This window comes from Brienomyrus brachyistius, unplaced genomic scaffold, assembly GCF_023856365.1.
Source record: "Brienomyrus brachyistius isolate T26 unplaced genomic scaffold, BBRACH_0.4 scaffold35, whole genome shotgun sequence".
Classification (NCBI taxonomy): Eukaryota; Metazoa; Chordata; class Actinopteri; order Osteoglossiformes; family Mormyridae; genus Brienomyrus; species Brienomyrus brachyistius.
In genome coordinates, this window is record NW_026042310.1 from 338,396 (window position 1) to 407,653 (window position 69,258).

The 69,258-nt window shown below is 45.3% G+C and overlaps 6 protein-coding genes, 1 long non-coding RNA gene and 1 other non-coding gene across 10 annotated transcripts; 3 read left to right on the top strand and 5 right to left on the bottom strand.

The window, feature by feature from the left end:
- The first annotated feature begins 1,324 nt into the window (after positions 1-1,324).
- her7 (hairy and enhancer of split related-7) lies at positions 1,325-2,232 on the top strand. The gene is made up of 3 exons (XM_048997604.1): positions 1,325-1,375; positions 1,594-1,689; positions 1,786-2,232. Exons 1-3 carry the CDS (start codon positions 1,325-1,327, stop codon positions 2,230-2,232), a joined length of 594 nt encoding a protein of 197 aa, XP_048853561.1.
- A 7,450-nt stretch (positions 2,233-9,682) lies between these two features.
- On the bottom strand, positions 9,683-12,375 carry pfdn6 (prefoldin subunit 6). Its single transcript, XM_048998113.1, is given in 6 exon segments — positions 9,683-9,891; positions 9,893-9,922; positions 9,924-9,966; positions 11,545-11,669; positions 11,760-11,830; positions 12,177-12,375. Coding segments are annotated over 6 exon segments (420 nt in total). The 5' UTR covers positions 12,241-12,375; the 3' UTR covers positions 9,683-9,804.
- Positions 12,376-14,336: 1,961 nt separating this feature from the next.
- Positions 14,337-16,252, bottom strand: mrps12 (mitochondrial ribosomal protein S12). The gene is made up of 3 exons (XM_048998095.1): positions 16,091-16,252; positions 15,535-15,589; positions 14,337-14,882 (listed from the first exon to the last, which is right to left on the bottom strand). The coding sequence occupies exons 2-3, from the start codon at positions 15,581-15,583 to the stop codon at positions 14,500-14,502; spliced, it is 432 nt and encodes a 143-aa protein (XP_048854052.1). The 5' UTR covers positions 15,584-15,589; positions 16,091-16,252; the 3' UTR covers positions 14,337-14,499.
- A 2,202-nt stretch (positions 16,253-18,454) lies between these two features.
- On the bottom strand, positions 18,455-25,227 carry LOC125721914 (neuronal PAS domain-containing protein 4A-like). Of its 2 annotated transcripts, XM_048998136.1 has the most exons (8): positions 24,606-25,226; positions 23,835-23,998; positions 23,452-23,554; positions 23,047-23,338; positions 22,824-22,933; positions 22,464-22,599; positions 20,699-22,365; positions 18,455-20,213 (listed from the first exon to the last, which is right to left on the bottom strand). In XM_048998136.1, the coding sequence occupies exons 1-8, from the start codon at positions 24,778-24,780 to the stop codon at positions 20,191-20,193; spliced, it is 2,670 nt and encodes an 889-aa protein (XP_048854093.1). In that variant the 5' UTR covers positions 24,781-25,226; the 3' UTR covers positions 18,455-20,190. The 2 variants fall into 2 exon arrangements, with proteins under 2 accessions (XP_048854093.1, XP_048854092.1); XM_048998135.1 differs by lacking the exon at positions 18,455-20,213 and having other exon boundaries at positions 20,514-22,365; positions 24,606-25,227.
- Positions 25,228-28,231: 3,004 nt separating this feature from the next.
- On the top strand, positions 28,232-30,963 carry LOC125721863 (uncharacterized). Its single transcript, XR_007385989.1, has 2 exons — positions 28,232-28,454; positions 30,718-30,963. It is a non-coding gene; the product is annotated as an uncharacterized LOC125721863 (long non-coding RNA).
- A 3,075-nt stretch (positions 30,964-34,038) lies between these two features.
- trnar-ucu (transfer RNA arginine (anticodon UCU)) lies at positions 34,039-34,132 on the top strand. The gene is made up of 2 exons: positions 34,039-34,075; positions 34,097-34,132. It is a non-coding gene; the product is annotated as a tRNA-Arg (tRNA).
- Positions 34,133-40,263: 6,131 nt separating this feature from the next.
- Positions 40,264-48,981, bottom strand: LOC125721903 (EGF-containing fibulin-like extracellular matrix protein 2). Of its 2 annotated transcripts, none has more exons than XM_048998115.1 (11): positions 48,841-48,981; positions 46,137-46,436; positions 45,576-45,624; positions 45,012-45,314; positions 44,788-44,910; positions 44,370-44,486; positions 43,759-43,878; positions 43,467-43,586; positions 42,903-43,029; positions 42,069-42,264; positions 40,264-41,495 (listed from the first exon to the last, which is right to left on the bottom strand). In XM_048998115.1, the coding sequence occupies exons 2-11, from the start codon at positions 46,233-46,235 to the stop codon at positions 41,334-41,336; spliced, it is 1,416 nt and encodes a 471-aa protein (XP_048854072.1). In that variant the 5' UTR covers positions 46,236-46,436; positions 48,841-48,981; the 3' UTR covers positions 40,264-41,333. The 2 variants fall into 2 exon arrangements, with proteins under 2 accessions (XP_048854072.1, XP_048854073.1); XM_048998116.1 differs by having other exon boundaries at positions 48,805-48,981.
- A 14,699-nt stretch (positions 48,982-63,680) lies between these two features.
- LOC125721857 (fos-related antigen 1-like) lies at positions 63,681-68,235 on the bottom strand. The gene is made up of 4 exons (XM_048998004.1): positions 68,007-68,235; positions 67,210-67,395; positions 65,443-65,550; positions 63,681-64,844 (listed from the first exon to the last, which is right to left on the bottom strand). Exons 1-4 carry the CDS (start codon positions 68,118-68,120, stop codon positions 64,266-64,268), a joined length of 987 nt encoding a protein of 328 aa, XP_048853961.1. The 5' UTR covers positions 68,121-68,235; the 3' UTR covers positions 63,681-64,265.
- Positions 68,236-69,258: the final 1,023 nt, after the last annotated feature.

Genomic DNA, 69,258 nt, shown 5'->3' on the forward strand with positions numbered 1-69,258 from the left:
TGCCCTAAAATTCTTTGTCTTGTCCCAGTCTGAAACGAAAAGCTTAAAAATCACAAGTTTGTTTATGTTACATTTCATAACGATAAATCAGTCAGTAAAGAACACAAACACACTGCGTAAAGCAAAGCACATATGCTTTGTGCATAACAGCATGATTCTACCTAAAAGAGAACTTAAAACCGCAGAAAATAATCTTCATTATCCCGTTTCTTTGCTGGATTTAATATACATGTTCATAAGTATAACTGTATAAAGTTCTTTCCTTTTCCTTTTTTTACTTTAACTGTGATTTTGAAACGTTTTGGGGAGCTTAAAAAGCAGCTGAAAAAGACAATGAATTTACTGGCGGGTTAAGTGCGAAGCGTGGTCATTTGCATTGCTCCACGTGCCGACGGAAGTCGAGGTGTCGATACACTGCTGAGGACGCCGTCCTTTCGCCGCGTGGCGCCCGATGGAAAGTTGAGTTTCCTGACATTTTAGGAGGAAAGGGTATGCCAATCCTATAATCATAGGCCTAATTCCTAGTACGTTAGATAAGAGCATAATATATTTTAATAAAACACGCTATTTCATTGCATTTTACTTACTTTATTTGATTTGTAAACCTACTTCCATTTCGGAACTGCCCGTTTGCTAATTTCATAGTCCATGTGAATATTTCTATGAATATAATGATTTTTGCTCTTTTACAAAAACACGTATTGTTCGGGCTAAATGAAAATCAACAAAAGCTCAGGTCCTATGAAGATTTGATAAACCTTTAAAGTGTTAAAACTGATAAATTGTCAAGTTTCATATTCAGAAGTGTAAATGTCCTCGTAGTTCTTTCTCTTTTAAGAAAAGAAACAGTGCCTGCTTAAATCTGAAAGCAGCAGTGAAAACTTTCAAAATATGTTTTTATTTAGTATTTTAGTTAGTTTTATTTAGTGTTTATTTCTTTAGAACTGTACATAGCTCTCCCTACGATATGTGTGCCTCGTTACTTTATTATAGAAGCATTATACATTATAGGCATATTTCTAGCAAATTATAAGCCTTGACGCAGTATTGCTAAGAACTAGTTACTGTTTTAAGCAAAAAGAAAGAAAAAAGAAAAGGGACTGTTAACTGATTCGTATGCAAATTTAAGGGGCTGGGCCTCTTGTGGGTGGAGCCACATTTCAGCACCTGAGCTGTTTAAAAGGACTCCGGCAGCACTTTCTCTGTCAGGAAGGTACTGAACGCGCATAGCCAGCGATCTCTGTCAAGATCTGCAAATACGAAGGGCCCTTTTTAAGGTCACGAATTATCAACCAACGCTGAAGAAACGCTGCTGAATTTCAGAATGAGACTGCCAGGAGCAACTCAGACGGAAGACTTAAAAACCACCAGAAAGGTAACTTATATAAATATTTCCGTAACATATCAAATTATAAAACAAAAACATTGGCCTATATACTTTATCCATGCACTACTTGAAATTTTAGCAGCCGCTATCACTTGTATGTGCAGAAGTAGGCTAGTATTGCAAATCTTTTATTTTTGACTGACCATTAATAATATGTCAAGTCACTGTTATCTAGTTCCTGCTCATCAACTTGTACCCACTTACAGCTCCTCAAACCTCAGGTGGAAAAACAGAGACGGGAGAGGATGAACCGCAGTCTGGAGACTCTGCGAGTCCTGCTGTTGGAGGACTCCCAACACCAGGTCTGTCCCGCTTGTATCGCCCCTCTAGTCCAGCACATGAGCTAGAGTACACTTACCGGAGTACCCCATTCGCTGACTCCTTACTTCTTGTTACAGGGCAAAATAAGCCGTAGGATCGAGAAAGCTGAGATCCTGGAGGAGACTGTTTTGTTCCTGAAGAAATCCGGTGGGACGGGAAGCAAAGTTGGCGAACAGCAACAAGTCCAGGACGGAATATCCGCGTGCCTGCAGCGAGCTGCCCGGTTCCTGCACGGCAGGGGGGCGGCGCTGCAGGTGGATGCGGCCCTGAAATCCAAGTTCTTCCACTGGCGCGTGTGCGCCGGCGCCAAAGCTCCGGCCGTTGCTCGGTGTCCCCCTGTCGACTCTACCCAGCAGTCTGCGCAAACGTGGCACCGCCGCGTCGCTTTCAGAAGCCGCGGCCCGCTCCACCACAGAGCTCTGGCGTGTGGAGACCCCAACGTCCCTCAGCGCCCCCAAAGAGATTCTCCGCGGTCCTCTCGCTCTCCCCCAGTCAGCCAGGTTGTGTGGAGACCGTGGCCGTAAAAAACTCTTTAAATTAGGACACTGATCCGTTTTTACAAATATAATATATAGAATATATATATTCTGCTTTCCTTAGCAACAAAAGTCTGATCCATAATAAAATGCACATATGTATATATTTAGGATGTGTTTGAAACACCGATGTATTCCTAAAAATAGATTTAGTTCAAAACTGTTGTATATATCCTGTAAATATCCTAAATATGTATTTTAATAGATTATTTTCGCCATAATGACTTCCGTTTAACTGCGCAATTGTACATCTCATCCAAGTCTTCTTTTAAAAGTATTGGTTAATTGCGAAAAAATGTTTAACTTTGGATGTATATCACCATTGTCACATAAAAATCTGTCTACCATACACAACTAGCAAATGTATATAATGCTAGGTCTGTCAGTGCATGACTGTCCGTATCAATGGTACACTGCGTTTTTACTTCAGTAGTTATATACATACATCTTCTATTTTTGCACAACTATTTATTTTAATATTTTCTATTTGTCCCTCAGCTTATATTTTGTACAATAAAATGTTAAAATGAGTAATGTGTAAGTTCTTCAGATTTGATCCGCATGTACGTTTAGTTTCACCTGGATTGAGCCGATAAACGTGACACCTCGCGCGCAGCTTACATCGGAGGTGCGTAAGAGCCACGCGCCAAGTCTGTGGCACCGTTTGATGTCGCAGTTAAAAGGATCAAAGGAGCAGGTCGCCATGGGAACGGTTCAGAAAAGCTGAATAGCAGAAGATAGACAGTAGGCTACAGGACGCACTTTGAATCGTTATTCCCAGCCGAAAAGCTCAGAGCCAAAATGCTGCAATTATTTTACTTATATCGAGAAAATGTTGCATAAGGCCAGATTTCGTGTTTGAGTCTCCCTTAATGAGTATGTGAAGTCCTCGTTTTTAATCTATATACACGGCTTCCTCTTTGTAACTGGAATTCAACATTAAATAGATTTCTTAAGATGACTATATTTTACATATCATTCTAATGCGCAGCACTGATTAAGTCCCTGAAGCATAGATAAAAATATGATTCATGTCGTAATGTGAAAATATATGTTTCTGTCATTAGGGTCTTTCTGTAAACCATTGCGCTTTCCTTTCACTAAACCTACCATTTTTGAGTGCGTAATATGTACATATAGCGTTTATAATAAAAAAAAACTACTTTGCTGTAAAGGTCCACCACCTAGAAAATTCCCAACCCGATCAGACTCGTGGAAACACAATGGAAGGATGCTTTGAGGTGTTAATGCCCGTGTAAGGATGTTTGATCCTCTTCGGGAGACCGAACGTCACTTTCTGGAAACATGTTCCCACAGCCGGGTGCCGGAGTAAGGTGTCAATAAGTCGTCTGAAAGCGTGAAAAATAAGTTAGAAAGCGTGAAAAAAAAGCAAACCCCCTGCCGATTTGCGCGAATGAAGCGCATGTCCCACACATAGTTGGGAGGACTTCCGTAGTCATTTAACAGGTAAATAAAAAGCAAAAAAAAAAAAAAAAGAAAAGAAATTCCACAGGAGTGAACGGAGCCCAGCACGCTGTCCCACGCTGCCACTTCAGTTCTGGGCTTCTAGCGAAGTGCAATTCTTACTGGCGATCATTCAAGATTAACAGCACTTTTCGAAGTAGGTCGCATAAATTTGCGCAATTTACTAGCGACCGTTTCCTAAAAGCTATCATTGACGGTTATGTGTGCGGCTCATTTACCACACATTACCTCCATTAAAGTGAACTGAACCGAGGCTTTATTTGCGTTTTGCCCTGGCACAGAGGCACGAGAACACTGGGATTCTTGCACGGTTCCCTTAGTCAATATTTAAAAACAACAACAAGACTATCCGGTTTTACTATATAACAGTAAATAATTCAACACATAAAAAGCCCGAATGGTAGATGAATAAGGTGCATTAATTATCGTGGGTAGTTAGGGGGGTTAGAGCTGGAAGTACCCTGGGAAGGTCTTTGCCGCGGTACTGAAGAGGAGGGTCCGTCCTTTGGTCGAGTCCCTGTGGTCGGGGCTGCTCCAGGAGTATGGAGCATGGGGTCCGCTGTTAGGGGTCTTCAGGTCCCTGTAAAAATGGAGCTTGGTTTGCATTGCCAGTAGTAACTCAGATTCGTTCCCCGTGGGTGTAGGACTCTGTCATGTTTGCCCCTTGTCACTTTTCACAATTTTTATGCACAGAATCTCTAGGTGTAACCGGGGGGGGGGGGGGGGGGGGGGGGGGGGGGGGGGGGGGGGGGTTCTGGTGTCGGGGGCCCAGGATCGCATCTTGGACTTTTGCAGACGACTAGGTCCTGTTGCCGTCGTTGCACTGGAGCAGTTTGGCAGCTGAGTGCGAGGAGTCCAGGATGAGGATCAACACCTGCAGGTCTGAGGTCATGGTTCTCCACCGGAAAGTGGTGGATTGGCCCCTCTCCTGGTGGGGGATGAGCTGCTGCCTCAAGCAGAGGAGATTAAGTATCTCAGGTTCTTGATCACGAGTGGTGGAATGAGAGAGCAGGAGATCGACAAGACAGATCGTAATGCAATAACGCGTAATCCCGCAGTAATGCAGATGCTGTACAGTTCTGTTTCGGTGAAGAAGGAGCTGAGCCAGAAGGCAAAGATCTCACTTTACTGGTCGATCTATATGTTCCCAACCCTCACCTATGCTCATGAGCTCTGGGAAGTAACCAAAAAAATGGGATTCATGATACAAGCAGCAGAAATGAGTTTCCTTGGTGCCCCTCTGCAGGAGATTGGAGGAGGGAGGTCTGAGCATTCCTGCTTAGACTGCTGCCCGACCCCGGATGGATGGATGGAGTTGGGGGGGGGGGGTCAGAGTTCTGTGGGGGTTGTAGTTGAGGTATTTCTCTCCATCTTGAATGTCCTTTAATAACACATTGCTACTGGCAATAAACTGACAGGAAAATGTGTTTTAGTGTTTTGTGCTAGACGCAGCTCTCAGGTCTTTGGAGCCTAAGGTGAGTGTGATGGATATGGGGATAAGGGATGAGGACTGTGGGTAATGGTGGATCTGACTAGCCAGAAACACATGGAGAGCAAGAAAAAGTTAGGGGGAAAGTTAAGAGGGAAGAGGTCAGGCAACCGCTTACTTGTCAGAAAACAGGTGAGTCTAAAGAGGGGGCGGGTGGGGGGGAAGGGGGTGCAAACTACTGTGTCCGAGGCCCAAGTTTTGTTGCCACGCCCTGGATGGGGGTCGCCTTGGCGTTGCCTGTGCTGTAGACCAGCAGTGGCGTGTGTACAGTCTCAGTGGATGGCAGACAGGAATCAGTAATCCTCTTGCAGTCTTTATGACTTTGGAGAGTTTTCATTTCCTGGTTCCAAACCACACAGTGATGCCTCTGGTTAGGATTATCTCCGGGACCTCTGAAGACACGCGGGAGGTATTATACGTCGGTCTAAGTAAATGTAAAATCATCCTCATACATTACGTTCCTTACGCCACTGTTTATTAAAATCTATCAATATCTTACGAGTTTCAGAAAGATAACCAAATGGACCCTGACATCCAAAGGAGTCTCTCAAACCTCTCATCTCACCTTCATCTGTTCCCACGGCGGCCGGGTCCTTTAATCTCGGACATTTTATAAAGGTGTCACCGCGGGAAAGGCGCAGGCAAAGGCGCTTTGGACACCAAACCTTCCCCTTCAGCACGTGCAAATGGACCATCGACGTGCATTTCACTGGAGCGCACGCGTATTTCTCCCCCAACAGCACTTAAGGTGACCCGAGCAAAGAAATGATTTAACATGATATGCATTTAGCGAAAATACGGTTAGATTTAAACTACAGCCACAGATACGTTTTTTTTTCTTTTGCAATTGCTATGCGCGGTGTTAATATCCTGCAGTATAGGTAAATACTTTACAAAAAACGCTTGATATTTGATATTCCACCGGCTCGTGATTACAAGTAAGACTCCAGGGGGTGTCCACAACTGCGGAGTGATACCGAGGTGCAAACGCGTGCAGAAGCTCCCCCCCCCCCCCCCGATCTAAAACCGGTTCCCATGACCTGGCGCTACATTTTGCACCCAAAAATCGGAAGCACGGAGGGTGAGAGAAAGGCTGACGGCTGCCGACGCATCCTCTTCAGACCCCGTTCCCATGACCCAGGAGTCAAAAATGACAGGTAAGACAAGCGGCCACCGAGAATAAAGGTTCTCATGCTTTCCCACGTTAAACGTGAACACACTGTCAAGAACAATTCGCATTATTTATTTATACAACTACGTCAAATGTGGAATAACTCATTTATCCTACATAAACGGAGTTTTAAACATAATTCTTTTTTATTGAAATTTAAATTACTATTACAAGTACATCTATTATATACACAGAGAATTTTAAGGGTTTTGTATCATTTTTAGCTCTACGTGTTTCCACAGAATTTGAAATGAACTGGTCATGTTGTGAATGGTGACAGCCTCCTGACCTGCCTGCACCCATGAAGTAAAAGTTAATCATTTCTATGCTGTTAAGACCCAGTCTAGGATTGGGCCGTAACAGAATGGGCGGATGGGTGCAAGAGAGAAACAGAATGTGGTTTTGAGGTGGTTTTTCCTATGTATACGGCGAACAGACACCGCAACAAACAGACAAATCGCGAATACAGCAGATGGTGATAGACTTTGAGAGTGACCAGGCGGATTGGGGTCAGTAACGATGGAATCAGAACTTCTGCAGCCCGTCTTTGTAATGGGCTTTGCTCTTTTTTTGCAATTTTGTATCGTTACATATTTGGTAATAATATGACAGACGCTTTATTAATCCATGTGGGGAATTTATCTGTTTTTTTTTGTTCGTTTTTACTCCATCTTAGTCTCCTTACAGGTGAGAGCAAGCTGGGGGGGGGGGCACAGCAAAGGGACAGCCATCTTGAGCCCCCCCAGGGAGCTGGGGCTTTAGGACCTCGCTCAAGGGCCCACAGACATGTGAGCATCCTGGCAAGACCGGGTTTGAAAGGTGACCCACATGGAACATAAAATTATATAATAAATAATAATAATAATAATAATAATACTATTAAAGCACGAACTTTCTCTTTTCAGGATGCATGCACAATCATTGTAAATAGTATTCAGAGTCACAGTGACAGTAGCCAATACTTTCATACTGACAAGTCAGCATAATTACCAGTAATTGACATTGGGGGCAAGCTATTCTGTCAGGGGCCTCATTTTTGCTGCCACGCCCTGTATGGGGGTCTTGGCGTTTGGCCTGTGCTGTAGAGCAGCAGCGGCGTGTGTACTCAGTGGATGGCAGACAGGAATCAGTAATCCTCTTGCAGTCTTTATTACTCTGGAGAGTTTTTCATTTCCTGGTTCCAAACCACACAGTGATGCCTCTGGTTAGGATTATCTCCGGGACCTCTGAAGACACGCGGGAGGTATTATACATCAGTCTAAGTAAATGTAAATCATCCGCATACATTACGTTCCTTACGCCATTGTTTATTAAAATCTATCAATATCTTACGAATTTCAGAAAGATAACCAAATGGACCCTGACATCCAAAGGAGTCTCTCAAACCTCTCATCTCACCTCCATCTGTTTCCCACGGCGGCGGGTCCTTTAATCTCGGACATTTTATAAAGGTGTCACCCCGGGAAAGGCGCAGGCAAAGGCGCTTTGGACACCAAACTTCCCCTTCAGCACGTGCAAATGGACCATCGACGTGCATTTCACTGGAGCGCACGCGTATTTCTCCCCCAACAGCCACTTAAGGTGGACCCGAGCAAAGAAATGATTTAACATGATATGCATTTAGCGAAAATACGGGCAGTTTTAAACTACAGCCACAGATACGTTTTTTTTTTCTTTTGCAATTGCTATGCGCGTGTTAATATCCTGCAGTATAGGTAAATGCATTACAAAAAAACGCTAGATATTTGATATTCCACTGGCACGTGGATTACAAGTGAGACTCAGGGGTGTCCACAACTGCGGAGTGATACCGAGGTGCAAACGCGTGCAGAAGCCCCCCCCCCCCCCATCCAATCCGGTTCCCATGACCTGGTGCTACAATTTGCACCCAAAAATCGGAAGCACGGAGGTGAGAGAAAGGCTGACGGCTGCCGACGCATACCTCTTCAGACCCCGTTCCCATGACTCAGGAGTAAAAATGTCAGGTAAGACAAGCGGCCACCGGGAATAAAGGTTCTCATGCATTCCCAAGTTAAACGTGAACACACTGTCAAGAACAATTTCGCATTATTTATTTATACGAATACGTCAAAATGTACATTCGATTACACACTCAAACCGGTAACCTTCTGATTACGGGCAGAGAGGTTTAGCCCACTGAACCACACACTGCCACCAAATGAAGCATTAAATTATAAAATAATGTAAGCATTCTATCAAAATTGGGGAAATATGCAACCCAGAAAACAGATACTTAGCCGATCTGTCGGCTGACATCACAACCTGAGTTACCAGCCGACTAACAGCCTCCTGGGAACTAAGGCGTACGAGGATTGGGCACCAGGGGCAGTGGGGGAACAACCGTATTGTGGGCTCTGGGGTAAAAATGGACCATGCCCCCCCCCCCATCGAAATGCACACCTATAGCCTGCCTACACCAGTTGCAGATGATGAAATTTAAGTAGCTTCCAAATATCGTACCCATCATGCACTGCAGTAGTTAGCAAACTCCACAAAAGGCTTCTTCGTTAAATTCACGCCTCAACAACATAGTTTGACTAAAAACATTACAAAGTATCACATTTGAAAGCTATTTTAAGTATTGTATCACATATTTTTTTTACGTTATGACTCCCACCATAATGAGATTGTATCAAAATGAGATATATAAAACTTTTTATTACACATTTTGTGTGATTCAGCGCTTAATACTCAGAAGTAGTTGACGTGGAAATTGACGTCTCAGGACGTAGGACCTGGGTACAGCTTCATAGGAATGTGACACCCCTGATCGCAGACAGAACAATCTAACCATGATAATATAGCTTTCGGGTGGGGGAATTTCCATACTAGTACGTCACCTTTTCACCTCCCGTTCCTGTAACGAGTCTTTTACTTGTGCTTTCCTCCAGGTCTACCTTCAGCCGGAGTCCCAGTATGAGGATCCGGAATGAACACAGGACTAAAGACTGGGATCTATGTGCGGTTCTGGCTCATTTTATATTTCTAGGTTCTAAGTTACTCATAGTAACTCCTTTGTAAAATGCCCTCGGCGCAAATTATGACAGTGATCTCTGGTTCCAGGCGCTGTTATGCACGGTCAGAACTGCGCTGGTCTCCCGCTTTTCAGAGAAACCGGCATATCACCCATACACAGGAGCGGATTAGCGGCAGATCAGTGAACAGACCACCGGCGCTAAATCAGAGAATACCGTGGAGCAAAGATGGTGACACAAACGCAAATAAATTACAACTTATTCATCATAGTAACAAAAAAAACCTTTCAAAGCATCTTTATTATTTGAAGCAGCAGGTCATGCAGTTTGATGAAAATTAGCCGCAGTGAACAAAACAATGATTAATCCCCCCTCCCACTCCATCAGTCTGACCCCCCCTTCCTCTGCTAATTTTGACTTTACCGGGCTTTGCATCCCTCTCTCCGCACCCCCCCACACCTAAACCTCCCTGCCGCTCGGCCCTGGGCCCGCTGGTACTCCTGCTGCCAGGCTCGTCAGAACTTCCCGGTGCTGATCCGGACTTGCGCTCCAGGTCCTTCAGCAGGGTCTCATAGCGCTGGCTGAACAAGGAGAAAAAGGACCGAAAGTGATTGGCCAAAATTTCCCAGAGCCCCCGCCCCACACCTCGCAAAAAGAACTTACTGCATTACCAAGAGACAACAACAGGGGCAGAAAGACTGGAACTGCTCAGAGATTTTCATCAATGATTGGGAAAACTAGCCCTTAAAACCTGGGCCCTCAGTTTGCCGATTACTGTCTGGTTCACAGCTAACAGTATAGATACGTCGGGGGTATCAGGAAATGACACTAGTACAGGTGAGAAGACGCTGATCAGATATCTGCATAATCTATAAAAACTGTTCTGTGTATTAATTTTTATAAAAAATGAATGAATGATTGAATGAAAGAAAATAAAAATGCAATTAAATGTCTTATTATCCTTAAAAAAGAAAAATAAAACTGCGGGTAATAATAAATTATGTTGGAATATTTGAAATCCTGTCCATAAAAAACGACAGACAATGCGAAAGTTCTAACGCAAACTCTTCTCTACACAAAATCATACTTTTGAAATGTAGGAATACCCATACAGCAAAATGATGCAATAAGGGTTAATTCCGTATCAAATCACCCAGAGGCTCCCAGATCCCCCTGAAAAAGTCCACAGGTGCATTTTATTGATCACCAAACCCCCGATGAAGCCTAAATAGGTTAAACACAGCAGGAGCTTTATCTCCTCAGGACATAAACTATCATCGTAACAATATTCAGAATCACAGTGACAGCAGCCAATGCTTCCATAAAGTCAGCGTTTCACCAAATAGCTTTTAACATTACGATGTTTGCAGATTTTCGGCAATATCCCATCTCAACAGTTTATCATTCTGCAGACCTTCTAGCCATCTATCACAATTAAGCATGCTTGCATGATTTTGCAAAAGCGCACTTAACTGGAGACTAGGATGCTTAAGAGTTATTATCATCATTTCCCATCCATCCATCCATTTTCCAAACCGCTTATCCTACTGCGTTGCGGGGGGTCCGGACCCTATCCCGGAAGCAATGGGCACGAGGCAGGGAACAACCCAGGATGGGGGCCAGCCCATCGCAGGGCACACTCACACACCAATCACTCACACATGCACACCTACGGGCAATTTAGCAACTCCAATCAGCCTCAGCATGTTTTTGGACTGTGGGGGGAAACCGGAGAACCTGGAGAAAACCCCACGACGACATGGGGAGAACATGCAAACTCCACACACATGTGACCCAGGCCGGAGACTCGAACCTGGGTCCCAGAGGTGTGAGGCATAAATCTTGGGAAGAGGACGTAAAGTTCATTCAGGTCACAGGAAGAATTGTGTACTCGTGAACTGGACCACCCTGAGCACTAAGTGCACTGCTAATGCACGACACATATTGTAAAAGTGCCCAGCACCCCGCCTTCTCGAGGACCTTGCAGTTCAAAAGGGTGCTTTGTTTTGGTGAAACGTTGACTTGTCACGATGAAAGTATTGGCTACTGTCACTGTGACGATTTGACATGGAACGACTCTAATGCAAAAAAGAAAAAAAAAAACATAAAGTGGCAGGTCGTTTCAATTTGCAGGGTATCAAATCTTCCCTGAAACTCACATCTCTCCATTGATGTACTCCAGTCTCTTAGAAACCGTTGCCTTGGCTTCCTCCAAGTCCTGCTTCACCAGCACCGGACCCATGAGCTTGTACACAGTGTTCTCGCTATCCAGCTGATTCAGTTCCTGCGGCACACAGCGCAATGGCACGTGCATTACACAGCTCGGAAAGGCCCACTAAGCTTATTTTAGTAACCCACCCTGTGCAGGACGTACCTCTTTCACAATGTTGTTCTCTGTCAGCTGGGCTTCTAATTTTTGTCTGGCTGACATGCTTTTACTTACATCTAGGAAAGACAAACTGGCTATTACACATTAAGCAACAACGAATTTAATCTTCCCACGATTCCCCCTCCCCAAAAAAAAAATTTCTTAAATATATCATTTCAAGCAGTAGGTATTAGGTACCCGACGAACGTGTTCCTTCCATTAACATGTTTTATCATCATCATATATCATGCAATATTCAAATATGATAATATGAACTACAGCAATAAAAACAATACTGAATGGAACGTTTTAAGCCAGACCGTGTAATTTCGTGCTAAAAACATAACGGGTAACAGTTAGCCGCTACACAGTACAGATTGGTCGAGGTTATGAATCCACGGCAGCCTCTCTCTCTCTCAATACCTTTCTGTAGCTGTTGATATTTTTCCAGCTCGGACTGCAGTTTCTTCTGAATGGCTTCAGCCATTATTATCCTTCCGTCAACCTTTTAGTTTGTTAAATACACTCAAATCACATCCACACCTCGTATATTACGTAGCGAAGCCGATCGAACATGCAAAGGAAATGTGCCCGTCTCGTACCGGAAATGACGCAGTTTGGCTGCGTCTAATGGTGCTACACTGTCTGTTGCTCGGGTAGCAAAATCCATTCTGTTCTTACCCATAGAAATAATTCCATTTTACGCTGAAAGCATTAAATTGATATATCTAAAGCTATTAACTTTATTTTCATATGTACTTATGCGTAAATTATAGGGACTAGCTCCGTCCTCCATCTCCCCTTCATAGCCACATTAGTTATGTGAAATTGGAACTAATTTCAGAAATACTTTTATTTCAATTCCTGCATGTGCTCTTGAAGCATTCAGACAAACAATAAGACACCAAAAACACCCTAACTGCATTAAAACAGCAGCAATTTAAATGTATGGTTAATGTCAGCCACGATATAATTTGAAAAGCATTATTTAATGGTGAAAGGCTCATATTTCATGTCACTTTGATTATTGTCAGAAATAAAAAGTTTAAGTTCAGGAAATACAAGTCCAGACTAAGATTTTGTTTCAACCAACCAGTTGAAACATCCTTCAAAGACTGAATGCATTACAACTAAGTGAAAAATCTGTCCCATTTCTAAGGGTCTAAGAATGCATCCTTCCTGCCCAACATAACCCAAGATTCATTGCAGGGCCCTTTGAAGGAAGCAGCCTGTGAATTGGGACACAGTCCGAGGACTCAACTGGTCGGCTGAAACAAAACCTTGGTCTGGATTTGTACTTTCTGGACCCGAACTTTCCACCTCTGTCTCCTACACAGATGTGTTTATATGACTATATAACACATTCGTTCTGTTTTATTTAACTTAAAACTGAAATTAAAAATGAAGTTGGCCATTACACTTAAATTATTTTTGATATACATTAACTTCACTGACTTGTCGCCTTCTCCACCAGGAGTGGGAGGGTTTCCTGCATATGTATGTAGGATTTGTAAACGTGCATTTCTACTCCCTTAGTGTCCCTTTAAATAAATCAGTGTTATGTTCACACTGGGCAGGGGGCGACTTGCTTGCCACTCCGATTGTGTCCCAGGGTCACAGAGCACATGCAAAAATATGAGTTACAACACATCATGTAATATTACTGCATTTTGACAAAATGTAACAAAATTTCACTTCATTATGTGATAGCACCTGCATTTTGTAATAATCTGTCGCATAATTGTAATATTGCGGCAGTTATTACAAAATGTGGGAGTTACAGATTTAATGAGAAAAATGTAATACTGTTATGTAATAAACAGCCAAAATGGGTAACTTCATTGACGCTTTGTGAAGTTGTTACATAATGCAGCATTATTATATACATTGTAACGGAGCAGTCAATTGGCTACGATAGTAAAAGAGGTTTAATGGGCTGAAGGGCCTGGGTCAGTTTGTATCTGTGACCTGCAGCATCTCTGCAAATAGACAAAAGCATATAGCTGGGTAAATACATGACAAAAGGAACAAAATAAAAGTTAACAGTAGGCAAGTGATTTCGGATATCAGGTGTCACACAAACCGAAATCTGAATTCAGGCCACAATACTTCAAATTTATATAGAAAATCTACTGCAGAGTGTTTGTATAGCCTTGTTCTTTATTTAGTATGTAAATCTCATTAAGAAGCGTTATTCTGTGGAGTAACACTGGGCACAATAATGAAGTGCGTTCTCTGCATTTCACCCATATGTGACACAACAGGAGACGGATAATTCAGCAGGGTGTGAGGGCAGTACCTTGCTCAGCGCACATCAGTAGTATTTTGCAGGTCAGGGATTCAAACCGACAACCATTCAATTACAAGTTCGGTTCCCTAACCACTAGGCCACTGCTGCAGTAAGGGTCAAAGGTTACAACTCTTTAAATAGTTCTAAAGAGCTGTGAAGCAGACACTTGACTAATTTTCATGAAAAGGTATGACTGCAAAGAAAAATTCGTAACATTATTCTTAAGGATTCTTAAAATTAACAACCCGTCATAATCAGCAAGAGGCAGAAAACAGCATAACTACGACCTTGCACATGGTTCCAAACAAAACAATATTTATTTTCAGGGAAAACAAAAAGTAGCTGGACACAAACGAACCCGAGAATTGATACATGTCACTGTTGTCACGATTCACACTGTTCATCCTCACAAGCGGGACGCAAACCAAACCCCATCTGGGAAGGTCTTCTCCATCTTCACTGCTTCTTCTTCACGACATGCGCACAGTCATACTTGCCCCGCACCACTTTCAGCTTCACCCCCGGTAAGTCCTGTGTTCTGCCCCCCTCCACTAGTACCACATTGTGCTCCTGGAGATTGTGTCCCTCGCCGGGAATGAACGCCACCGCCTCCTGGCCATTGGAGAGGCGCACCCGGGCGCACTTGCGGTTCGCAGAGTTCGGCTTTTTCGGCTTCCGGATGAGGGTCTTCAGGACCACCGCCTTGAGCTGGGGGCGGCCGAAAGTGGCTCCAATGCGGGGCTGCGGGGGTGGAGGTCGGCCCTTTCGGTGCATCTGATTGAGTGTCGCCATGGTCCTCGACAGGAAGGGGCGGGACCACGGGGAGATGAAGCCCGGCACTGAAAAGCCAGGAAGGAAGGAAGGTTTTAATCACGACTCACATGTCAAAGGTTGGTTCAAACCCCATGTGAGGACAACTTCACCAACTGCTTGCGATTTGACACTTTATTATTCCAATGTTTTTATTGATCCATGCTTGTTTATTTCACCTTTATTTTCCATCCATCCATCTTCTGTAACCATACAGTAGAGGCTATAACCTATCCTGGAGGCTATGGGTGCAAGACAGGGAACAACCCAGGATGGGGGACCAACCCATCGCAGGGCACACTCACACACCATTCACTCATAGATGCACACCTACGGGCCTCAGCATGTTTTTGGACTGTGGGGTGAAACTGGAGTACCCGGAGGAAACCCCACGACGAAGATTTTCAAATAACGCACTGATAATGGCCGCCAGGTAATTCACAGCAATATTATTCTGTGTTCCAAGTCAAATTTCTAAACAAAAACAGGCAAAGGTGTAAATGTAAAGGTATTATTCCAGATGGCTGGTAAATGTTTGCTGCCAAGCTTGCTCGCACCTATATACGTGTCTGAGTGCCACGGAGAGCAAGATGATGTAGATGCAAAGAGAATTTCACCACAGGGATCAGTAAAGCGTCATTATCATTTATTATTGATATGTAATTTTATTGAAGGACCCACCCTGCAACAGAGATGACAACAGAGGTCTCATGCTCCAGAAGGTAGTCATTTCCTTCTGCCAAACAGGAAAAAAATGGATAAAGATATTTAAATAGCACAAATTACAAATAAATGCTGTACATCAGACAGCATAAAACGAGAGCTACGTGACGTCACAAAGATGAGAAACTAATGAATTTAACACGGACTTTTAAGAAACGTATTTCCGACAGCATTATCGGTAAGGTGTTTAAAACGACAATGTGAGAAAGGGTTTAAAATCGAGTTAGGCGTTTTTTAACCGCATGATCCTTCTAAGTTCTATATGATGCACAAATACAATTTTAGCTAATCGAATGTGCGGTTTAACAAAATTAAAATGTTATTTAAATGTTAACCGTTTGGTTAAAATCAAGTCATGCGAGCGGCATTAAGCACATAATCTCTGTCATTTTTAACCTCCAGGCCGCACTGGAAAAAGTTGACACGTTTTCCCGGTCACCTTGCACACACTAGTCAAAGTATCACCATGGCCATTAGGGTTAGCTTTTAATCCAGAATGTCAGCAAAGACGTACCTTAATGTATATATTTTGTGTATTACTTCCAGTCTATAAGGGATACATCTACAAAGAAACAATCCAGCAAAATTAAGGAATGAAATTTCTGGTTAGACCTTTTTCCCAGTCCCTTTAAGAACAGCCGGAAGTACCCTGGTGTTCACTATATTTTTCTCGGGTAGATATCGTCAAAAGGTGAAATGATTCCGGGTATGAAGTTGTGGGACACGTGAAATAGCCCACACCGTCTATTTGACATGTTGCCTATTCAGACATTATTTAATTGATAAACAAATGCACGTTCTCATTTTTCTCTTTAAACGAATTTCCCTGTCATCTCTCTATAAGTAATTTTCTCTTCCAACCGCCTATTCAGCACGGGGTCGCTATGTCGTTGCAAAGGGCACAAAGTAGGTAATGCAGAGTATGGCCTGAGTGGTTAATTATAATAGCAAGCAGTGCACGATTTATATCAACAGGATATAGCGTTTGAACTTCACTGTACGCACAATTCCTTAACCATTATTTTTTGAATATGCTGTTCATGTCCACTCCCCATAAAATGCTTTTGTTGTAACATTAATTGACAGTCTATATCAGAACTGCTTTGTACAACTAATGTTTAATTTGTGCATCAGTCCAGACATAGAAAAGGACAGCCGGACAGCGTTGCACGGCCGTCATCAACCACGTGATCTTGATCGGATGCAGTTTCTCTGCCTGAACACATGGGGGCAGTGTTTGACCTTTTTTTGTAAAGCGCTGTAATTGATTACATCCTAAACTTTAATGACAGTGTTATAATGTAGTGCAATTTGGACTTCTTTTGTTTATATTATTAATTATGGTGATTTTCGGCATTTCAGAATCTCTATTTTGAGGTAGTAATACACAGAAAACAGTCATTAGAGCATTATGATATAATCCATTTATTTGCTGGCCACCTATCATGGTCAGGGTTGCAGGCCCAAAAGCATCGAGGTTTAATGTTTAATCGAACTTACTTGATTTTGAGCATTTTAAGAATGAGACTCAGGGACATTTAAGGTACCATTTTCAGCCCGCTCAGCTGAGTCTTCATACTGAGTAGTCCTGTCCGACGAGGGCAATGGAATGATGAGATGTGATGTAATGGCTTGGACGGGATGCTGGATGAAGGGGACTTGGCGAGGGGGGAAGGGGGCTTATTTGTGTCCAACCGTTGCATCTTGCCAGGGAATTTGGGGATTGGATTGTGGGGGGGGTGGGGGCAAGGTTGGTGTGTATGTGAGAGAATGAGGCCACATTTTCAGATGTGAGGGGGGGGATGATAGGGAGAGAGAGGAGGGATGAGAGAATTCTGCCTGAGAGGGAGTGTGGGAGGTATAGGAGTAGAGTATGGAGGGGAGAGCAGGTAGGGGGGGGGTGTGCATCCAGAGTACAAGCACCCCCTCACCATACAGCACAGCCTCACTGTATTCTCTCTTTTCAGACCAGTCCAGTTTATTTTTAGTTCTGCATAACACTGGACAGCTGGGGGGGGGGGGCACAAATCTCATTCAGATGGTTGCTAGAATGAAAGGAAAGACAACACGTGGGAGAGAGAGCAAGGACATGTGTTAGCTGACAGCTTATACCAGGAGAGGAGGAGGAAAGAGTGTGTGTGTGTGTGTGTGTGTGTGTGAGAGAGAGAGAGAGAGAGAGAGAGTTTCTTGCACAATAGACTGAGGTAAGAAGGTAACAGCTGAAGGAGAGAGAGGGCGAAGCTATTTTTAGCAGGAAGCGGGGGCGTGTGTATGTATTGGATGATGTGGGGTGGGGGGGGCATAGAAGAATGGATGGGGATGAGAGCTGAGCAGAGAGGGAGGGGGAATATTTTGTTGAATGAGAGGGAGCTACTTTGCTGAATGGTGAGGGGGCGGAGCTTGTAAGGGGAGAAATTGACTGCACAGCAACAGACTCATTTATGTGTTCCTGGCTACCAATCAGATCGATCGCTAGGGTTTTGGGCGGGACATGGGGTGCAGACTCCACCCCTCAAGCAGGAAAGCCTATATATGGAAGAAATCCAGCCCTTTGGCAGGGGAGGCGTGCGTGTGCCCACCGACAGCCGCCGTGTGCCCGTATGCCCAGATCCGAGTCCGCCAACAGGAAGACTGCCCATCCCTATGCCAGAGCCTCTGAGTCAAGGCTGCGTCAGCCAGAGTCAGACGGCCCGCGCCTTCCCGTCTGCGTCAGTGCCGCCGCGAACGCAAACGCCGCGCGGCAGATGGAGAGGGAGGAGGCGCAGAGGCAGGGAGCCAGGGGCATGTGTGCGTGAAGAGCGAGGAGGCTGCGGCAGGGGCGGGACTTAGGGTAGGAGGGGGGCAGAGGAGCCGGAGGGAGGGAAGCAGAAAGAAAGTGACGTGGAGACGTGAGTCAGTCTTAAGTGCACTTTAATATAAATGCATTTGATTGACATCCAAATACACTTATGAACAACACTGAGAACACTGTTCCACAATGTCCATCTTGAGAAATAACATATCTTATGCATATGCATATATAATCATTATATAATAAAATCTTATGTACACAGATATATTCGTAATACAAATTCATACAATCTTCTTTGTTGCACATTTTTTTGAGTGACCATACAGTTTATTTCCATATCCTATAAGATATGTTCAGACATTCAATAACCTCCTTTCTAAAACTGTCAGATTTAGAATGTCATACAAATAAATGTTTTTGTTTTTTAATCTCGTAAAGGTAGCAGTTAAGTAGCTAGACCGTAGGAATCAATCCTTTACTTTACCGTAGACAACTCTACGTTAGCGTGTCGACACAACAGGAGAAACGAGATCATTCTCAACCGGTGTGACTTAAGACTGAACAGGAGAAGTACCGCGGAACTAAAGCCAAGCATCTAGTAAATTCATCCCATCTCCAAAAAAGAAGAAACAGTGGTCCGACAGACACCTGTGCTGTCTGAGCGACACCCCTCAGGCAGGGTGTCACACCCGCAACCGGTAACCCGTGACGCAACCAGACATGGTCAGCGTCGTCACACCTATGAGGTGGAGTCACTTTGCCACTTTTGCACACACAAAGCAGGTCACCGTTACGACAGGGCAAGGCGGAGTTCATAAACAGGCAACGTGAACTCGGAAAAAAATAAAGAAGTAAACAATTGACGTGCATTTGTAAATACCGGCATCACAGTATCCTGCATACGTCACTAATACAATATTTTTGCCCGTGATGCATTGCAGCCCGTGACGTCCCACTGTTGTGATTGGAGATGGGCATGACCAGAGAAATAGTGATATCACATGACAGAAAGTTCGTCAACAAGTTAACACCGTAAAAACCCGTCGATGGATTTCCATAAAGGATTTTAGAAGTCCTTGCAGCCACAAACTCAAAACACAAAATCACCAGCAGTTGAAAAGTGACCATAACTGCAAATTGTACATGTTATAAAAGTTATAGCCACGTGATATGTCTCAGATAATGTTTCCGTAATATTAGAATGTAACGAACTCTACGGATCTTCAGATCTCGAAAATTTTAGCTTTGTTTGATTGTCCGGTGCCGCCTCATGCCGCTGTGGAAAATAGCCGCAGAGATCTGGCCACTATTGCATCTTTAGTGTTTTCAGTTTGCGCCGCGCCACTGGAAAAAGTACAGAGTCATAAACTGGCAACTGCTTTCTTCTTTAAATAGCAAGGAGAAGCTTTAACAAAGAAATGTCTGTGTTACGATTGTTTTCCCCATACCTTTACAACAGGGAATACTCACTACAAGTGAATACAGATAGTATAAGTAATCCATTAGTAAAAAAAAAATCCTTTACAAGGTTACTGATTAAACAAAAGCTAGTGCAATAGAACAGTGTGACGATTAGACCCAAACTCTGTTCAGGTTCGTACAAGCGTTACGTCACACCCCTATTCTAATAGCGATATTAGATAATGAGTAAAGTTAAGAGACAATTTCTGATAGCATTGTAAATGCATATACAGAAGTGACGTTTGGCTATATGTACAATTTTGTATATATCTATACATTCGATATTGTTCACTTTTCAGGAAAAGTAGCTCCACAAAATATAACAATATGCCATACTTAATGAAGTAAGTCACAGACTTATTTTAGAACGGAGGATCACTTCCATCTGAGGAGAAAGAAGGAGACAGAGATGAGAAAAGGTTAGTATGTCATGGTCAACAGACATCAACACTAGCTGCATGCAGGAATGTGCGAAGCAGATGTATGAATTTTTGTATTATTAGATCAGTGACAGGAGTGGTTGGTTATCACATGCAGTGTAGATATACGCTCGTGGAAATTTGACCTACACAAAAATGTTCAGAAGGAAAAATGATTGGTCGACAGATAACCAATCAGATTGTAGAGGAGGTGGGTCCAAGTAACTAGAGGAGATGAGACAAAGATAGCTGATTGGTTGGTCCTGCCTCCTCTAGTTGCTTGGACCCACCTTCTCTATATTCTGATTGGTTATCTCTCTGAAACAATCATTTTTTTTTACTTCTGCCCTCAGAACATTTCTGTGTAAGTAAAACTCCTATGACCTAGATATAGTTGAAATGTAAGAATCAGACGGCGCCGGCATGGCAGCAGAAGTGCTCCCCTTCTCACCTGCTTGGAAGTCCCGTGGTGGAGAGCGACAGTGGAGTTGATACAACTCAGGTTGTTGCCCCAGGGCAGGGGCAATTGAGGCTCCCGCCCCAAACACGGGTTCCACGGCGGCCAACTCCTCTGGGAGGGGCTGGGCGCAGAGCAGGCTGGGGGAGGCGACGGGCACAGCAGGGGCAATCAGCGGGGATGCTGACACTGAGGAGGTGGCAGAGGAGTAACAAGGTGGTGAAGGAGAAGCATCTACCTCCATAGCTCCTTCCTGGATTTCTCCCTCGCCATTGGCGGCCTCTGCATCAGTGCCCGCCGTTGCTCCGCCCCCAGCTGCCAAATTACAGTGCGCCGATTGGACGCTACAGATGTGGCCAAGGCCGACCAGAGACGCCCCCCCGAACTGAGGGGGTGGGCACCAGCACTCTGGCATTGGTGGAGAGGGCGGTGGTGAGGAATGGCAGGGGGAGGGGGACGAGGATGAGGAGGAGAGGTCCTGGAGGAGAGCCTCTATGATGCACTCCTCAATAAGAGCGATGTCATCGGGGCTGAGAGAAAGTTCTGGACTCCTCCAGCATTTGACAGGGTAGAGTTCAAACAATGGAGGGATGATATCCTGGGCTGGGGTGGGAGGTCTAGGAGACATTGGGGAGGAGGTCATGAGCTTGTGAAAGATGCCTTCGGGGTAGAATCTTTCAGCCAGAGAGCTGATGTGCTGGGCCAGCAGTGAAATCTCTATTCTCTCCTTGTCCTGCTGACCATCTAGGGAGAAGAGTGGCTGGCATGTCTGCTCTCCTGGGGAGGCTTCTGGAGTTAGAAGACCTTCGTGTGGGTAAGGGAATGTCCGACTGGGGACGTCAACGAAAAGAGGCCCCCTGACCTCGGGAAGGGTCATAATGGTGCAGTCACCATCTCCGGGAGTGTCTGGGGTGGGGGGTAGCTTCTCGTAGAATGCCCCACTGCAGGTCTCCTTGGGAAAAAGCAGGTCTGTGGTGACCGCTGAGATGGAGAGAGAATGAGGGGTAGTCAACGGTGTCGGCATGACGACGGGGGGAGCGACCGTGGAAGTTTCCCCGATGTTGGTGTCCATGGCAAAAAGCTGGTCGCCAAAAACAAAGCTTCCAGCCCCCAGCTGTGGGGTGTAAGGGGGCGTGCAGACGGACTCCTTTCCTTGGTGGGGGTGGGATGCCGACTGAGCGGGTGGGGATAGGGGTGTCACTGGGAGACGCGGTCCTGTCTGGAGGGATGGGGAGAGAAAAATGCTCTGGGCCAGGAAGTTGAAGTCAGGCATGGGGCCCCCCTGAGCTGGGGAGGAGGCAGGCGGAGGGGGCGTGGCGGCGTCACCAGGACGCGGCGGCTGCTGCTGCTGTGAGGGAGGTTGACTTTGCTGGGGGAAGCTCTCCTCCTCCAATGAGGAGAGGCTAGAACGCGGGTGTCCGCCTTCGGGCTGTGCAAGCTCCGCCCCTCCTCCGGGGGCTTGCTCGGCGCCGGAGCTGAAGTCGAAGGACTGGGCGGAAAGGCCGCTGCTGCTTGGCGTGAAGACTTGGTCCGGGCTGGACAGCGTGTCTGGGGACTGCAGTCCCAGGCTGTGCTGGTAGGAGGCGCTAGCGCTCAGCACCAGGGCCAGCTGGTTCTGCTCCGTGCACAACTGCTGACGCACAGACCATGCCTCCGACTCACTGCAAAGGGGGCAGAGACGGAGCGACAGTTTGTCAAACACTGTCTGTATCCAGACCTTGACATTCCGCATGTGATACAAAAAGCACCCTGTCAATACCTGATGACGTAGTTATGGCAGCTAATCGGGCTCTCGCCGCTCTCCAGAGTGAGGACCATGTACAGCCACACCCATGTGTGGTCCGCGGCCTCCATCCGCACCACCATCTCCACCCGTCCTTCTCCGCCTTCGCTGACTTTAAGAAAAAAAAATCCGACAAACGTTAGCACGATTTTAGCAGTGACAGCTGTTGGTTTTATTATAGCGAGCTCCTGTGGGGGTGTTTTGGCGGCTTGGTTAGCAGCCTGGTAGCTAAAGTCTTCCCACACATGGAGCCGTGCTGTGTGGGGGAGCTGGCAGGGAGTCGGCGGGTGGTGGGCTGGGGGGGGGGGTGGCGGGAGTCGTGCTGGGCATACTCACGCAGGCGGCAGTGTTGGGCAGAAGCATGCGACAGGTCCTCCGGGTTCAGTAGGCTGTACCAGGAGCGCGTGCGCAGGGTCTCGACGTCGTAGCCCAGGTAAACGTTAATGCTGCGATAAAAGAATTGCAACAGTGAGTCGTGCTGCTCCATGGCACTCTTGGTTACTGAAAAAGAACAAGAAACTAGCTCAGGACATAGCGCCAGAGTTCGCTCAGTCCTTACCTGTCCTGCGCATCCTGTAGCCTCATGTCCCGGCCATGCTGGGAGTGGAAGCAGGCCAGGAAGAAGGCGTGGTCAGCTGGGGGGGTTAGGGTGGGGCTTCGGGAGGGACACGGCTGCAGTGGCTGCGCCTCCAGAGGCGAACAGAAGCACATCCAAACCGGATTGGACGTCCAGTATGAGGAGGCGGGGCTTGGGGGTGACAGGCAGCGCGCCCTAATTAGCGCCAGTTTGGTGCCGGCACTCTGCCGACGGACCGACTTGGAGGTGTTGAACCGGCAGCGGAACAGGCGGTCTGTGAGAGAAAAAAAAAATGAAGGCGTTTCATATCTCATCTTAATATTAACATTAAAAACGAAATTTGTACGTCTATTTATTGGGAAAGTGATGATATTGTGTTTTTATTACCTGTGTCGGGTGCAGTTGTAGGCACGAGATTGCTTCTCATGACAAAGTGGTCGCTCGGGTCAATGATGTCGTACACGTTGTCACCTTGAGCAACCAGATCCACCTTAACAAGTCACGAACAACAGAATCCCGCATTAACGACCATTAAAAATGAAAAGGCGAGAAAGCTCTCGGCATAGTTTTATGACTGATGTTTCTAAATCATATGAATAAGATGTCATTGTGTAGCGTGTACCTTTCGTCCCTGCCCTCTAGGCCTAAGTCTAACTGTGAGTTTAAATTCACTTAGTGTATGACAGGCGTTTTGGAAAAAAATCTGGTATTAATTTTGTTATATATATGAAAGAAATATAATCTTGTTTTTTTTTCTGAATTTCACTCACCATGGAGTGTCCGAGGTGCTCGGCGACGCTGTCGGAAAGATAGAGGAGTTTTCCTTCGCTTGTTAACAGCAACAAAAAGCCCGGCAGTCCGTGGACCAGCTCCGACAGCTCCTCAAATGACATGAAGCTTGCGGTCTCTTCATAGCCGCCAGCCGCGGCTGCTTCTGCCCAGGGAAGACGGGGGGACGTTTAGGTTAACACAGTTATGGCCATTTACTGCACTTACTCCGTGCTTTAGGTCACCAAAACGTTTCCAGTCAAACTGCATTTCTATGAAACGAAGAAATAAGTCGCATCCGTACTAGTTTTCTTGCATTGTAATACTTCTAGTATTTCAGCACCACGGACAGCGACACAATCGTCTAGCGTTACTGCATCGTGAAAATGCAAATCAAATCAATAAGAAATTTAAAAATACTCATCTTTACAGATCAGATGAGGTGCAATGTGAACTAAAAATATTCAACATAACCCTTTCCGTCATGCCTAGTTGCACTGAAATTCTCTATTCCTGACCTGTTGATTCCTATTAATCCCCACCGCGACAGTAAGAAGACTAAAGCTATTTAAAAAGCCTCAATGCGGTGTTTTAAACTAATGTAAAGATTTATGGATGAAGCTATAATTTACAATTATATTATAATTTATAATTTACAAAGAATTAATATACGGTCATAGATATTTATAGAGAGTTACGAGAGAACAGGCGAAGTAGAAGATCGAGAAGTATATCACCTAATGAGAAGTCTTAGTTATTTTTGTTTCACTTACCTTCGGAGAAGAAGACGGACTTTCTTGTGTACATGCAAGCCAGCGACATAATGTGAAGGTATGAGAGTCGAGCCTTATCCGCATCGGATATCGGCAGGAGCTCCTTCAGGTTCCGGATCTCCGCATTGATCTGGTCCCTGCGAGCCTTGGACGCTCCTTTCGTGGACCGGTACATCTCAGCCTGAGCAGCCGGTAAATCAAAGAGCCGGCTTCCGATCTTTTCAAAGCCTGTCTGGACGCAGAACGCCTCGCTATTCTCCTTTTCCCGTATTGGCGATGAAGAGTAGAAAGTTTCGGTCCGTTGGATTGTGCGAATAGTTGTTATTTCGTCGGCGCTAACATCCTCCAACTATTCTCTCTTTTTCGTGAAAATGTCGCTTTCCCGTCCCGCCGCGAGTCCCGGTTCCGCTGGCGAAACGCTGGTTTAATGCCGCTTTCCCCCGACGACAATGAGAGTCAAACAGCCGCTGCTAGATCCGTTCTTGCCCTGGTATTTAGGTCTTGTTTCTGGTGGAGGGCTTCGCTCGTCCGCAACTTATATAGGCTGAGGCAGTGCTGGCAAAGGGGGGTCCCGGTGAGCTATCACTGACGTAAGGGAGGGGGGTAACAGACTCCTCATCAGTATAGGTAAAGCACATTTTCCCCCCTCCCTTCTCTATTCAACGTCACCCCCACTTTCTCCTCGCCGGTGACGTTGGGGAGCTCCGTCGACGCAAAAATCCCAATTTGGACAAAACCGAGGACGGGGCGGAGACTTTAGACGGAGTCACCGAGCCCCCGGTGTAGCCGGGAGGGGGGGGGAATCATTATCACAGAACCGGAGCTGCGCAGCATACAAACCAGACACCCACATCTCTCCGCATCTGTTTCGAAATCTATCCTGCATTGTCTCTATTGACAAACTATTTATAAAATTTAATTGTCTTCGTGTAAGTGTTGTATTCCATGGATTAATGTCAACTTAAATACCTTTAATCGATGTATCAAGGGAGCTTTTTACAGTTTGATTTTAATTCTCGTTATTTTAGAATGAATGTTAACGTTTTCCTCCAGGTAAAATGCAGAGGATTTTTTTTTGTGAAAGAGGATGGGCTGTGAATCTTTTATTGATGCTCAGATGGTTTCTCCCTCTGCGTTTTTTGTAAAATGCATCAGTGGCAAGTGTATGCCCTCTTTATTCAGCCTGACGCTAAATAAATGTGAGCCGTAAATCCGAGCTGCAGCTCGTAATTCATAAGGGGCAGTTTTGTGAATGGAAGGGATTAGCTGTCGACTCCAATCAGTTTCGCGATTAAAACAAGAGTACAGAGAAAACATGTAATTAGTATTTCCCCACATATTTTTTAAGCTAATACTTTTCGATAAAATTCTTCGGACTCTGCGGTTTTTTTTCTCCAAATATCCAACACTTTAATCAGTCTTGAAGTGGCTTATAGTTGCGCGTATAGAATAACTCAGTTTTTTTTAATGCGCTCTTTATTCGCGGTATAGAAATGAATACCGGTAAGTGTAAGTGTAATTCAAGTTCATATAATTACTAATCTATGTGGAAGTGGATGTGGCACGGGATACAGCTAGCAATGACAAATTTGCTATAGCGTGGAGGTATGCTGTTGATCCTTTTGTTTTATATATAAGATATTAAAATGAGATTAAGGAGAAAGCCGGACAGAGGCGCACAGATTGCTGTTTTGTTTTTGATATTCGCTGTCTGGTTACCTTGGTTTATGCTAATATTAATATTTTGTGACCTTTCCTTTCTTACTCTCTAATATGATTCAGAGGAGAGCATGACACTACTATGTACGCTGCTTATCTACGCAAGTTATCAAGGTATACCTTATAACAGATAGCTACAGAGAATAAATTATAATTTATAATCCAGGTTGCCTTTTGTTCTTACGACAGGTTTCTTTAAAACAATTGGATTATACAAGTTTGCGTAATTACGCACAGCTAGACTTCTAACCAATTTCAGTATCTGTCAAATTGCAATGATAAATGCGCGCATCTTTCTTTAGAGGGTCGCCATTAAGAATACTTTATCGTGGTTTTATTAATCATATACATTTTATACCAGTTAATAATAACTTAAAGTGGACCTGATTTTCGAAACCTTTTCCGATCGAAACAGCTTTGACGTGTATATTAACCACGTCGTGAATTAGTATTACTTAGCGAATTCAAAGGCTGAGTTCTGCGGAGAACAGCGATCACTGTCTGTTTAACAGGGTCTGAAATATGCACCGTCCCTCACACCTCATTCTTTTTCTTCGTGTTTGCGTTTAAAAATAACTCTTAGCGTTAACGCTTATTCGAATCCCGCAGTCTGCGAGACATCTTCTTATGAATGAGTGGTGTAGCTCAAACATCAGTAGGATGAGTGCGCAAAGGCGAAATGTTCGTTGTTTTGCGAGTCTACATATTACTTGACATATTAGGTTTATGATGACATATTACACTAATAACCAGGACTGGAAACACGGAGACCTAGTTGTACACTAAGTCCAGACACAGTCGTGCAAGTTTTATTAAGTTCGTTTTAACACAATGTAGCCTAGCTGGTCCCCTACATGAGACTAATTTGCCCAACCAAATGGGACTTCCGAAGGAGATGCAATGGGTAAAATAAACTTTCATTTCTTAATATAACGCTTATCATACCGCTTGACCTAATTACGGATTTGGATTTAAAGGTCTTTGTGAATTTAGTGGGTCGATTACGGCACGTGATAATCAGTGACTTTAATCCGAAATGCAGCTGTTTATACTAATAAAAATGCTTGGAACTTTGAAGCAAAGTGAGCGCGTGCGGTGGCGGCGCCGTTCCCCGTCTGCTTCGTGCGCGCGCCGGCGCGTGCCGCGGTGGAGACTGTCGCGCGGTGCCGGTGGGTGTGAGATGATGGCCGCTAGCGGGTGGGAGCTGCCGGCTCACGATGCTGACTCTTAGCCGTGTTTATACTGACATGTGGCCAGAAAAACACAGCGAACTGAACTAAGGACGAAGTTGCCGATACTTAAAATCATGAAAAACAAGGGCGCTAATTAAAGCACAAAATTGAGGCGGGATTTTAGGCAATTTCATGTCAATAATCACTGCCATATTTAAACTGTGACTCAGAAGCAGAAAAGTCATAAAGAATAAATTATGAAAAATCGATAAAATTAAATGTGACTGAAAAGCAAATAGGCTAGATTATAATTAGTTATCAGAACACAGAAATAGTATACATTCCGCCTGAATTAAGCAAATAACATTGTTGTTGGAACAGGTTAATTCGTACATTTTACGTCATGCTAGTAAATTTATTCCATTACTAATTATATAACTGTAATTCTTCTAAGAATTTTCTTAACAGACACGTGCACCCAAATACTATCTGCATTCTGGTTCTTCAGTCGACAAAACGTAATCAATGAACCACATCCCTTGTTTGGCAGGAGGGAAACAAGCTGTGACGATCAGTTCTGTATGTTTTTCTTGCACGAGACGTGAACCAATGATATAGTTTTACGCAGTGTGTGTTGTTTATCTAAGCAACATCGATTGGAGATTAAGTCGTATGAAATGTACGTCACTTCCCGCCGCGTGTTTAAGTGAACAGTGACGTGGAGGAAGTGTCACCTTTCACGTCACAGTTAAATGATACTTTTACCTAAAGCAGCCTGGCAGCTGAACGAATTTACGGAGTAGGTGGGTTGTACCCAGGTCAACTATCTCTCTAAAGAAAATCGGAGCAGAATATCTCCAGAGGTTCTGAACCAGCAGTGCTCAGAATCGCTGTTTATCGATTCTGGATGGAAAACTGGAGAAATTGCGTAGCCTTGAGGACCAGTATCCAAGATGAGGTGAGAAGCTTCATACGTTCCTAAACCGAAGTGTGCATTGACATTGTTAGTCACATACCTGTTCTTAAGTAGTGGTGAGTAGGATGAGCTGGGATTTGAAGGGTAATAATTTACAAAACATTTCCAATTAATCAAGGACCTTCTGCCATGGACTATGAAAGGATCTGTTGGGGGCGAGTTGAGCTGTAAAGGCACATCATTAATGTTTATTTTGTCGTATTTACTGGTGGTGCAGTGATTGGTGCTGTTGTCTCACACCTCACACAATTAGGTTAATTGGTGGTAACAAATTGGTAATTGGTGTGCATGTGTGAGTGTGCCATGTCATGGGTTGGGGCACCATCCTGGGTTATTCCCTGTTACGTCCCGTAGCCCTGGATGGGACAAGTGGTTACAGAAAATGGATGGATGGATTTAATGCGTGGGCGTAGTTTGCATGTGTCATTTAAGGACCAATAATGAAAAACATGCCAGTGTATTTCATTCATGTTGGCATGTTCCTCAGTTCCTCATCAGATGGGAAACATACCAGGAAGGAACCTCATATGGAGTTAGTAAGTCTGTGCTTTCTATTCTGGAGTACACAATGTCTCATTCAAAAAACATGCATTAATAGTCAATAAACACAAAGTAACAATTTTACAATTCATGCACAACTCTGGATAAAGCCCACCGGACAGGCACAATAAAATCTAGCTCCTTGCTTAGATGAAAAATGTGTACTTCTGAACAAGATCTCTTCTCACCGCACCAGTCATCACAAAAACAACTGAAACGTCTTCGGCTTATTGGACGGTCTGTTCCCTTCTAGTGAGGTGCAGACGATTGTTTGTGTCCTTGAAGAATATTTCAGGCGCAATGCAGACAGCTTACACAAATGTTCTGCAAAAACGGGTAGTGTGTGTGTGCCTGTGTGTGTTTTCCACAGGCATCTTGTATGCGTTTTCAGTTTTAGCGAGGATTGCAAAACGACTGAACAAAATGAGCCACGTGTAACTCCAGGCTTGTGAGTAAACAAAATCAACAAAATCTATAATCATATTCATTCATAATGCGAACAAACAATGTTTCGATAGCATATCATACTCTCAGTTGCAGTCCTTGGATAATCCACAAATATTCCCTAAGCCCTCTAGAATATTTATTGTCCTTCATATAGGTCAATGCTTTCAAGAGGAAAAACACTGTATATGTTTGTACTGCGTCAAACTCGACTGGCCTGCACGGTGTCAGGTTGATCATAAAACACTTCCTGGTGCTACTGGGAGGTGTCTTATTCTAGTATGTTTATTGTGCGTAATAATGCCAGTCAATGCCCTACTTTTTAAAAAGATCAAATAGCACGATAATATTAGATACGCGATTGATTTCTGATATCCGCCACTAGTGCGTATTAGTTTGTGGATTCTTCTCATGTGTTTTGGGGGGCATTTTCCATGCGGTCGTCTGGTGCGGGTGGAGAAAGGAGATGTCCGTGTTCTACTGGAGTCCGACTGAAAAATGCGATTAAATAGGGAGTAGGGAAGACGGGCATGCGCAGGGCGCCGCAGAGAGGCTCGCTGTCCATCAGGTCGAGGAACGGGCGCGTGTTTTCATCTCTCCATCGACGTGCCTTTATTTTTACTCCGGCGAGAGACCGAGTCTCCGGGCCTGCCTCTTTGAAAAGAATGTAGCTGTTCCGTTGCCTAGCAACCCCGGCTCGTCTCCGGCAGAGGGGCGAGAGGAGGAAACGGAGACGAGGAGGGACGGGGAATGCAACACTGCGGGGAGCAGAGTCGGACGCAGTGAAGGGATGGAGGCAGGGGGTTCCAATGAAGTTGTGGGGAGGACAGGCGCAGAAACTCCGCTGGGGGAAAAGTGTGAGATGGACAGAACGGACGGAGAGAGAGAGAGGCCACGCCCTCGTCTGCATTGTGTGCGTGGGGCGCCATTGCTGGTGCGGTGCTGTTGTAATGCTAGCAGAAATAAAAAGCTCGTCCATCCTGTTGACGAGATGACGACTGGTCATCCACTCATCCGCTGTCCAGTGTTCGTGACACGTGGCGACAGCCAGGGGGCGTCGGCGAGGGGAGGGGGCTTCGGCACTTTCCGAAGGGCCCGGCGTTAACGACGACGGCACGTGCCGACACGTGTGGACCCATATATGGAAGCTCACTAAGACGTGGGTGGCCATGTGACTCTGCTTGTGTTGTTATCCCCCCCCCCCCACCCCGCCTGTAGCCCCGTGCTTTTATTCATTAATTTACCCATCTTTCCCTTCCAGATTCATGGTATTTTTAGAAGCGGAGCGTACAGCTGGAGCCTCGCTGCTGTTGGCACTCTCACCCTCTGCGTGTCTCTCCTCCGCTCGTTCGGACCCGGCCGGAGCTTCCCCAGCCCAAATGCAGCAAGAGGGACCCGGAGGGCCTCAGATGGCGGACGGGACGGGAACCGTCTTTCCGCGGCTTTCAGCTGTAAGATCTGTGATTCAGATAAACAGACTCAAGCCTCAGATAGGCCACACCCTTCACATGGAATTCGAAGTCAGCGGCATAACGTACATTTAGGTCAATACAGATCCAGAAACTGCGCTTGTGATCTGAAGGTTGTTGGTTCAAATCTCGGGGCTGGCAGACTGATGCCACTGCTGAATGCTTGAGCAAGGCCCTCAACCCCCCTGCCCTGGCTGACTCTGCACTGTGACCCCCATCCTTGCTCTCTCTTGTCCATGTGTCTCATGTAGAACAAGAACAAAATGTAGAACAAAATGAGTCTTATGGGTGAAATTCTACCAGTGCGACTTAAGACTCATTTCGTGGCGACGGGTCACAAATAGCCTTTCTATTAATGAAAATATTTTAATATGAAGTTGCATTTATACCGATTAATAATGTATTTTATGGTAATCTGTTTTATAAATATTTGTGGATTTCCATGAAGAAGGCTGATTGTCAGACATATTAATTGTACAGCGTTGCAGGCATCAGTGGTTAAAGAAAATTTGCATTCATGTCTGCTCAGCCCTCTCAGGTTCCGTCAAATGTTAGGCCCCGGGAAGAGGGTTTCCGATCCATCAGCAGATGCAAACTGGTTCCACATACTTGCCTTATCTAAGTCCTCACTCTCCTTCAGCAAGCTGGTACTGATGAATTGTTGCTATGGTGATGCGATGTCGTAGAGTTTGGTGACATCACGACGGCCTTGGAGGACAATATTTTGAAAAAACTCAGTACAGTTGCATCTCATTCTGTGGTTCTACTTTTAAAACATGGTTCAAGGGCCACATGAACTGCATTATACTGCCATTTATCAACTTCTGCAAGTTTTTCAAGGTTAAAATACCGCTTTATTGACACCCCTGCCACAAGTCCTCCGGTTCTATCACAAAAGTTAAAAATGTAAGTCAATCTTCACGCCGTAGAATGCCAACCTCACAAATGATGAATTGCTGTGCTGACGGCAGAATGCAGACCTTTCTTCCTTTGACAAACTCTCAGACCGATGCTGACATTTTTTCCAAGCGAGTTTCACAACAGACTGGCAACTAATGAAGCAATCCAAAGCGAATAACCAATAAGAAAGGCCATTTCCAATGTAAGAGCATGTCCAGTTCTTATGAGGAGAAATTTTAGTGTATCGGTTGTGCCAATATGACCATCTGTTTGATGAAAATAGCCATGAACATTGAGTGAGGGAGAGGGGAATTAAAACAGAGAGAGTCATAAAAACTTTAAAAATATGTATTTATTTTATTTATTATTCTTCTAATAATGACATGATTAATGGTCTTTGAACAGCACCTGAGTTGATGGTGTTTGCTGATGTCTGGCTCTACAGATTAGGAAGTTGCATAACTATGGACCAATCGGGGTTAAGGGCCTGAATCAGGGACCTGAGAGAGCAGTCATGTAACTGACTGGAGGATTTGAACCAGCAACCTTCCGACCCCAATTGGTCCATAGTTTGTCTTATTAATTCTTTGTCGCTGTGAATGGGTATTCTTTAAAGGTAAACGACATATTTTGCAGAAGGCAGGTTCACTGTCCCAGAAGTTCTCTGCCTCTCGTCCTCTGTCGCATTCTGTGGGTAAAACGTGTTTATATTCTGCTCTGTGTGGCTGTTTACTTCATGTAGACGTCGGAGCTTTCAGGTCCAGAGAGTACAAATTCCACGTTCATATGTTACCTACAGGGAAGCCCCACCGATGGCCCCATAACCCAGACAGATGTGACATTCAGTAGCTACTATACGTCAGATGCATTATGGGATTTGGGTTCAACAGTGGTGCCGGCTTAATCCGCGAATACAATCGCCAGTCTTCCTGCTGTTAACCGTGGCTTCCTCCCTCACCTCTGCAGATGCATCGTGCACGAGCGGGCCGGTTACACAACATTTCCGTGTCTTGCGGCGCACATGTGTGTCATTCTTCTCCCGGGTGGGTGTGGCTGTGTGGGCCACTCCGGTAAATTCGTAGATGGGAAAATAACACCAGGCTAGGTTGTTATGTCGGCGAGGAAAGAAAGAAGAGGAAATGAAAGAGGGGGAGTCAGTGAGAGATGCATCCCACCCCCACCGCCTGTTAACCTTAAAGTACGTGGCACAGTAGGTTTGGATCCTGTTTGTGTGACCTGAAGGTCACTGGTTCAGATCCTGGGGTCAGCAGAGTAATTTTTACTATTGAGCCCTTCAGTAAGGCCTTTAACCCTTAACTTCAGGGACCATCTGACTTTGCTCTCTCACATCACTTTGGATAAAAGCATGTGTTAAACTAAAAACGCAAGAATATTATTGTTTTCCTTCTCACATCCCGATATTTTTTTACTTTTAACATTCTCCTTTTTCCTGTCTCTGCCAGCTTTCCTCCATTGCCGCTGTCAGGCACCAAAGAGATGGGGCCATAATAATAAGAATAATTATAATAATGTCCCAAGATGGAGGTAGCATGGACAATAACAAGAAACAGGAAGCGTGAGTCAGCCTCCGTGCGGCGAAAAGAGGGTTCAGAAGATGGGAAGAAAAGATGATGGAGAGAGGTTGCGGAGAAGGCGTGTGGCCGATTTTACCTCGGCGGCCGCCCGTTCGTGACAGGGTCAGACGAAACAGGCGGGGGTGTGCCACAAAAGGGTGGGGGGCAGCAGGTTTTAAACAAATTAATTGCATTTTTTAAATAATTCATAGAAGAAAGCGCTAGATAAAAAGCAGCAAATAAATAGCAAGGATTCATCGTGCTTTGAGGACGCTTCCTGCAACTCTCCTGCATCCCCCCAGCTGACCGGGCACAAGAATCTAAAAAAGGCCAATAAGGAGCCAGATGGGTCTCATTAACTGAAGGGTCTGTGTTTCTGATGCTGCCGTTCCGTTTCCATAGAAATGCTAATGAACCCCCCATCCTCAGGCGCCCATTGGCTCGTGGCTTTTACAGCTGCAACACTGGTCACTTGTCAGTACTGGTGTTGCGACAGAGGGGGCTCAGTGTCCCTTTCATCTTCTGAAACGCTGTTATTCTAATATGCTGTGTTTTCAAGCCGTGTAATGCCTTATCGTTTCAGGCCTCTGATACGTTAACAAGGATGCCACCAGACAGTACCAGCACCCCCTGTCTGTAGACTTTGTGGCACAATGGATAGTGTGTTGGATTTCTAGTTTTATCACTATACGGAGTGATTCAAAGGTTGTGGGTTCGAGTCCCACCAGAGTCAAAATTTTGGGGGGAGGATGGCTGGGCTGGTTAGGCCTCTATCTCTGTGATCGAAAGGTCGCTTGATGCTTGTGGGAGACTTCCGAGGGTAAAATGAATAATGATTGGTTCAGAGAGATAGCCAATCAGATTGTACAGGACTTGGGACCAAGACATCTGATTGGTTTGTCCTGCCCCATCTAGTGTTTGTGCACTTTCACCCCACGCACTCCTCTCTCCTCAGGCTCGCTGTGCGACTGTTCCCCCAGGAGCTCAACATTGCCCTTGAGTAAGGCCCTTAACCCCCAAAATGTTCCAGGGGCACCAGGTAAATGGCCTGACCCTGTGCTTGGATCCCATGACGACAGCAACATAATGGAAAGTAGAGTGCACTCTATAGCATCCGCACAATAACGCAACAAAAGAACTATTGTTCAGCTGCCGTGAGACAAAAAGGAAAAAAAAAATGGCAGGCAACTAATTTAATTATATGACCTAACATCCCATTTACTCTGTTTAAGTGGAAATGAGGAGCGCGCTGTGGCGACAGTATTTGCCTCTTTCAGGGGATCTGAACCTACAACCACCCGGGCACAAGTCCATCTGCACCCTACGCTCGTATTTTAGCTCTGCTTTTTCCCGCTCAGTCACCAAACTACGGAGCACGTTCTAAAAACAGCCACTTTACATCTGTTTCGATCTGTTTGCACTGCTGCGCCGTGTGCGTCACGCACGTGGCAGCCTGCGGTTTCGGATGCCGTTTTCGCGACCACACTCTCTTCCGGAATGATACTTAGGCTGACCTTAAAGCTGCTGGCTAATGTTAGCCAAACAAACAAACTGTGCTGCATCTGCACGCGACTCCGGGTAACTGAACCACGTCTGTTTGATCCGAGCGCCCTGCACCACCCACGTCACCCTGTAGGTGGCGCCACCCTCAAGGCATTTCTGTAACAAGTATGTCACCTTGTCTCATAATGAGTTTTTTTTGTTCTAATTGTAAATGCACTGTATGTGCATCTATCCTTGAACACATTTGCACAATTATTCTCCGGAGACCATAGCAATTTGCAAAGGAAAACTCTTTAATCATATTTCTACTTCAATTATATTTCTACTGAAAGGGGCTATAGAGAGCAAAGACGCCGGTGAAATTTGCACTCTTTCATTCTCTGTTTTCATCTCATGTCACATGGGCCCGGTCTCACACTCGGGCCTATTGTGAACTTCCCTTTCGTGAAATCTTCCTTTGTTGGGGCGGGGGTATGCATTCTCTCAGCACCGGCTCCGTGAGTTCCGCCCACCCACGCGTCCACAGCAACACTGCCACGGTAGCCTAGTAACCACATTTACGCACTCGGGGAGGGAGAGAGGGAGAGTGCGAGATGGGGAGGGAGAGCGTGCTTCTGAGTAACATAAGAATAAAGACTGGAGGCGAAGAATATTAGTGCCGTTCATTTGCATTACAGGAGGGAGTCTGAAATGGAGAGAATCATTTCAGGCCTGAAATCTTATTATTTCAGCCAGTCCCCACCCCCCCCCTGCAGAACTAGGCCAATGTGGGGTCTGTCGTGAGTAGAACTGTATCTCCAGTGGAGTTCTAACAAGAGCACAAATGCATTCCATATTTGTGCTACTGTAATAATGTAAGCAGTTTACATAACCATAGATGTATGTTATGGAATGATGTGATGTAGAGGATTATGGGATACCGGAAACAGGAACACTGCCTGTGTGAAGGATGTGGCCTCCCAGCTTCAGAGATTGTCATCGAGTTCTTTAAAGACTCTTCAGATTCTTCAGTCAGTCTTACACAGCAAGTTTCCGGAGCTGTTCCCAGTCCCGCGAGTCTTCTTTTGTAGCCATTATTTCATCTTGCTTGGCCGCCGAGGAGCGGCTCTCTGCATCCAGCAGCGAGGCGGTAGTCAGGTCTGCTCTCCTCCGTGGATTCCTGCCCCGGAGCGGCTGCACGTACGGCCTGTCCCGTGCTGCGGAGCCGCACGCTGGTTAGTGGAGCGACGAGACCTTCCCGCTAGCAGCTGATGACTCACCGTCTCCTGACCTGCAGGAGGAGCCGCTCATCTGTCCCTCCATTGGAGGAGCGGCTCTGCTCTCCTTCCCGCCAAGAGTGGTCCCCAGTGTTGGAGCCCGGAGAACGGAGCGCTTCAGGTTGGGTCTAAAACCGGGTCACAGGAGTGCCTGGGGAACAGGCATGAACTCTTTACTTCGTTTTCCCTCAACTGCTTTCAAGATGATGGTCATTGAACTCACACAGAAAATGCTTTTATGGGCAACATTCATAATAGGTCAAGAATGTGGCGAGTAATGTAGAGCTTTTGTTTGATTCCATTTTGTATTTGGTGCCTTACTGGCCACCCGCCTGTGCCATAGCACAATCTCGTGCTCCCATGACCTGGACAAAGTGACTGGAAGTTGGATGGATGGATCGTCCAGCATATTTCTGGTTCTATCTTTTAATTGTATCACGTGTGGCAATAAACTACCGTTATCCTTGAACCCTGCGATGGAGAAGCCAAAGCGAGGACTGTATAGGAGATATTAGTTGTTATCAAAATGCACTCGGCATCAACACGAATGTCAGTCAAGGATTACAGCTTAATATTACCTAAAATAAATTAAACAAAGATGGAAGGAAGAGGGCTGGATGCACGGGGGTATGTTGGTTTGAACACTGGTAGCCAGCAAATCACACAAGACCCACCCTCCATACCAAAATCTACGCCCCTCCCTGCGGGTGCCTGACCAATCCATTTCTAAGGAGGCACACTTAATTCAGATTCACCGCTGCATTATATTATAATTAGTACTGACAGTTCTAATTTTGTGAACAAATGTGTAATTATCCATTTTCTACAAAAGAAAAATTATCCAGACAAATGGAAGAAACTTTTTTTTAAATGGTGAAAACATTAACGCATATTAGTTTGTTGCTATCCTTCTTGTCTTAATATTTCATTTTCAAAACCTATTAAAAAAATAAAAGTAAGGTGAACTGACATCTCTGAGTGGCCCACGTGCATGTGAGGTGTAGATATGTGTTCCGTGATAGACTGGCATCCCATCCAGGGTGTACCCCTGCCTGGTGCCCTATGTTGACTTAGGAATGCTCTGACTCTATATACCAGGGGTGGCCAATCTTATCCAGAAAGGATCCCAGTATTTGCGAGTTATGGCTGCAACTCTCTAATTAGTTTACTAATTAGAGCACTAATTGCCTGAAGAGTTTTCACCGCTGAGTTTGAACAGCTGACCTAAAGGTTTTCCCAAAAACCCGCACACACGCTGGCCCTTTGCCGATAAGATTGGCAAAGGCTGTTAAATTAATTGTTATATGTTGACTGCTTAACTGTCTCTAATAACTTCTGCTTAATTTTAGCATGAGCTCATCAAGTGGCTTGTTCCTGTCCAACGTTCCTTTCACTGGATGTGCAATATAGTAAATCGCGGCGGTATTAATACACTTCATCCAAAAATAGCGCGCCAAAAACACAGTGCGCGTCCCCGTTTGAGCACCTCTTTCACCTCCACCTTCGTTCGTTCCGGCCCTGATGAGTCCGCGCGTTCACGCCCTCATTCATTCACGCGCTCATTCCGCGACACCTCCCGCTCGCTGCGCTTTGATGTGAGGAGAGGGAGGGGGCGGACCGAGCCAGCGCTCCAGCTGGGCACGAGCTTCTCGGGCAGGATGTACGAAAATACCCGTGCCCACGGTTATAAACATCAGGGTAAATTTAGAACCGAAAGGGTGAAAATAAAAATTAATTAATTAAAGACGCGGCTATTAGATGTGTAATTGGTCAGGGGCGGTCGTCCGGTGCGTGGAAGGTACAGGTGCATGTAAATCAGTTTGTTTAGAGCGGCGGGCTTCGCTTGCCGAGCTGTTTTCCAAACCTCTACCAGAATCCGATGCAAGATATATATCAAAATCGTCTCAAAATCGAGACAATATTTAGGTCGTTGCAAAATACAGCAGTCTTGGTTACCCGTTAATTGTGTTACATAATTAATTACACCTATGCACCAACCCTCCCCTACCCGTCCTCACCGCCCTCAACGCGTGCCATCAGATCGGCGCCCCCTCAACTGGAAAGTACGAGCACAGCACTTTTACCCCGCCCACTCCTCTCTCCCCAGGCCCGCTGTGCCACTGCAGTGAGGTCATTCCCTGTCCAGCCGCCAACGGGAAATGCCCGGCGCTCCGACAGAATCTTCTGAGCACCACAAACAGCCACCATTACTGTCAATGAGGAAGGGACCTTCGCCGATGTGTGTTCTGCCATTATGGGCCAAAATCGGGAGCGGCTGGCTGACGTCACGCCCGCCCCTCCGAGCGGAAAAGCAGAAAGAGCCTTCCAGAAAAAGTTGGTTTTAGGCAGGTTTTCACACAGCTTAACTGGTGTGAATGAATCACCTGATAAAGTAATAGATATAGAAAGATAGAATAGAATCAGTAGCTGTATTACAAAAGGGGGTGAAGTATCCATCCATCCATCCAGCCATAAATCCCTTCATCCCTCACCCATCCATCCATCCATCCACCCATCCATCCATCCATCCATCCAACCAGCCATCAATCCCTTCACCCCCAGCCATCCAGCCAGTCAACCATCAATTGCTCCATCCATTCAACATCCATCCATCCATGCATTCATCCATCCATCCATCCATTTTCCGTTATTCCTGATCCCAGATTGCCTACCCCAGGCACGATCAGATTCCAAACAAAAATGCTAATGAGAATTTGGTCAATTAATGTCATTGTGTCACATCCATGTTAATCAGTGGTGACGTTTCTATATAGACTGTTAACGTTTTTTAGCTTGGTTTACAATGGGCTTTTTTATAACCCTGTGACCGGTCTGCGCCAATCATGTGTAGGTCTGCTGATTTGATTTAGAAATAGCAGCTGTACTGTACCAATACCTGCAGCAGCAGGTCTGCTAATGAGTGCTGGAGACCAGTTCAGCTGTCAGAAAACCTGTTTGAAGCCAATAGAAAACTTATGAAACTTATGAAAAAGTAGCCTTGGGAAAGAGATGGAACTCACCGACAGAGGCCGATTAACGAACAGGAAGCAGTCTGGCAGTGCCGGTGTTATTAAAACCGAACGGCTGTACATGTGATGTAACCTTCTTTGGAGCAGAGGCCCTGGAGGAACTGGGATGGAGACTAGGATTGCCAGGAGGACAGTAATACACCTTAAGACATCAAGACCAGCGGGAAAACGTGGGACGTTGACTGCGACTAACACCGGATCGGCGTTATTTATAAGATGTTGATCGGTGGGGGGCGATAGTGAGCTGTCCTCGAGAGTCTCTTTTTAAAGTCATTTTTTATTTAGCCACCTTGAGTAAAATATATAAATGTGTGAGAATTTGTGAATTGGTCCGTATTCCATTAGCGCCTACTAGCCTGGACACTATAGCAGGCAAACGTAAGGTAGAAAGCTAGCCAATCCATTCTTGCATAGGTTTTATCTTACATCATTTACAAGTTAAGTGCAATACGACATGTTTTTGCCCGACAAGCGATGATAAGAGTGGCCGCAGTTCCACCCGTCCGGGGAAGACAGGCACTGGGTTCAGTAGTTAATTGGGTTAGAAAACCAGCCGCTAAATCTCTCCGCCGAGCTATTTATAGCGCGGCGTTAATCTCGAAGCCAGTGTGGGCCTGCACCCCGGTGGACATTCGGTGGTACTACAAGGCAGACAGCCTCCATGCTGGTTATGTAAAACACCATAGTGAATGACTCATCAGGCATATACGCCCCCGTCTCCCCCCTCCCCAACGCGAAAGGATGAACAGAAGCTGGCTGCAGTGAGTAAGACAGTGAGTGAAATTGTTTTTTTTTTTTTTTTCCTTATGCAATTTTTAGCTTAGGGACTGTCATCTGGCATGATCTACAATGACACAGACACGTACGCACGCACACGCACTGTCAAAAGCACAGCCTGCACTTTTTTATCGCGGTCGCAGGAGAACAGAGTGTCCCAATCTCTAAAGACGGAGGGCAGCAGGAAGGTTAGCGGTGAGGAGGTGGGTGGATGGATGGGTGGGGGGTGGAGGGGTAATAAACGGATCACAGTGATCGCGAGCGGGACGTAAAAAAAAGAGAGCATAACCACCTTTTTTTCCAAATCCTTTAATTTCATCACTAATTTCTAACAAAAGTACAAAATCTTTAACAGATACACCGCAATTACAAACAATACACAGAATTAAAAATTTAAACTGCAAATTCGATTGGGAGTAATTTGAGAATTTGGGAATGGGGCTCTTTGCCAGCATGAAGCATAATGCCCATTTTAAACATGGCTGCCATCTTGATGATTTCATCTCCTGCCTGATCCAGTGGACCCCTCCGCTGATGGATCCCTGTGCGATATATACATTTAATTCAGTTTGGGTTTAGCCCTTTATGTCTTTTCGAATGGTCATTTCCCTGAAAAGCGACATGCTTTGTGTTATAAATTGTACAAAGGTTTGTTTTTACCTAGGTTATTAATGAAATGGTGAGGCCTCTGTCTCTTGACAGCCATTGCCGTCCAACTCTTTATAACTCTGCAGATGTGGCACTAGTTGCCAGAAGGTTATTAGGTCCACTGATGGGTGAGAGAAGGGCCCATTATGTAAACCACAGAGAGCCACAAAAGAGGCTAGAAAAAGGGTGTAGGGTGGGGGTGGAGCAGACACAGTCCTGTCAGAGACTGTGTGCCCTTCTCTAAGGGGAATCAGCAGTGGGTTGAGTTGGGGGCTCGTTTTGGTCTCCATCAGGACTGGACGCTGGTCCTGGGTCACTTGCCTAATATTTGTCCGTCTCTCAAATGGCTTGACTCAACGATGGACTCTTCGGTGCGTCACAACGAGCGAGTTTCTGGATTTGACCAGGCCAAAGGAGGACGCTGACCCTGCCGAGGATGCAGCGCTTGTTCAATTCGAAGCCCGCAGTTAACAGATCTGTGGACTTTGCTTACTTTTGCCGTTTAACTGAAATACGATCTTTTATCTGTACATCAGAACATCTCGCTAAAAAAAGTCCGAGGTCTTCATTCCCCCCCAGTTCCTCCTTTTTAATAATTATTTAGTACAGTTTGCCCTCTGATGCGAAGTCGGTTATTCTCTCTCCTTCATCATTTTTCCCAGTTTGCCGGGAATTCTCCCGATTATCTCGCATCCCCCCCCCCCCACCCCCACCCACATCTTCAGAAAGTGTGGGGCCCCACGAACACGGTCAGGCGCAGAACGGAGCTGCTCTGGTAGCTCATCAGGGGGTTGACGGACACCATCTCCAAATCCAGGACGTACTCCGTGGGTCCAGTGACCGACCGAGCCAGCAGCAGCATGGCGCTGATGTTGTTGATTTGCTGTCATGAGGGATGATGCAGAAGAGATAGCAAGTCACCGGTTTTGTTGATACCCATTTTATAATATTATACTAAGCAGTGTGCAGGATCGTAATGCCTCACCACCAGGGGGCAGTGGTTACCATTTTCTTACTGTGGTGTTACAGCTCACTGACGTTAATGACAGGAATATTAAATTTAAGTGGCTGATGTACATATACATCAGTACATATAATAACCCAAAGAATGACAGTTTCTATATATGACATCACTGCCCCGGGAAAATCTTACAGCATGTCTGCAAATGCAGATAACTTGTTTAGAGATTTAACAGTGTGATTTATGTTTTGTTGGTCTCTCCTCTCTTTCTCTGGGCTCCTTATACTGTATTTCTGTCTCAGAAGTTGCCCACTGTAGGATCTAAACATCCCTTTGCCACTGTGACATCACAAAGCGCCGATTTCCCAAACCCCGTCTGCCAGCCGGAGTCGGCAGTCTGAGCTCAGGCCAGCATACGGGTGTCGAGGAATATCGGCTTTTGACTCGGAGCCTGGAGCGCTCCAAGGAGAGATTAGGGTTAAGGACTGGACTCACCCGGATGTAGAAGTTGTTATTAGTGTCCCCGGAGCGGATGCGGAAGGTGTTGTAGGCCCCAGGGTAGACGCTGGTGGCCTGGATGTGGAAGATGTCCGACGGGACCGAGCGCTCAGACACCACGCTCATGTAGCGATGCACGATGGAGAACGGCAGCTCCCGGCAACCGGGCTTGACGACGGGGCACACGCAGCGGCTGCGGTGGGACGAGAATATCCAGACTCAACCATGCGATATCAGCCAACCTGTCAGCAAGGATGTAGAGGAGCCAGACTCTTCAGAGGGCCTAATCCCCTCCCCCCCACCACGACCTCCTCCCAAGGAAGACTGCCCCAGTATGCCCGACTTGGTGCCTTTTACCGGAAGATTCTACAAAATCTATTCACGTTCGGCACGTCCCTCTGTGGCACAATCCTGCTTTGAGCCCATTCCCCGTGACAAGGCCAGTGGCACTCTCAACATTTACACCAGCCTACGGCCCCGCACAACCCTCTCCCTTGTGGCCATGGGAGCCCAAACGTCATTTTCTAACCAAATACGGAGCCTTTTCTAAAATCCTTATGGCAAGTGGTGCTGGTGACAGGACCGGCCGTGTCAGATTTAGAGACGAGACCAAGAGGGAAAACGAGGGGATTTAATTTCCAATAACAGATGCATTACGGTGGTTTTAAAATGTTAATTTTTACTGGATGGGAGACAAACAGGAAGTATTGGGCCCGTGAGCCTCCCGTGTACGTGTGCCTGGGCCTTAGGTGGCGTGTTTTTGCGTGTGTGCTGCTGCATGTGTGCTGCTGCATGTGTGTGCGCATGTATCTCTCTCCTACGGCTGCTCACTTGTCAGCGACTTGCACGTAGGGCTCCTGGCAACGGTTGGTGTCCACACAACGGTAGCCCCCATGGACGTTCACGCAGGTCTGCCCGTCGGCACAGTCGTGCGAGCCCGTCTCACACTCGTCCACATCTGAAGGAAGGTGGAGAAGTGGGTACGACGAATGACACGAGGGGCTGTCGCAGGAGCAACAGGGCTGCAGAATTCTAGAATCCCCCTCTGGGTTGAGTAAAGTTCTAACTCTACGACGGCGATGTGGTGTGATAGTATGGAGTCACTGGCCAGCAGGGGGCGTGGAGGTTAAGACACCAACATGTGGCAAAAAATCCCAAGAAACCCTTTAATCTGACAGATAATGTTATGCCGCATGAGACCAATATACACGATAGCAGAAGTGAAAAGTCATTTTATAAGAAAATGAATGACAGTACTGTAAGTATTCACATCTGATAATTAGTACGCTGAGTTTGCTTTGCAAAAGGGATCATCAATTATTAGAATGATTTCTGCATGTGATCATTCCGTGGGCGACGATGACGGGGCGATGACGAACGAAATGTCCCCGCTACCTTGGCAGAGACGTGTCCCCATTAGCTGGTAGCCTTCGGGACACACGCAGGAGAACTTTCCGGGCTCATTCATGCACCGGTACTGGCAGAGGTAGGTGGAGTAACTGCACTCATCGATGTCTGCCAAGGGAAGGGGAAACGGAAAAGTCCCATGCAGAGAGCATGATTAGGGCCGTGTACATGCTGTCTCTCTCCCTCCCTCCCTCTCTCGGCAGAGAGAGAGAGTGGCGAGGGATGAGGCCGGCGGGAGCGCCTGTCGTCACAGCCGGACGAGAGGTGATGCCACGCTTACCGTTACAGGAAATACCGTCTGGCCCGAGCTCATAACCCTGTTCGCAGCGGCACAGGAAAGAGCCGTACATGTTGTAGCACCTTTGCTGGCAGGGGGTGCCCATCTCACACTCATTTACGTCTGGAGGATGAAAAAAATAGTGCACATCCTTAAACACTGCGCCACCTGCTGGCGAATTTCATTTTTGCGTTTCTTTTTTTTTTTTGGGCAAATTTAAATATATTTATGTTTAGTAAGAGAACATTAGAAGAGCAACATTAGCTGTTAGTTTACAGCTAGGCTGACTAGGTAATCCCTGTCAAGAGGGACTCTTGCTCTTGCTAGGTGCTGATTGGTTGGTCTTATATAGTCATGCATGTGTCATTAATGTTAATGTGAAACAGCTGGATGATACTTTCAATCAAGATAACAAACCAGTCAAGACAAACCAAACAATTTAGTTGAGTACAGAAACCTTTTGGTTTTAAATTTGTTTATAAACCTTGAAGAAGCTCATAGTGTCCATCCTGACATGGATTCGGTGGTCACCTTAGTGACTGGGCTGACAGGCAGGTGAGGGGGCGGGTTCTGACAGATGGGGGCGGGTCCTGATAGATGGGGGCGTGTCCTACCTGTGCAGGACCGGTTGTTGCCTGCCAACTGGAAGCCAGGCTCACACTGACAGGCGAAGGATCCGGGCATATTGACGCATCCGTGCTGACAGTATCTGTAGCGGCATTCATCGATGTCTGGGGGGGGGGCAGAGGAGTAGAGGAGAGAAAAAGAGAATAGAAGGAACGAGAGGAAGAGTGAAAGGGAGTGGAGGATGGCAAAAAGAAAAGGAAGGCAGAAAAAGAGATAGGTCAAAATGAGAAAGGAGATGAATGACAAGCAAAGGGAAGTGAAGGATAAGCAAAGAGAGCGAAAGGGGGAAGGGGAGGTGACAGCCAACACAGAGGATAAATAGAATGAGAGATGACATGAGGATTCCAGGGCATGAGATGTGTCAGAGCATTAGGAACACCATGTGGTCATGGGATTGCGTCCCACCGACACATTCGACGCCGATCTTGCTGTAGCCCTCAGGACAGTGACAGTTGTAGGTGCCATGGGTGTTGACACACTCTTGGCTGGGCAGGCAGGTGTGGAGGCCAGTCTCACACTCATCCACATCTGCAGAGGGGTGGATAAATCAGTGGGGGCGTGGCTTGTCAGAGGGCGTGGCCCAGTGAGGGAAGGGGGGAGACCCACCCAAACAGAAAGGTGTGACTCACCAACACAGCTTTCCCCTTGAGCCATATACCCCACAGGGCAGGGATTGAAGGCCTCACTGGGGTGCACAGGAAGGCTTGCTTGTGATTGGTTCACCTCCAGTTGACTGGATTGGGATTGGCCGAACTCCGATTGCCCGAGCTCTGATTGCCCGAGCTCCGATTGGTTAGGCTCCAGCTGGCTGGGATGCTCAGGGGCGGTGATGACAGAGGCGGAGCGAGGGAGGCACAGGTAGCCGCCATGGTGATTGAAGCATTTCATCTCGCCTTTGCAGGCTTCCGGAAAGGTCTCACACTCATTAATGTCTGATGGGGAAAAATCAGTGAAGGAGAGAGATAGGGGCTTCTATTAATATGACAAAAGTAAATAATATAATACAATACAGGAAAGATACGGCATTACCGTAATAATGGGAACTCAAAATCAATAATATGAGATTCAAGCAGCATATGTTAGCGACTTAATTTTATTCGTTTAAGTTCTGCTGCACCGGCGCAGTAACACTGACTAAACTCGAATCTCTTTCGTTTTCAGTTTGCGCTTAGCGATGACGTGACCACACCCACCTCGACAATGTCGAGCCTGTGCGTCCCACTGGTATCCATCTGTGCATTCCTGGGCAAGGTGAGACACACACACACACAGACACACACACCGGGGTCTTGAGGCTTGTGTGCAGCACATTTTACAGCTACATTTACTCACCACTGATTAGCAAAAACATAACTACACTTTGGTCACATGTTACTCGAAGGGAACTTCTCTTCAAAAACGCAAAGACTTAAATGTGCTTTGGCTTTTCTTCATATTTAATTCTATTCATATCTTACTTTTATTCTGTTCATTGTTTTTTTTTTGTCTTGATTGTACGTTTAGTTATATTTCACGCCACCACCTGCACCGAAACAAACTCGTTGTATTTGTTGAACTTGCTGAATAAAAGGATTTGGATTCTAATCCTTATTTATGGGGATGTAAGAAACAGAGTTGCAGAGAGAGGGAGAGATGGGGGGAATCATAGATAAGAGTCTGAGAGAACAGGGTGGGGAAAATGATGACAAATAAGTGGAGGAGCGGATGAGGGAAAAGAGGGCGCGGGGATGGAGCGAGCCCCCCCTTTCTCTTACCGTGTAGTTGTCAGTTTCCACAGACGGCTGAGAAATAGCACAGGGGGGGAGGAGGAGGAGGAGGAGGAGGAGGAGGGTCACGCTCACGCAGCACCGCATGCTCACGGAGACGCGGACAGGTACGCGGACACGTCCGCACGCTCTCTGCCAGACCCGCGGGGTGGGGGCGCTGTGTTAGGCGGGATTGAAGCCTGTCAGGCACTCATACGGTGACACATGCGAATCACACACAGAGTAGGCTGACAGGTAAACAGATGCTGCAGTATTCCTGCTGTTGTGATCGCTGTGGGGGTGTCCAATCTGTAGGAGGGAGAGAAAGAAACAGGTTGGCATTAACTCCAGAATAGCATCGTATGCGGCACTGTATGCGGTGTTCGCCCCCTAGCGGCTGCGATAATTCTGCGGCACATTGTTCTTAATTCTTGCACGTGCCCTGCGATGTTCTGGCATCCCATCCAGGATGTACCCCAGTCAGGGGCATGACTAGAAATCCCAGCCCTCCCTGACAAAATGTCACCTTGAACCCTTCCTCCCCTAACAGTCAAAATTTACGTGATATAATTTTAGAATTTTATGTATTCCTTCACTCTGACCAGAAAAAGCAGTTATATGATGGACGGAAATAAGACAGGTAGAAAATAAGTCACTTGGAAATACAAGGGGCCCTCACTCTGCATAATATCTCACAAGTTCAGCCTCTTAACACCCGTGCTACGCTCAATGCCAGCAAACAGATTGCTTGCACATTAAAGGAAAAATATACTGTAAGTGACATCATTCTGAGGGAGACTGGAGATGAATCCTGTATGTTGACAGCAGCTGGTAGGCGGGGAGGCGTGTTGGGCAACAGATGGTGTGTTTATGTCACTTCTCTATGGGTGTGGGTTCAAATCCCGCCTTGGCCGTGCATATGCACGCATGTCGCGTGTCCTCCATGTGTTTGTGGGGGCGTCTCCTGTGGTCCCCAACCTGATCCAGGTATGTTTTCACTTGTGCATGTCAGCATGGACCCTATCAACCGCCCCCGAGCTTCTCGGCCAGGATCTGAGTCTCCGTGACCCAATCCGGATAAGTGGTTAGCGGAGCCGAAATGACGTCGGCTTCCCTGCTGCGCCAGTGGCTTAGTCATGTGACCGGAAGGTCGAAGAAGCCCAGTAACAAATCCCCCCAAATCATCAGTCCGAGAAATTTGGAAAGGGGGGTGGTGCTACCATCGATTTAGAGATCGGGCCTGAACTGAACAAGGAGCCTCTGTTTAAGCTTTACGGTACCATTGGTCCAAAGAAAACAGCACACGTCTATGGACAACAGAACCTGGGTATCATCCTGTCTTTCCTTCAGCTTCTCCCAGTGGTATGGAGATTAAATTAAAACTCTTTAACCTGGCCAAGTTAAACATCAATGCATCCTCACAGCTGCTCAGCCAATGCAGGGTCGTTGAGGGCAGGGGCGGAGCTTATCCCAGGCCGTACAGCGCACACAGGATAGGATATCATTGCCAAGTGAAACAGTAATTAAAGATACCCAATGCAGGATAGTGAGAGTGAGTTAGTTTTTTGCGGCTGTAAATTAAATCGGCGTACTGACTACGCGGCGCTGGTAGCATGGTTATCCTAACCTGTTTGCCTTTTATTTATACCACAGGTGTGGTGTTCAGCGTGTCCCTCAAGGGACGAACAGGCATCCACCACGGACGTCCGCACGACCTCAACACATCTGGGAAAGAAATCTTTAAAGCCATTTAGCATTTGGTAAGACACCTCACCACATGCCTTCTTCCCCCAGCAGGAGACAAAAAGGGGGGAGAGGGGGGCAGATGGGGAGATAATAAAGGAGAGATGATTAAAGTGACCCCCCCCCCTCGCCGGGGAGGAGCCAGAATTGTTGTTGCTGAGGTATTTCATTAGCATGATAAGTATCCAGTCGTTGTGTTGCCTGTGCTCATAGCTAATGAAAGGAAACGCTTTTTTGTTGAACAACCAAAACTTACCCTGAGTGAGCTGATCTTGTGTTACCCAACTACATTTACATTCTTACAGCTGGATATTTTAGTGGGGCAAAAAAAATAATAACTCACAGGTACAACACTAAGTTTCCTCCCAGATTTTGACTGTTTTTCGGATCAGAAATCCTAGCTCCGTGATACGCATCTTCCACCAAAATTTAAATAAATGATATTTATTGTCTGCCTCTGTTTACCCAGCATGCCCTCTCATTTCCTGTGATGCAGATGGAACCCCGTCGCAGGTACTGATTGACCGCGAGCTCAGCGCCTGAATGATGATTGGCTCAGTCACGGCCAATCATAACAGAGCACGCACAGGATTTAGACAGTGTCAGAGACTACATGACAAGAGATGTAATTATTCAGGGTGCTGGTAATCAGTTTTGGCATTCGAGGTAGTCACAAGGCCTTTTATGGCACAGGGCCCTGATCATTTTTCTAAATTACTTTGGTAAATAAATAAACCGGTTCATAAACACAGCAGCTGAATACTGCAGCCAGACTTTGAGTTTAAGTGACGCACGGTGGGACTGTATTTTAGCAACTTCACAGAAGCGAAAATGACGGCTCTTTTCCTCACTACGAAAACTTCCCTGGCACGCTCAAAGCAAACGTTTGGTCAGTTCCAGAGAAGATGCACAGAATCGGACACGACACACTCACATCTGCGTGCTGCCGGCCAGAACGCCGCTCCCTTACCCCTCGGTCCGGAGTAAACCGTTCCCTTCTGTTTGCACGCCGATGGCCAAGCGTGTCACTCCGAGTCTCTGCCCTCTGGTCCTCCGGCGTCAGCGAGTGGCGCTTCCAGGGGGCCTGAGCGCGCAAAGTGTGAGATGGAGAATTGTGCCGCCCTGAAAAGAGAGGGAGCAGGACGGCCCACCCTCAGCTCCCTCCTCCTCCCCTGACCCCCCCTACTACTCCATCCACCCCCCTGGACCCCTGGAGATCCAAGATGCTGGTCCTGGGCCCAAATGTCCGTGTTTCTGCATTCCTGATTAATCACTTTCCTGGGTGAGAGAGCCTGCAGCTAAAGCAAGGAGATCCAGCCCCCCCCTACCGCCTGAATGCAATTGCCCTCAGACGACCCCCCCCCGCCCCGTTGCCGCCCCCCAGAAACATGCTATCGCAAACACCTCCTTCTGTCCAAACACCCCACAAACTCATTACCCATGGGCCTAATTCCCCACCTCCACCCAGAATCCTTGCCCCCCCCCCCCCCCTTTAAATGCCCCACCCACATTTGCACCATCGCAGCCAGATATTTATAGCTTGAGAAGGACACTGGAGGAATGCAGTGAGAGAGGAGGGGCAGACCGGGTGTCATCCTGGGCCGATTCTTTATTCCTTTGATAAATATTTAAACTGGATGCAGTTATTGGGCCGCTGAGCAGTGTCTGTGTGGGGGGGGGGGTGCACGAGCGTGGGAGACCGGGGAACCGAACACGAGAGGTGATCGGCACGGAGGCAGATTCCCACGGAGACGCACGTCAACACAGACCACCCCCCCCCCCCCCCACAAACAGTCATGAAATACCTGCAGGTAACGGAGGAGGTGTCCCCCACATGGGCAGCAGGTATCACGCACAACAGTAGCGAGCTGACGGGCTTCTCTCACGCCGGAAATTTCCGAGACCATTTGTAGTGACCAGGGGGGAGCACCTCTCTCATAATAAAAGGGTTTTATTGGGCAATAAAAGCTTTGGCTCAACTGCCACCCTCCCTTGCCCCACTGTACCCACCCCCCCTCCAGACCGGCACCATCCACTTCACACTTTCAGCTTTCCGGCCTTGGTGTCCAACCCCCCCAAAAAAAAAACCATTATGTTTCTACTCATACCTTTGTGGGGACTCTCCATTCATTTCTATGGGGAAAACTCTAATCCCAACATGACGACCTTAACCCCCCCCCCACCCAGCCCTAACCTTAACCATAAGTAGCCAAACAAAACAAGACTTTTGGCTATTTTAGTGTTTTGATTGCAGTCACAGATATTTATTATATTGACTTGCCCCTTGTGTGGATCAGAAGAATTACTCCATAAGGTCAAAATAACAGGTTTTCATCACATTGTGGGGACATTTGGGATATACTGGTGTAACATGCACAGGGATGGGTTCCCAAAACAAAAATGGTTTCCTACTGAAATGAAGCACGAAACAGAGGATGGAGTTTGCATGCCAGGAAGTGGGCAAGTACAGACAGACAGGCACGCACACACAAGCGCACACACACGCACGCACACGCACTCATAAAAGCTTCAGGGCCAATGTGAGCATCTGCACGTACGATCCCCACCCATAAGACAAATGAATTCACCTCCGCAAAGCCAGTCACACCTTCACAAGTACCTAGGAAGGACACGGAGGTCACAGAGTGGCAAAGACCTGAGATTATTTAAACAATATCAGGAACTCTGCTTATAGTTCATCCACACGGAAAATTAGATCCCATGTATGAGAAGAGACTTAACGCAAAGCAGGCAAGGATTCCAGTGAAGACTCCTGGAGATTCATCCATGGGCTTGGTGACAAACATGACTGCAGACTTCTGACCAGAACACTCACACACACACACACACACAGGGCTCAGACAGACAGGCAGCCAACACATTCAGTAAAACCTCCCAAACATCGACACAAACTCTGGGGATGGACACTGTGTTCTCACAGCTAGTTAACAGTGCAGAGATCCGTAACCCGCAAGCCCACAGACATACGTGAGAGCATTAACAAGCATGCACACACACACACACACACACACACACAAACACACAAAGCAGCACGGATTAACTTGAAGGACTCCAGAGTGTGGGCGGAACTGATGTAGTATGTAAGCAGGAGGGTTAGGTCCCTGGCTGTCCATCTGTCAATCCAGCAGGGCTCAATGAACTGTACAGTGGAGTAAAGCAAGGTGGGGGGGGTGTTTAGGGATGGCATTTTTTTAAGGATGAAAAAAACTAATTGGAAAGCAGAAGTCCCTCCAACGCCTGCTACCCAAGACTAGTCTTGGGTAACAGAGTGTTGCGGAGACCATAATGGAAGTAAAACTGGACTTCATACAGGGACTAGAGTCATTTGTGGTTGATGTAACCATCCAGCGTAAACTGAAATCGGCTCCAAGGTTGACGGGAGTCAGCATGACACACTCCGCAGGCAGGAAGATCCCCCAGATCCGACAGTCGCCCTCTGTACCAGATTGGCGAACGGCTCTGACGTCGTCGGAGAGTCTCGCCGCGGAGTTCATCAGAGATCTGGAGAGGTTCTGGAAGCCAGAGATGCGGCGATTAAGGAGCTGACATCACCGGTGGATGGAGGAATTAAGAGGTTTTTAACAGACATGTATGCAGATTTCCCGTGTGATGCCTGTCCTCCGATGGGCTTCTGTTTCTGACCTTAAAGTTCTCCATCTCTGTAAAGACTTTGATCTTACTTCTCAGGGCCCCACACACAAGACTGGGACAGGTGAAGGGAAAGAAAATAGCACAGAGAGGCATTTTTTGCACTGAATTATCTGACACTTTAATCCAAAGCAATTTAGAGTAGAGGAAAGGATTATAATCCGTGTGCATTCCCCATGGTTTGGGCATATAACCTTTATTAGCACGATGCATTATTTGTTGAGCTACAGGAGCAGAGGTAGAGAGATCAGAGAATAGTACCAGAGAAGTAAGATGTGGAATCTTATTGCAAAGCAGGAACTCTGTTCAGGGTGTTGCCATAGAGACCACCTCTTCCCTACATTCTCAGAATAGTGAGACACTGCAGGGTGACATCATGCTGTATAGTTTCATTCTGGGTTTCTTACACTTTTGTGTTGCATTTCTTTGAATTAAAAATTAAATAGTCATTCTTAAGAAAGACTGAACACAACCAGAGAGCCACCGACCGAAAAATATTTTTTCAAACCACTTACAAAGGTGAGAGTCACACTAAAATCAATAATAATAATTATACTTGATGTTGTGGGAAGCCAAAGCTTCTGACCATACCTACTGCACTCCTGCGCACCTCAGAAACACCTACATGTACGTTCAGACTTCATTTGTTGCCCCAACATGTCCTTATCCAAAACTAAAACCTTGAGTCCTTTAGAACGTGCAAGAACTTCTCCAGGTCCACATCCATGTCCTCAGCCACACCAACTGAGGGTGCCAGAGAATCTGGGGCTGGAGAAGCAGAAGAACGGTAAACGAAAGCTATTGAGGTCAAAGTTCAAAGTTCCTGAGGTCAAAAGGTCAAAGTTTCAGAGGTCAGAGCTGCAGACTTTTATCAGCTGAACTGGAGCTGAACTGTCAATATGGTGATATTTTATATATAAAAGGAATTCACAGGGCGTTTCCCAATATGCGTACTTGACGGTACTTGTGTTCTCATGTACCTGTTTTGTGTCATCTTCCATTGCCAAAGACCCAGGATGTTGTTCTTGTCCCACCCCAAATACCAAGGATGTATCGGATGCATCCTCACCAAACGAGGCCAATCCCATTATTCATTGTGTCCCAAATTCGTTCTTGGACGGCAAGTTAGCAAGACCGGTCTCGCCAAGGCCCCAAGTACGATCTTTGCGTTCTTAGTATTCAGAGACACCCATTGTTTCATAACTGCCTCTAATTCACAAAAGTTCCAAGCATAGTAAAGGTCATCTAATGAAAAATGGCAGAAAGGCGATGGGCGTGGCTACCCAGAATCCCCCTCACCCGCGGCTCCCGCTCTCCAGCGGTCGATCAGCTGACCACACAGATGGCAAAACCCTGGAAGCAGAGGTTCCGCAGCCGGGCTTAAAACAAATGCTGGAGGAAAAAAACGATTCGGTGGCAACGTCCCAGAGGAAGGACAGAATTCAGAAAAGGAGAGAGGGAAGAGGAGGAGGAGGCAAGACAGGAGAAGAAAGGGAGAAACGGGGCAGCAAGCACGGTACCGGGGGGTTAATGATGAAAGGTTATGCCTTGATTTTGGGTCTCCCTCCATGTTTATGTTGGATAGTGAACTCTTACCTGGCCAGTGCATTTGAGAGCAGGATGTGTTGACATATATTCTCCACTAGGGGGCGACTCTGAACACCGGTTTAAAGCTGCCATCGGAAATAAAAGGTGAAACGTACGCTGCACTATTAACACGGTATTCATGATTAATGGTGGCACTGGCCGCTCCGCCACCTGGCGCCTGCAGCTCTTCAGCGCCACCGTCGTCTTGGCGGTGATGTCATCCAGCTCTCCTGGACAGCCTCCTCCCATGCACCTCCCTGGCAAAAACATCACTGAGCGTGTGATACCTGCAGGGCGTACGCGCGCACAGACACACACACACACACACACACACACACACAGAGGCACATCTCAGGTTACTATACATGCATCTTTTGAAGTGACCTGCAGGGGGCGCACACCGTTATCCTGGGAGATGAGTCATCACATACCATTTCTGCCTGTTCCCCGTCTGATCTTTGTTGTATATACAAGTGTACCCCCCAGCAAGATTTCCCAGGCCCTGACTCCCCTCCCAGACAACAATTAAAATGGCAGACTTTTGTTTTCACTCCCCCCCCACCGTTTCTCTTACACCCGTCTCCAGTTTCACCCCCCTGTCCCTTCCGCCCATCCCCGAGTTGTGTGACTGTCCTCACCGGTATGACGGTGACAAATGGCAGGGAAACGCAACTCGAGACAATAGGTCCAAAGCCCAGTCAGTCCCCTCTGCAGAACTTACCAAGCAGCTGCTATAAATGGGGGCAAAACTGTAATGTGTCACGTACTGTATATAAACCATACAAAGAATCTGGGGAAATAACAGATTTATATATAATTTATATAATTGTCCTCCTGGAACTTCGTGTGCAAATTCTTGCAAAATCAATTTATTTATACAGCTGTTTTTCGTTTTGCCAAACCAGCTCACTAAAACTCCACTCTAATTCCCAGCAGCCCCTGCTCCCCCCCCCCCCCCCACCAGCATATAGTGACCAAATGGCGGCAAATAACATCGTCCACATGGCCACATGCAGATGGAGTCCAATCCTCCCTTTAAAGCCTGTGTCAGCACATCGAATAACGTGTCTGAGGGCGAATCGCACAATGTCATGTTAACACTTTCTGTTTTGTAAGAAGGAAGCAAGAACAAGAGGCTGGGAATGTATAAGTCTGCATTTAAGTGTGTCAGAAAGTAAATGTGTGTGAGAAACAAGGCAGGGGGACACATGCGGGGGTGGATTAATGCTTAATTTATCTTGGGCCCCCTAGGCCGCCATTTGCCTAGACACAAGGGGCCGATTTAACTGACCTTTCCATTTTGCCCCGAACTGGGAGCGGGGTGATGTGGTATTAGCCAGGGCCCTGGGCTAAATCCTGAGATAGGCTGTGATTTAATTCAGCCCCGGGGATGTGCGGGCGAGTACGGCGGCGGTGTAAGAAGAGAGAAAGAAAATACTGAGTGAAACAACGGAGAAGTAAAGCGTTGTAAAAACACAGTACAATAATAAGAGAATCAGACAGAGGGAGGGAGATGGAAATAGATAGGAAAGAGTGATATCAAGGAAGAGAAAATGAGGAGGGGGGAGGTTGGCAGGGGGGGCGGACATGGTCGAGCTGGGGGGCACCGCTCCGCCAGCATGGGCTGCCGCCCGGGCGGGATCTGGGACAGGAGCTTGGCGGAGCTCTGCAGGAGCCGCGCGCAGGTATGGAAGGCGTGGAACTGGTCCGTGGGGGTAGCTGGGCGGCACACCGGCGCTGGTCTGGCACCAGCACAGCACGCCACTGTCCGTGCAGAGTCGTGCGGCGTCGCTGGCCGGCGAGGAGACGCGGGGGGGGCTAACGAGAACGACACAGAGATGGAGAAAGACAGACGTGCCAAGCAAAAGTTGCTCAAACCTTCTAATATTAATAGATCAATTTACCTGGACGCAGTTATTTTTTTTCCGCAGTGCTACATGGGAGAGATTCCAGCCTGAAAAGATCAACCCCAATTGTATATGAACAACATCTCCCACAGCCATAAAACGAACCAATCCTCATTTGTGAAAAAGAAAATAACTAGCTATATTAACAAGTTATTATTCAATCTATTTTTATTTTTTTTTGGACAATCATAATAAATGAAACAATTTATAGTAATAATAACAATATGGACTGGAATCCAGTGCTGGGTGTAACTGCTTCGTGCCCAGTAGTAGGTGGGATAGGTTCCAGGCCCACTGTCTGCCTGTACTGGATTAGTGACCGTGGAATGGATGGATAGATTATTTTCACTCTGTTTTCCCAGCTAACAATTTTTCATTCTAGGAAGGGGTTCAAGGCTGGATGGTGTATTTGCAGTGTACGTCCATCACACTTACATAGAATAACGGTATTATTATAAAACGTTTTTCAACGTTGTGTTAAAAAGATGTTCAGGTAATAATGCTACCATGATAACGCTGACAGAACTTTTGTTAGAAAGTGAAACAGGGAAATAACGTTGCATGAACATTTACCAGCACAATAAGTAAGGATGTTCTCTGCAGACTTTGAAAAGACATTTTTATAAGCTTGTAAAGGTCTGGGAATGTTCCCAATCAGCTGAGATGCTATAGGCCACAGAAATACTAGTTTTTCTTTCTGTGACACAACAGTGTTTCCGTTTTTTTGTTTGGATTGTAGCTGAGGATTTAACAAACTCCTTGGCAGAGCTAAACAGGTCTACACCCAGTAATCTGATTACCATTATTAGAATCTTATAACTCTCCTAAACATAATGTGGGTTTGGGGGCGGCATGGTGGTGCAGTGGTTAGCACTGTTGCCTCACACCTCGGGGTCCCAGGTTCGAGTCTCCGCCTGGGTCACATGTGTGCGGAGTTTGCATGTTCTCCCCATGTCGTCGTGGGGTTTCCTCCGGGTACTCCGGGTTCCCCCCACAGTCCAAAGACATGCTGAGGCTAATTGGACTTGCTAAATTGCCCGTAGGAGTGCATGTGTGAGTGAATGATGTGTGAGTGTGCCCTGCGATGGGCTGCCCCCCTATCCTGGGTTGTTCCCTGCCTCGTGCCCATTGCTTCCCGGATAGGCTCCGGACCCCCTGCGACCCAGTAGGATAAACCGTTTGAAAAATGGATGGATGGATAATGTGGGTTCCTCCACGACACTTTGATCTTGAGGGCCTTCAGACTCTGAAAGAACTCCAGCTCCACATCGGTGTCCACCATATGGACCATTCAACTCCAGTTTACCTGATAAAAGCCTTTAATATAGGACGGGATTCGTAAGCTATCGTTTCAATTAAAAGGACCTGGAATTCCTGCTGTGCGCTGATTGGTTATGTGCTGGTAAATGTTCAATTAAACCAGAATTTACAACAAAGCATAGGCGCTGATTCAGATACATTCACTCACATAGTCAAACTGTTCTCGCGATTTAGTCATCTGTAAGCATTGCAGCACTCGATCAGAAACGCATCCGTTCGGTCTTTGAGAAAAACGCATATATATTTAAAGACATAATGAAAACTTCTTCTTATCACCAGTATATACCAAGTTAGTACGTTTTCCCCACGGTCAATTAAAATATCTTTAAAATATCAGAACAGACAAATAAAAAGAACTGAATTGGAACGTTTCACTCTGTTTACCAACGGAGTTACAGCACCTTTCACCTCTATTCCCCGTAAGTGTCTAACAAGCGGTTCTCACGGTGCAAGATATCGTTGCACCATAATTTATTCTAGTTGCGTAGTTAAGCACAAGGAAATATCGCTCGGATATTGGGTAATTCATCTCGCAGTTATGAACGAAGTATGAGTTATGCGGGCGTTCCTGGGAACGCAGGAAATTATGAAACAACTTCTCTGACTACCGTTATCTACTAGATTAACACAATAAACAAAAACGTGTATGTTATTAATAAAATTATATTACAGATCCTATACAAATTTTTTAAATCAGATCTCCAAAACCAACTTTTGAAACACACCAGGACTTTTACAGACTAGATTCCGCCACTGATACCATTATGATTTCACCGTCACTGTGGGCACGTTGGCGCCACCTTCTGGATGGCATACGTGCACGGCGCGAGAATTCTCAGACTAACCCAAGACTACGCGTTATTCCGTTTTCAAAAATCACAGGAGCATGACCGACTCTGGTGAGAAACAAATATTTATTTAATGACCGACCGTCTTGATTGCACAATCTGGCAACTTTGTCTTCTTACTTATACTCCAGGATAATTAAATGTGTGACGTAAAGAACAGTTTCATGCTTTGTTACAGTACTATTCAAATCAACCTTATACAAACTAAGGTCAAAGCTGTATTTTTTAAATGGCCATCTCAGTTTGGACAATTGGGTTGCAGGAAACCTGGTTCTATATCAGGTCTTTTTGGATGGATGGATGGATGGATGGATGGATGTCTATTTCTAAGTACATAGCAACTCCATAATATGAGCCCGTCAAGCAGCGAGGAAGAAAAAGTAATAAAATTCCTGGTTAATGCAAAAATACACAGTCACCTTTGTAATGGTGTGGGTCTCACTATCCAAGGAATTGCATTTTCATATGCAAATAATTGATATGCAGAAACACAAAATATGAGCTGTGTGTATACACAAATATCTTAAAGACACTGCCCCATAATTAACAGAAATAAAAAAAAAATAGCTTATAAAATCCATATTGTCATACATGTAGAATCAGGTGATCAGTGCTGACACAGTGCACAACAACGAAATGTGTTCTCTGCATCTAACCCATATGTGACATCGTGACATAGCAGGTGGCAGCTAATTCAGCGCCCGGGGAGCAGTTCGTGGGGGCGGTACCTTGATCAGGGTACCTCAGTGGTGCCTTGCTGGTCAGGGATTGAAACCAGCAATTTTTCAATTACAAGTTTAACCATTAAGCCACCACTGCCCACAGAAATACCTCTTAATAAAGTACACAAAGGTTTTCCAGACTATTGTTCTTCTATCACCAGTCCTAGCCATCATCATCTCATAGGACGTGGCCTCCATGAATCACAGGTGACTTTCAGTGCTGCAAAAATACTTCAGCTGCAGTTACGATCTCGACCATAAAAACGGCAAATTACAGATCAGTTACTCTGGACGTCTCCTTTCTGTCTCCCAGGAAGCTTAATGGTGGGGAATTTGGTAACCCTGGTCCTAACCATTCCCCCATGAATGTCAAAATGTGGCACAGAAATAGGTGAACCGTACAGCAATGTACCTACCTCTCTCTGGCACTGCCAGCATAGGTTGTTACAGATTAACCCGATTTTGAACAGCCTAGATGGTGTCCAGTAATATTTATAGCATAATTTATACTGAGTAAATTTCACAGATTCCTGCTTAAGCAGCTTTCCAGAGAACTGTATGTTTTCGCCCATTCACACATCTAATCCTGCTGTTCAGAATGCAATTCTTATTGTAAGCATAATAATAATTCTCGTAGTATTTGAGAATCAAGTATGGGGTTTAATGAACTACAATCCTGCAAAATGGAGGGTGTCACTTAAAATCCCACGAAGTAAGCTCTGCGGAAATAACCCTGAAGCAGGCTATTATTATTCGATTACATGGATGTCGTTTTCATTGATGAAGCTGCACTCTAGTGAAACATCCAATTCTAGGAGGCGGAGCCAAGTCAGGGAAAAGCCCCCCAAAACATGCGTAATCAGTCACTAATTACTAATGATATTTAGCATTTGTTTTCTGGCTCAAGAGATAGCAAAGCTTACGGAATTAGTCGGAGTGTCCTTTGATGAAGCATTTACCGCGTTGGGTTTTACGTTTCGTATTTTCCTGCTTTGAACCGAAATGACTGTTTTAGGTCCTGTTCCGCTCTCCCAACTTAATTACGTTACGCGGTCATCACCAGCGATATCTTCTCGCCCTTAACTAGTGTATTTAAAGTTAAAGGAGAGCCTAGAATTTGACTATGCCATCACCAAAAGATTACTGCACGGTGTATTTGGCAAAATCCATACACATTTGTATTTATTTTATCCTTCTGAAACTCAATTAGCCATGTGATGCAGTGCGGAGATAAGGGGAACCTTCTCTTCCCTCCTTTACGGAAGGTAAATTACATGGGATGTAATTATCCCGTCTCGTTCACAGATGCCATTGACTAAAATTCATACTGTAGCAGGTTGGAATTTGTGAATATGCCACCCTTATTTTGTCAAATTAAAAGTCCCAACATAAACCCTCATTTTGTCACGGGCTAGGGAAGAAACAATATGCTTAAATCACAGATGGAAAAATACATAACTTTTATTAGATAATCAAATTTATATATCACGGGCCTATTCAATAGGCATTAACGTATACGATACACCAAGTTACACTCCAACATAGCCAACGAGTGAATATATTGCCCAGAGTTTGTTCATGTGAGTAAAGACATCGGAGTACACCAAAGCTCAACTTTAAACACATATTACCCAGCACAGATCACACTACTGGATTATACAGCAAATAACAGCCACAGGAGGGTCCATGGGTAATCCAGCACCCGGACTGTATGGGCAAGCTGGTACAGACTGCCTAACAAATAACCCAGTGTTTTACATACAACAATAAATAAACAAAACAAAGATTAAAAACAGAGCAACGCTAGGCAGGTTTATCCCCGAAGTCAACACGCCCTACGCCAAGTCCACATGTCAAGACCCCACCCCCGCTGTGTTTCCTGCCTGCTCCTTTTATTTTTTTACCTTGCCATCGGAGCATGCGCAGCTATATTATACCGGCTACACATGTCAGGACCCCAGCTGCCTTTCCTATGCCTGTCAACAATCCACCGGCTGCAAATTGATCGCCTGTAAAGTTTAATGAAAGCAGATTAACTTTCGTCGCAGCTGGTGAGAGAATTTCGATACGATTTATATTTTAGGTTATATTAGCATCGTGCGCTGTTGATTTAAAAGCGAATGCAATATCTCAACTACATTTAAAATCACAGTGGTGTTGAGTGTACTCGTGGATTAGGGAGTATCAGTATAAACGCAGGTTCCTCAGACGAGCAGTGCACTCATAGCAAATATTTTACGATGGAGCTGCCAGAGCAGTTTAGGCAAAAAGTTGTAGAGAGGCACAAATCAGGAGAAGGGTATAAAAAAATTTCAAAGACCCTGAATATCCCTCTGAGTACAGTTGCATCCATCATCAAGAAGTGGAAAGTGTACCACACCACCCAGACTTTGCCAAGGTCAGGTCGTCCCTCGAAACTGAGCAGCCGGGCAAGAAGAAAGTTGGTCAGATATGCTTCCAAAAGGCCCATGGCCACTATGAAGCAGCTGAAGGAATTGTTGGCTGAGACTGGTGAAAATGTCCATGAGTCGACGATATCCCGGTCACTCCGGAAAGCTAAACTTGGCAAAGTGGCACAAAGGAAGCCAATGCAGAAAGGTGCCCATCTGAAGTCCCGTGTGGAGTTTGCGAAGAAGCATTTAACTGATCCTGTTAACGTGTGGCAAAGGGTTTTGTGGTCAGATGAAACAAAACTGGAACTTTCTGTTCCTGGCATGGCACATCCCTCAGGTAGCGTCACTGCCTCCGAGCCTGAAGGGGGCAGCATCGTGTTATGGGGCTGCTTCTCATGGGCAGGCATCGGGAGGCTAGTCAAGATCGAGGGAAAAATGGATGGTGCCAAATACACAGAGATCCTGCAGGAAAACCTGCTGCAGTCTTGTAAGCAGCTAAAACTGGGACGGAAATTCATCTTCCAACATGACAATGACTCGAAACACAAGGCCAAAGCCACACTAGAATGGCTGAATAAGAACAGGGTGACCGTTCTTGACTGGCCCAAGAAGAGTCCTGACTTGAACCTCATAAAAAGTCTATGGAAAGACCTGAAGATTGCTGTCCAGCAAAGGTCGCCAAGCAACCTGATGGAGCTTGAATGGTTTTGCCAGGAAGAATGGGCCAAAATTTCACCTTCCCAGTGTGCAAAGCTGGTTGACACCTATCCAGAAAGGCTTGCTGCTATAATCGCTGCAAAAGGTGCACCAACCAAGTATTGACTGACAGGGTGAATAAAAGATAAAAAGTAAAGCAATTCGGGGTTTTTAAATTGATTCCTAGCAGAGGTGGATAGTTCAGGTTCAGAAAGTAAAAATCCAGACCAAGATTTTGTTTCTACCAATCAGCTGAACACTGGTTGGCGGAAACAAAATTTTGGCATGGATTTTTACTTTCTGAACCTGAACTATCCACCTCTGATTCCTGGTGAACTCAGTGGTTGTTGAACATTGCTTTTCAGTTCAGTTTATAATTAATCTAGGAGAGCAGAAATACACTATTGTCAGGTATTTGGGACATTTTCAGAGATGCCTAACAAACTAGATTCAATCAGAAAGACTGCATATTTCAGTGGCCATTAACTTGTCCTGTCCAGTGTGAATTGTGAGGACTCACAATATCGGTGTTGAAGTTGCAGTAAATCGATTCATTACTTTCACATGCTTTGATTGGCCAGTGTTTGTTGATACGGTCGCATGACATTTCAGTTTACTAAATCTGGTGTACAAGGCCAGTGAATAGCACAGGGTTACATACCCCCCGGTCCCTGAGGAGATTTGCTGATCACTGTGTTGATGTTGATCTCTGAGACAAATGAGACACTGTTATCCCTGCTGTGAAGAAATTGATGAGGAAACATAATTCCTGAGTAGTATTCAAAATATCTCAGCTCCTGCTTGAGATTCTGGTTGGTTTTGACTCGCTTATGCTTCTAAGCCTGTTTAGTTGGTCAAGCAGGCAAACGTGTCTGTTTTCAGCTTAGCCATATCGCATAATAGTCCTCTGCTTTTCTCCTGACAGTCAACTTAAAAGTCCCAACATAAACGTGAGGTATGTAATTACTCACCATGTTCTAAAACGTTAAATCCTGTCTTAACTGCACTATCGAGATTCTTACTGCTAATACTGACATGTACTCCGAGCCAGTGTGTATTTTCAGTGTCAGTGTTGTTTCGTCATTGTCCATTGCTGATGTCCTGGATACATTCCATTTTTGCTAATTTGCTGATGTATTTGCGTCTGAGTGACGGCATTTATTAAACAAATAAAATTATATGTTAAATGTAAAATAATGTAAAATAAAATTATGTTAATACTGGAATGGCTTTCTATTCACTTATAGATACTAGAAAATTAAATTAAAACATTACTTTGGACAGAAGTTTGCACTACCAGTCAAACGTTTTTGCACATCACAGCTTTTTACCATTTTTCCATTTATTGCATAAAATGCAGATTTTTTATTCTTCTTAATGAAAGGCAAATAAGTTGCCTTTACAACATGAAAGAGTCTGTAACAGTGCATGTCTGACACCCTATTAACTGGCTGTGTGGTGATAGAATAGTCAGATTCTAGGTCGTCCTTTAACTTTAAACGCACTAGTTACCTGCTTCATCCCATGAAGCAGAGCAGTATTTAATATCTCTTGTAGAAAGAATGCCTCAAATTTTCTCTGCTGTTATAACTGCTAGAGGAGGTTACTTAGATGACTCAAACATATAACTTTTTTTTGCTAATAAAGGAACTCAAATGGTGAACATACTGTACATTTATTTGTTAGCAAAGAATACTGAGTGTATTCTTAGTAGATCTTAAGTGAGTAACATTCAAATGTAGAAAATTGCAGTGTGTGAAGTCAAATCAAGCATCTCATCCATTCTGATATTTTTTCATAAACCTTGCATAGATATAAAGCAGGACTGAATTTACCAGCAGGCTTCGGCACTGTCTGGATTCACCCAGTGGGAACCATGGGAAGGGAAGTTTCAGTTCTTCAAAATCTACTTGCTTTACTAGTGCTTTTGATATGGAGTAACTTACAACATATAAATGTTTAACTTTCTGATTTGAAAGCAATGCAGAAGAAATCCCAGCAGATTAGCAATACGTTCATTTGAATGTATCCATTTGGATTGACCTGGATTCAAATACAGACTAAGGTTATTTTATACAGTAGACTACAGTAGGCACTTCGCAAACATACGGCTGTCGACGAGTTGACTAGGCATAGGTGCAGCTAGGCTGAGCTTCCAGTGAACGTCCAGGTATGAGTGTAAGCAGCACTGGGGCAGGAGCTACACAGTGTCTTCTAAAGAAAGCCAGAAGCCAAAAAGACTATCCAAGGAGCAGAAGTGTAACATTAACAATGTTCAGGGAATATGGCGCGGTGTCAGGTTAGTGGAGGTATTCCTCAGGTAAATACCAGGAACAGGTGTGAATTATCAGAAGCCAGGTTGAACTGAAAACCTACTGGATAGCAGCTCTGTAGGACTGGAATTGGAGACCCCTGTCCTAAGGAATCTCTTCCAGCCTGTTTATTGATGGACCTGTTGCCCAACTAGCACCAAGGACCCAAACCTCTTGTAATTACCGATAAAATTCCAGTTCCTTTTTGTGGCTGAGGTTTAGGAAAAGGGTTAAACCGAGGCCTTCTCACTGCGTGTTCCATCAGTTCATTCATCTCATTTCTCTTTCCTCTGCTCGCTTTTTCTGCCACCGGTTCATTTGTCTTTATTGTTTATCAAAGGCTCCACCAACAGCTCTCCGGCTTTCTCGCTCTTTATTGCTGATTCACAAAGAAAGGACTTTGCCGTTTACGCTGCCTTCTTTATACATTTGCATAACAGAGCAGGAATTCCATAGTTACATAAATTACAGTTTTTACGCATAAATACATATCAATGTTAAAAGTAGGAAAACTGTTCATTTCTCGTAGAAAAATAAATAATTTAAAAGCATTTACATATACAGTATATATTTGCATTAGTAAGATTTGATGTTCACAGCAGTTTAAATATGCTACCCATAACTTTGTATGTCCACATTCACTCAGGCACTACAGTGTATTATTACAGATTCAATAAATATTATCAGTTAACCTCAATATTGTTACTTTAACATAATAAATATAAAATTACCTTCTATAGCAAGAAATTCTGAATAAAGTATTCTGCTAGAGGCAGGGGGGCTGCTAGTGACCAGTGGGGCCCCAGACCAGACCAGACCAGTCCAATTATGTTCTGAATTTTTTTAGGACCCCTATTACTCAAGGATATTTGTGATTCTCCTAACATTACCCCCCCCCCCCCCCCCCTTATGCATTATTGTGTTTGGAAGCTTCCGTGTTTTCACAAGCCAAGGAGGGTGGGGGAGTTGAGCGAGTGATCTGACCATTGGTCCCCACTGCTGCTGGCGCGGCGGTGAGCCACGCCACACGTCTGGGAAGACATGCCGAGAGCGGCTGAAGATGAGGAGGCTGGCTGGCTCTGCTGGGAGGAAGCTGGCGGTTTGCAATCCAGTGGGGATGTGGGGTAGGTGAAGACCATACTCAGTGACAATGGTGTTGGAGAAGGAGAGAAGAAGAAGAGAGGAGTATACAGAGATTCCACCTTCGGGGTCAGAAGCAGACCAGGAGAGGAAGTACAGGCAGCAGGAAGGGCTAGTGGGCAAACGTTAGGTTTTGGTTTTTCAGGCCGGGAGACGCTTGTACTGGACATACAATCACTCAGGCCAGAACTGACAGGCTCAGCCTTGATGCTCCCCACAGAAACCGGCTTGCGGGCCTCGGCAGCCTCTGGAGCGGCATGGCGCATCTTGCACACGGGTTGGTGGGCCTCCAGGATGAGCTCCAGCTGGTCCTTCAGCTTCTCCAGCTCGGCGATCGCTTCCTGCAGCTTAGACTTGTCTTTCTCCAACTGGTCAGTCTCCTGAAACATGCGAGTGTGCACTTTAGTACGGATCCCATAACTTACACATGAAGTATGACGGGGTTTTTAACTAAAGCGGTGTACAGTGGTGAGAGCAGGGTCAGGCGGTCCCTGGAGCAATTGGGTGTTTGGGGCCTGGCTCAGGGGCCCCGATGGTTTCAGCACTAAGCTGACCCTGGAATCTGAACCATTATCATGAGTCACAAACCAACACCCTTCCGGTTTTTCTCTGCTACCAGCAAATAGTATATATTGCCCCGTTCTCCATTTCCTAGGTTGTGGGCTAAGGAGCCAATACATATATATATATATATATATATATATATATATATATATATATACACATTAATTACACATGCGTTATATCTGCATGTGTCAGGCAGGTGGGAACAGTTTTACACTCGCGAAAGCATATCCAACCTAGACAAGTCAATACACCAGACAGCGGTAGCTATGCCTACCCACGACACATGCTACCACAACGATCAGCCTTAAGATTCTTCTGAATCTTCGTAAACCCCTGATTCAGCAAAAAAAAAAAAAAAAAAAACACTTCCGAATTGGCTGCCATGTACTGAAATCTCTGAAAGAGACTCACGTCTTGCAGACATTCTGTCAGTTTCTGACGTCGGTTTCGGCATCTGGCGGCGGCTATTCGGTTGCGCTCCCTGCGCACTCTCTTCTTCTCCATCTCTTCCGTGAACAGCTGCAGAGACGAGAGCCAAGGGAATGGAAATGAGGGCGACAGGCAGAAATATAAGATCCTCCGAAACGGTAGGAGGTAGACGGAGGACATTGTTCTGATCCATCGAGAACCTTTGAATCCTCATTTCCACCAATCATTGCCTGCATTTGGCACTTTTCAGCTGTTAATCGCGTTTGATTGGAATTGCAATGTCAACTTTGGTCCGGAATTAAAGGATAAGGGAAGTTTTATTCTTATTTCAAAACACGTTGTATATGAAAGGAACAAAAATAAAAGTGTTCTGGTCCTGATAAACGTAGCAATGGTAAGACAGAAATTAAATCCAGTAATTCAATCAAAAAAAGAATAGAAATAAGATAACATTAGGATAATGTTCGAGGATTAATTGTTTATCAAACATATACATTGTATATAATGTACATCAAGGACAAATCCTGTAATCAAGGATACATTGATGGTTACATTGGTTCTGCGTTTGTTTAACAGATTACTTGTTTGAAAGGTCTTCAAAGGGGTTGCACGGCTGGTAAACTGTTAAGGTTCCATGACTGGTGTCTTTAGAAAGCCAACATAACACTATTCCCTTAATCTTTAATGAATGGTCTTTGTGCACTGTATGTTTTATATTAGCGGAATTTAAAATTCATTAAAAAAAACCTAATAGAATTAAATGGACAGGTCTACACCAGCACGTGGCTTGGAAACATTGACCCAAGTTAAACAAAAAAAAATAAATTTGCTCAGTGGAAATTTTAACTTGAGTCAAAATGCACAGTTACCACCTTTTGTAAACATTTTTTTTACTGCACACTAAGAAAAAATACCTTGGGACACAGCTACATCAATAGGAATGTAGTATTCATCTTAAAAACATGAAATTCCCATTAAAATTAATCACTGTACATTCGCCATTCTTTTTTTTTCTTAGGAGGAAAAAAACTCAAAACTTGTGTGATTAAGCAGGTATTTGACCTCAGCGAGTCAGTTTTTCCCTGTGTATTTCATTCTCGTTAGGGCAACATTAATATAGTCATAACAGCTTCAATGTTTATGCTTCAAGTACATTCATGTTAATTTTCCTCCAACTGAACCGGTTTTTATCAAAGCAGATCAAAAGCATTTTCATACTGCCAAGTATTTCCTTGCTCTGCATAAGTTGTTAACCTTTACAAGGTTCCATACGCATTTTATAGTGAAAATGTATGGGGGGGGAGATGGAATACTCACGACAGGCAGGAAGTAAGTTGCATATTTTAATCAGTAAATACGACTATTTCCTGTTTTTCCAATAGCAATACTGAGCTTGAGTGCATGTCTGCATGTTTTCGGTTTTTTCCCGGAATTCTCATCCTTTCCCCTAACGCTTACGGATCGAGACTTCCTCTCTGTGAATGTCACCCATTATATGTATAGTCCACTGTGTTCACATACAAACTGCTCCGACTGCTGTACTGTGCTGCACTGGCGCCATCATCCCAGTCTCCGTTTTCACGCTTAAATCAGTGCGATTATTACCATATTCCGACATACGTCAATTTCTACGTACGACCAATCCGATGCAACGGAATCCAATCGTGAGTCAGTGGCAGAATGTTCCTGTGTCTGTGGAGCGTATTCTCACGTGCACTGGCAAAGCCGATGTCCATCGACGGAACTTACTTGTTCATTACGTTGCCTTTTCCTCTCGTTGCTAAATGCCCCAGGTTCATTCATGACTAACTTCTGCACCGGTACACTGGGAGGCCAGGGTGTGCCCGCTTGCCCCAGAGGTGAGGGCTGTGGCATCCACCGAAGGAATGGACTCCTTTCTGATGTCATGCTGGGCTCGAGGGCACCTGGTGTCGCCTAAATTAATGACATGCACCGGAGGAACGACTGAATAATATAAAAACTGTGCTGCGACATATATTACCCTATATCGGGCATCTTCACATGGACAACACCCTGTACTGTATAAGCAGTATGACGATGGATGGATGGATGGATGGATGGATGGGAAAAAAACCTTATTTCATCCATCGTCCTACCGCTTATTTTTTCCCTCTGTTCTACAACACGTATTCATATAAGGCCTACCTTTATTTTTCTATTCCCCGTTAGTAGCTGTTAGTACTAAAATAGCACTACAAGTATATTATTAATCCATCAACACATGCATCAATATATCTGGAAAATACTGATAGTGTTAGTGGTATATTTTTTTAAGATGTAGGGTGTGTTATCATCATCGTCAATAATAATAATAATCATCATCATCATTATTTATTATTATTAATTATTATTATTATTATTATTATTATTATTATTATTATTATTATTATTAAGTGAGTTTTTGCTACTATTCTAAAAGTTATGACATGCTCAAAGCCAAACTCTTCAAAACCGTCAAAGATACAGGGCAAAAAAAGTATAGTGAAACATACAGCGAGCGATAAAAAAACGAAGACTTGACAAACCTTATGCTGAACAGAGGATACGGTGTGCAAGTCAAACGCTTTGGAAATTTCATTTCCAATCGTCCTACTATCGCCCCGGCTGTCCCTACTTCTTCTGGGTTCGCGATGGTACATATTTTAAAAAGAACAGCTTTTGACAAAACAGTCCCACTACACTGGTTACCTATACAATTCGGTACGACGTGAAAAGTTTGTTAACCGAATTTTCTTGTAGGATACCTCAAGTCCGAAACTCTTAAAGCGAACCAGGCAAAAACCAATGCATCGAATATGGAGGATGTACATGAAAAATATTTTATACATTCGTTCATAAATTACACTTCAGCGTTCAAAATAAATCAACACTTACATTAAACGTTAGTTTATAAAGCTTTATATGTTTTTATAATGTACTGGCTTTCAAATAATAATATTTATCCCTATATTGACAATTTGGTTCCCCCCATTAAATTTAATAAAATGGTCTCGTCTATCACGTGCAAAGTAGCAGGTTAACGTAAATGTCCATATTTGGTAAATCACTGCCCACTTCCTCGGGGATTCCTGCTTTGAGTGTGTACCTGGGCGTAACTACCGTTTCCGTTTCTCTCGTATTTTATTTTCATTCCAGTAAAAAAAACATTTCCAGAGAACCCAGTTAATAGTCAAATTTTTAAGAAATATTTACCACTCCATAAACATTATATATATCGTTTAAAATTGTATACGGTGTCAATGCTTCTAAACCAGGTGACCGACAAAGTATGAAGCAATCTCTGGAAACATTACGTGGGAATCGTGAATGGATTCCATTGCGATAAAATGTCGCATTACGCCATACCCACACCGGAGGCTACAGTAACCATTTTAGTGAGCTATTCCGGTAAATACTGGTGGTTCCAAGTTTACTTTATGACATAAGCCAGATGCGCAGGTGTGTCAGAAAATCAGACAATATGAATTTCGAGAACTTGATGAGTCTTTAACTTCTAATTAGCTTCTAATATGTGACGATGTGACAATGCTGGTTTGGTTTTAATAGTTATGCAATTGAAAGAGAATTCGATGAGAAGTTAACATATACTTCTTTTATTGTCAGCATGTGCTAATTTACTGTCCACTTCAGTTTCGTAATCCATCATTTATAAAAGTGTGTATAAAAGTATGTGTAAATCGTATGTAAAACCTAGGGCAGTGATTTTAACCACTGTGCCGCGGGAAATTATCCAATTTCCTAAACGTTTTTGAAAATTAATTATTTGCAAATAATATG

What these genes read in the sequence shown, in the direction of transcription:
- LOC125721903 (XM_048998115.1), bottom strand. Translation starts at nt 46,235, where the DNA reads ATGCGGTGCTGCGTGAGCGTGACCCTCCTCCTCCTCCTCCTCCTCCTC. An exon ending in TCAAGGGGAAAGCTGTGTTG is followed by an intron (nt 44,911 to 45,011) that starts GTGAGTCACACC and finishes ACCCCTCTGCAG; the next exon opens with ATGTGGATGAGTGTGAGACT. An exon ending in ATAACAACTTCTACATCCGG is followed by an intron (nt 41,496 to 42,068) that starts GTGAGTCCAGTC and finishes CCCTCATGACAG; the next exon opens with CAAATCAACAACATCAGCGC.
- LOC125721914 (XM_048998135.1), bottom strand. Translation starts at nt 24,780, where the DNA reads ATGTACCGGTCCACGAAAGGAGCGTCCAAGGCTCGCAGGGACCAGATC. An exon ending in CTACAGGATGCGCAGGACAG is followed by an intron (nt 22,934 to 23,046) that starts GTAAGGACTGAG and finishes CTTTTATCGCAG; the next exon opens with CATTAACGTTTACCTGGGCT. An exon ending in TGCCCAACACTGCCGCCTGC is followed by an intron (nt 22,600 to 22,823) that starts GTGAGTATGCCC and finishes TTTTTCTTAAAG; the next exon opens with TCAGCGAAGGCGGAGAAGGA.
- LOC125721857 (XM_048998004.1), bottom strand. Translation starts at nt 68,120, where the DNA reads ATGTACCATCGCGAACCCAGAAGAAGTAGGGACAGCCGGGGCGATAGT. An exon ending in TATCCTCTGTTCAGCATAAG is followed by an intron (nt 67,396 to 68,006) that starts GTTTGTCAAGTC and finishes TCATTAATTTAG; the next exon opens with GCGACACCAGGTGCCCTCGA. An exon ending in TGACAGAATGTCTGCAAGAC is followed by an intron (nt 64,845 to 65,442) that starts GTGAGTCTCTTT and finishes CGCATGTTTCAG; the next exon opens with GAGACTGACCAGTTGGAGAA.
- mrps12 (XM_048998095.1), bottom strand. Translation starts at nt 15,583, where the DNA reads ATGACTACCTTCTGGAGCATGAGACCTCTGTTGTCATCTCTGTTGCAG. An exon ending in GTTGTCATCTCTGTTGCAGG is followed by an intron (nt 14,883 to 15,534) that starts GTGGGTCCTTCA and finishes CTGGCTTTTCAG; the next exon opens with TGCCGGGCTTCATCTCCCCG.
- her7 (XM_048997604.1), top strand. Translation starts at nt 1,325, where the DNA reads ATGAGACTGCCAGGAGCAACTCAGACGGAAGACTTAAAAACCACCAGA. An exon ending in ACTTAAAAACCACCAGAAAG is followed by an intron (nt 1,376 to 1,593) that starts GTAACTTATATA and finishes ACCCACTTACAG; the next exon opens with CTCCTCAAACCTCAGGTGGA. An exon ending in TGGAGGACTCCCAACACCAG is followed by an intron (nt 1,690 to 1,785) that starts GTCTGTCCCGCT and finishes TTCTTGTTACAG; the next exon opens with GGCAAAATAAGCCGTAGGAT.